The 52,120-nt window shown below is 41.8% G+C and overlaps 2 protein-coding genes and 1 pseudogene across 2 annotated transcripts in view; all 3 read right to left on the bottom strand.

The window, feature by feature from the left end:
• Positions 1-5,549: 5,549 nt before the first annotated feature.
• On the bottom strand, positions 5,550-6,591 carry LOC136871900 (alpha-crystallin B chain-like; annotated as a pseudogene).
• A 16,968-nt stretch (positions 6,592-23,559) lies between these two features.
• On the bottom strand, positions 23,560-31,468 carry LOC137496875 (alpha-crystallin B chain-like). Its single transcript, XM_068227241.1, has 4 exons — positions 31,267-31,468; positions 25,181-25,393; positions 24,877-25,098; positions 23,560-23,848 (listed from the first exon to the last, which is right to left on the bottom strand). The coding sequence occupies exons 2-4, from the start codon at positions 25,391-25,393 to the stop codon at positions 23,732-23,734; spliced, it is 552 nt and encodes a 183-aa protein (XP_068083342.1). The 5' UTR covers positions 31,267-31,468; the 3' UTR covers positions 23,560-23,731.
• A 15,102-nt stretch (positions 31,469-46,570) lies between these two features.
• LOC136886274 (alpha-crystallin B chain-like) overlaps positions 46,571-52,120 on the bottom strand; it is a 7,674-nt gene continuing 2,124 nt past the window's right edge. Inside the window, exons 2-4 of the mRNA XM_068227240.1 lie at positions 47,246-47,458; positions 46,942-47,163; positions 46,571-46,860 (exon numbers count right to left, since the gene is read on the bottom strand). Coding sequence (XP_068083341.1) covers positions 46,744-46,860; positions 46,942-47,163; positions 47,246-47,458 — 552 coding nt within the window. The 3' untranslated portion in view covers positions 46,571-46,743. The remainder of the gene's footprint in view (positions 46,861-46,941; positions 47,164-47,245; positions 47,459-52,120) is intronic.

The raw sequence follows: 52,120 nt of genomic DNA, 5'->3' as shown, positions 1-52,120 counted from the left end.
AAAAAGCGACACTACAATTCATCGGCCCCAGTCGCCAACTCTATGGCGACGAGGTAAAAAAGCTACAAAGTACAATTCTTCGGTCCCAGTTGCCAACTCTATAGCGACGAGGTACACACGAAACCAACACTACAATTCAACGGGCCCCAGTTGTCAACTCTACGGCGACGTGCTACACTGCAACGACACTCCAACCAGTTCTGACACACAGCTTACCTTCCTCTTTCTTGCACGCATCTCGCAATGGCTACTGCGGAACAACTCGCTACGGTCTTCCAAGCCTTACAGCAGCAACAACAACAGTTTATGCAACAACAACAGGCAGCATTAATTCAGGCTATCCAAGCTATTTCTGTCTCTACACAGCCATCAGCTATTCCTCCGTTCTCTGCTTTTGATCCGGCTAAGGAAGAATGGTCAGTTTATTTAGCCCGCTTGCAACAGCATTTCATCTGCCATTCTGTCACAGATGATCAACGCCGCCGCGCACTATTTCTTAGTTCGGTTGGCAATGCTACGTGTGAATTACTACGTAAATTAAGTCCAGAAGAACACTTATCTGAGGTACCCTTCACGCAGCTCTTGGCCCGTCTCACGGAACACTATGCCAAAGCTCCTCACATAGTGGCTGCTCGCTATAAATTTTTTCAGAGCAGAAAGCAACCCCATCAGACACATACTGAATGGATAACTGAATTGCGTGGTCTAGCTAAACCCTGCCAGTTCCTCTGCTCCAAGGACGGTTGTGGTTCATCCTACACTGATTCTCTCATTCGGGACATGATAATTTTACATACTCCTGAAGACAAAATACGTTTTGACGCTGTCAAGCAGAGTAACCCTTCTTTAGAAGACGTCCAGCGTATTGCTACGGTTTATGAGCTTACTACCAAGACTGCCGCAGCCATAGCTTCTCCACACGAAGTTGCACAAGTCTCGCCTCAGGCCCGCAAGTCCTCTGCTACAGTGAACCGTACGGATAAGGCGCTCTCCACCAAGCATTCTCGCCAGGTTCCCTCTCGTAATGCTACACGGAAGCCCAATTCTAAAAGCACCTCGAAACTCCTGCCTTCCTGCCGAGGTTGTTTCAAGCATCATGAACGTCGTGACTGTCGTTTTTTCAAAGCTACTTGTGAACGATGTAATAAACTTGGACACATTCAGACTGTCTGTCAAAGTTCGCTCCGCCCTGCTAAGACTACTGCAGCGCGCCGGAAGCATATACAGCCCCGCCAAGACATGGAAGTTGATCAGATCAATCTTATTCTTCCCACAAAGGATTCTCACAAAATCATCATTCCTCTCTCATTCTCTGATCGATCTGTCGATTTTCAATTAGACACTGGATCACCTGTCTCTATTATTAACCTGACTACCTACCACGACTTAGGTTCACCTTCATGCTCTCCAGCTGACATCCAGCTCGTGACATTTAACAAGAAGAAAATTGACATCAAAGGTCAAATTAAGCTTCAGGCTCGTTATAAAGGAATTCAGAAGGCCATTCCTCTTCTCGTAGTTAACAACTACACTGCATCAAACATTATGGGCATGGATCTATTTAACTTATTTGGTTTCCAGATACATGACAACATTAACGTCGTATCTACATTGCATCCTACTTCTGACGTTACCGCTCTCCTAGCGCAGTTTCCTGAAGTCTTCGACTCTCAGCTCGGAACAGCAAAAGACTATACAGCTCACATACAGCTGAAATCCGGAGCTAAGCCTCGCTTCCTCAAAGCACGTACAGTACCCCTAGCACTTCAAGACCAGGTCACGAAAGAATTAGAAAGATGGATACAAACTGGAATTGTAGTACCAGTTACTTCTAGTCAATGGGCTACTCCACTCGTGGTAATCAAGAAACCTGATGGTAATGTTCGACTTTGTGGCGATTTTCGATCTACAGTCAACGCACAACTCGACACCGATATCTTTCCTATTCCACGTCCAGAAGACTTATTCCGTCGTCTCTCTGGTGGACAATTCTTCTCTCGAGTTGATCTTAAAGAAGCATATCTCCAGCTACTTTTAGACGAAGAATCTAAGAAATTTCTCACACTCAACACTCCTCTCGGACTGCTCCAGCTCCAGCGGCTCCCATTCGGTATTTCATCCTCAGCAGCTATTTTTCAGCGCTATTTGGCTCAACTCACCGCCTCCATTCCCGGTTGTGCTAACTACCTGGATGATATTATTGTTACTGGAAAAGATCATCAGGAACATCTAACCAATCTCCGCCTTCTTCTCCAGAAATTGAAAGACAATGGCCTACGAGCGAATCTCGCTAAATGTACCTTCTTTCAGCCTCAAGTTCACTACCTCGGACATATACTTGATAAGAATGGAATTCGTCCTAGTATACAGAATGTCTCCGCGATAGTAAACATGCCAGCACCTCAGAACCTCAAGCAGCTTCAGTCCTTCATAGGCAAAGCGAACTATTATAATAAGTTCATTCCACACTTCGCTACAGTGGCAGCTCCATTAAACGCTCTACGTAAAAAAGGTGTTAAGTTTCAGTGGACTCCGCAATGCCAACAGGCATGGAAAACAATCAACAACGCCTTAATTCAAGCTATACAACTCACTCATTTTCAGCCCGACAAGATCATCACGCTAGCTACTGACGCTTCAGACTATGGTGTCGGTGCCGTTCTCTCCCAGAAGGATCGTCATGGACAAGAACGCCCCATCGCCTTCGCTTCGAAAACACTTAATGACCATCAACGTCGATACTCACAGATAGAGAAAGAAGCTTTAGCCATCATCTTTGGTATTCGCCGTTTCAATGAATATCTTTATGGCCACCATTTCCTGATCATTACCGATCATAAGCCTCTCGTACACTTATTCCATCCTGGTAATAAGATCCCAGAGAATTCCCTCAGAAAGCTTCAAAGATGGTCCATGTTCCTTTCTGATTATTCATATCAGATTGTATATCGAGCCACATCCCAGCATTGTAATGCTGATGCCCTCTCCCGCTTACCCGTTGGTCCTGATACTGCCTTCGATTCTCAAGAATCTGAATGTCTTCAGTTGGACATAGAACTTGAAGATACTGTATCCAGTTTTCCTATTGATGCTACCTGCATAGCTAAAGCTACGGATAAGGACAGTACACTTGCTACTGTACGTACTTACATCCGCAACGGTTGGCCTCTTCAGAGCACACTTCCTGCCCACCTGGCACCTTATCATCGTATGCAGCATCGTCTCACGACTCGTGCCGGAGTTGTACTACTAGAAGCAGGCACCATCTTCCGAGTGGTTATCCCACTTCGCCTACAGAAACAAGTTCTCGAATTATTACACCAAAGCCATTGGGGTATCTCCAGAACAAAGCAACTCGCCCGTCGACACTGCTACTGGCCCGGTATTGATGCCGCCATCGAAAAGCTAATACGTCATTGTGAGCAATGTCAAACGAATCAGAACGCCCCGTCTTCTGATCTTGCTTCATGGCCTCCTGCTACTACTCCATGGGAACGAGTTCACATCGATTTCGCAGGTCCTTTCCTCAATTCCATGTGGTTAATAGTCATCGATTCACTGTCAAACTTTCCATATGTCGTGGATATGCATTCGACTACTACAACCGAAGCTACCATTCGTGCTCTCCAGAAAATCTTTACTACAGAAGGTTTACCACAAGTACTCATTTCGGACAACGGACCTCAATTTACAGCTACTGCTTTTCAGAACTTTTGTACACATAATGGCATTCGTCATATCCTAGCACCACCTTTTCACCCTCAATCTAATGGTGAAGCTGAACGCTTCGTACAAACATTTAAAAGAAGTATGAAGAAAGCTGTCTCTTCAGGCTTAACTAAAGACCAAGCCTTGCTCCAACTCTTAAACAACTACAGAACTCTACCCGGCGCTGATAATATCACTCCTGCACAGAAGCTCCATGGACGACCTCACAGAACTTTACTTTCTCTGTTACAGCCTCTTCCGGCCCAGTATAAGACCTCACCAACGAAGTTCTCCCTCAACGACAAGGTCTACACCAGGACATTCAAATCCAACCCACTCTGGATACCTGGAGTCATCTGCAGATCTTTGGGTCATCGTCTCTACGAGATACAGACTACGGAGAAACGTATCTGCCGCCATCAAGATCAGATACGTCTACGCTACCGCCCCTGTCCAGCTATTGATGCTATTGCTAAACCAGATAAATCTATTGCTGAACGCGCTTTAGATCATTTAATAACAATGGGTTCCTTTCAGGACGAGACAGCGCCACTCCGCCCAGTTCCAGCTCCGGACAATACAACAGAGATATCAGCAGCTCCGCCCCAGCATCGCAGTCGCCGCCAGCGCCGCCGCCGTTTCACACCGTACCGGCGCATTTAGGAGGGGAGGGTGTTGTATGTCCGGCGCTCCCTTCTCGCTCCGCCAGCCAGCTGCACGCGCGCCTGTGTATCATTCTACTAGCTTCGACGCGCAGCCCTCAGTGCGCGTGCCTGACCATCGAGTGTACTATAAATAGGAGCTCCCTGCCTGCTCACTTGCCCACTTGCCCCGGTGTCCAGCTCCAGAATACACCCTACGTCGAGCACGGAGGCTACTCCTCTTGAAAATGTGCTTCGACCAGGTGGACTGAATTTCTGGCAGTACGAGGTTTCACCTCTGGTCACCGCTCCCTTACCTGTTTCAGCTGCCTATGTTCCGTAATTCTTTTACAAGCCATTTTCATTCCCTAACTTATGCAAGCTCCCTTAGTTTCGCTAGGTGGAATTTCTTCAATCAATTGAACTTGCTTTTTAGGAATTCAGGCACTTCAACAAACAAGGACTCTCATGAACATTTATGTTAGTGTGCCAGATAGTTCTCGACTATCAAAGTGTCAATTCACAAAGACTATCTTTTCAAGATAGAAGTGTATATAAAGACTGCAAACCTGTACATATTGTATAAAGACAGACTTTTCTCAAGATTCAATATTCCTTTTTGCTTCAAAATAAATTTCAGTTATTTGTGTAAATATCATAAAGTGAAGCAAAATAAAGTTGTGTTTGTAAATTTCAACCTTGGTTACAACATAGTCTCAGACTGCCCGTCACTAGTTTGCACTCCTGAATAACTATATTCATAGTGCCTACACCAACACCAAATTGAGTAGATAAAACTGTCACAGAAGCATTTTGAGATAATACTTGTCTCACTACGTTTCCTGGGAGTCTTATCCATTGATGAAACAGCTATTGCTATCAAATCAAAAATCCTCGAAAGTGACTCGCTTCAAAATAAAAGGGATTTATCCACAATAGCCACACAAATGAAACAACGCTGAATAAAAGACGAAATAACTTAAGTGCAGAAACCGAGAATAACTCATGTGTAGCACACTGTTGCCAACCATTGAGAAAATAATAAAAAAAAGCCATTGTTCCGAGTAATTTGTACGAGACTTCTTATTCCCTAATTTTGACACCTTTTGGTACTTGCTGGCATGTATATGTTTTCATGCAAGTCAATATAACAGACAGGAAAATTAGAAAGAACCTCACACTGTTTGCATTTCCAACTGCTTGTTTATTAAGGCCATCTGAAGCAGACATTAGGCCATTTGATGCAGTAACACCAATTCTCCATTACGAAGTGGACCACCAGAAGGCAAGTAGACTTCTACCTTATAACCAGAACATTAAGGGAAATCTCATAAGGTTAAGGAGCATTTAAAGGAATTTTTTTTGTAATATGAATAAGTAAAAAAACTAAGTTTTAATCCTTATATTACAGACTATATACAATGAAACATTAAACTATACACGTTTTCTTCGAATAATGGAAAGTATACTACAGAAATTTACAATTACAATTCCTTGCATTAGAAGCCACTTTGAACAAGTTCAGCATTTACAGAACTGTCTTGGAAAGAAATTACTTTGCAGTTTGTGCCTTTTCTCCCTTGGCACTTTGTTTTGGAACTTGGGTGACAGCAGGGGCTCGTACTTGGGTGATCGGGACAACACGCTCCCCTTCAGGTTGAGGCAAAGCCTAACAAAAAACAAAAACAAAAAGCAATTAATTTGTGATGAGAAACACGATTAAAACACTGATAAGTAAATTAAAATGTGCATACCTTGCGAGGTGCTTCAATAGTGAGGATCCCATCTGAAGTGAGTTTGGATGTAACTGCATTAGGGTCAACATCCTCAGGCAATGTGTACCGTCGCTGGAATTCGCGAGAGATGAATCCGTGCTCGTCTGGTCTCTCTTCGTGCTTTCCTTCAACCAGGACAGAATTTCCTACAGTCTTGACAACAATTTCCTCGGGTTTGAATTGCTGCACATCAATGTTTGCCTGGAAGAAGGAAATAGGCTAAGCAATTTGTCGAAATTTAACCAGATTATACGTGTTTAAATAAGTAATACCACTTTACCCGGAATCCATCCTTATCGTACTGAATGTTTGACACGCCACGGTCTCAAGTACATGGGGTTAAGTTGTGGAAACAGCACATCTTCGTCGAAGAGGCCCAGTCCAAAGTTTTGATCGAAGAGCAATCTTGGGCGGAGAACGTCCCAGCCGCCAAAGAAGTCATTCATGATGTATGGAGCAAGAGACATCTGGAACAGTTAAGAACTTGTTAATAACAATTCAGACTGATTGTGGTTACCGTTGGCCTGATGCAGCACTTGCTGTTAGAGGTAAGTGAAAGTAATCGAAATATAATTTCAACGTATTAGGTCGCACAACACGTACATAGTACGTGTTGAGGAAATGTAAGTAACGAAAAAGTCAACCGGACACCAGTGGGGTCCAAACCCATAGTTCAATTAGTAAGTGACCAATGCGAAATCGGGAGGTTATGGGTTCGGATCCCACTGGTGTCCGGTTGGCTATTTCTGTTTTGTAGCTACATTTCAACACGTACTACGTATGTAATACACGGCCTAGTAGGTTGAGAGTCTATTTCGATTACAATGCGGTCGTGAACATTGAATATTCATCGAAAATAAAAGTTCCAAATCTCTGACCTGGCTAGGAATTTACCCCAGGGCCTTTTGAATGAAGACCATTCAGCCAAGGAGACAGACTAGAAAGTCATCAATAGAGATTGAAGTGGACGTTCCTTCGGGCCTGTATACATCTCAGTTACCAATAAATGAGTTTGAAAGAAATGTGCAGAAGTCTTATGTCAAAACATCTCCCAAGTACTAATTAGAAAAGAAAGGTTGACGATTTAAATTTCGTGCCGATTGTTTTATTTATGAGCTGGACAACTTTTTCTGCTTATTTGTATTGGGTAAAGTTCTTACCACCCGCCATCATATGAATTGGGAAATGTTATGAAATAAAAATGCTGTTTAACATTCTGAATGAGCCACAACTTAATATTTATGTACTGAAAGCACTTTCAAAGGGCAGACTTTAGTAGCCAGTTATAAACACAAGATCCTACAGGATCCCTGCACTAGAGCAGTCGGGCCTACTGGCCAAGGAGAGCACTGTAATGGGTAACGATATATCGTTTGTTAGAGGAGCGGGAAGGAAGTGAACACACCTAGTCGATTGTGAGAAAAGGAAATTGGCATCCCAGACCCGTAAGGAAAGTGATTACGGACACCCCCCCCACCCCGCCGTCAAATAAAATGTAACCCGTATGAGCAAGTACTACAGCAAGTAGTTTATTAACAATTCCGGCCCCGCGGTGCAGGGGGCAACGCGTCCGCCTGTCACTCGGCGGCCCCGGTTTCGATTCCCAGCCGGGTCAAGGGTTTTTACTGTAATGATCAATATCCGTGGTATTTGTATATTTCCTTCCTCACACACAACATTCCACACAACCGCCATTCCAATTTCACGCAGGTCCATACAATATAGTGCCAGTAGGGGCCAAAGATCCAGATGGGTTGACGCCCCGAACAAATAGCATTTTAAGAAAAGGTGTAGTAACAACGCAATATTGTCAAATTGTACAAATACGGAAATTATTTGAAGACTTCAAAATAATGTTTAGGTTTTACTTGACCTCCTCCGCGGTTTAACAGCTGAACTGCTGAATTACGAACTATACACCTCTTAGTTCGTAATTAAAATTCGTACACATTTTTTAGTAACTGCAGAACTATACTCTGTAACCGATACCCAAGTCTCACAATAATTTAATCGATTACAAGACAAAAATATAAAACTAAAAACTATTCAAATAAAGCTTGAAAAATATAAAACCACACAAATGACAAACCTGTTATTACCTTCGCGCAAAGAACTGGCCGACTTTTTGTCGAATAATTTGTGATAAAAAGTGAAATGTTCAGCAAAATACGTGCATAAGATAATCTCAAACGCACTACACATCAAATAAGCATTTTTCTGATATTTTGGTATCGATTTTCAATGTTGGGATTATTTTAAAATCATTTGGCGCAGGTAATTCGTGACGAGACTGTTGCAGTGTCGCGAGACGGCAAGAGCAAATTATGTTTACAGCTGTATACAATTATAATAAATGCTGCTCGTTACAACTAAGTGACAATTATTCCTCTACGCCGAACTGTAATAGAACGATATCGACTGATCCTACACAATCGCCCTGACCAGTCCTATGCAGAGTGACATTAGGCTAGATAAAATAAATCTGCAGCCTGTTTCCTCGGGTCACGAATGGAATGAAGACCCCATCTAGCGGCGAGGATAGGAATTGTGCCGGCTGCCGAAGCCTGTCGGCACTCCTCTGCGGCAGTGATAAATGAATGACAGATGAAATGATATTGAAGAGTGTTGCTGGAATGAAATATGACAGGGAAAACCGGAGTACACAGAAAAACCTGTCTAGCACAAATCTTACATGGAATGCTGTGCGACATGTAGCGGAGTTTTTCTGTTTACGTACTAGTACTGATTACACAGCAAAGCCAAACTGTAGAATTCATGCTAGGAACAACATTTCTCGATTCGAGTCTTGTTCCTAGCACGACTTCTCACAATTACCTATTTCACAATCTTCACTGCTATCTGCAGAACTATTAATTACAATCTCGTCTATAGCTATTTCTATGACACCGGCGTGCCTCCAGTATTCCTCTTCCAGCTCCTTCACATTTCTGCAATACCCCTGCCAATCTGCGGCACGTACTGAATGCAATGCCTCGGTGGTCACTCATAAGTTAGCTGCCGAGATGTATCCCTTAAGATCTTCCTCTCTCCATGTTCAGTCCTAAACTGCATTTTGGCTTTGTTGTGTAAACAACAGTACGTAAATTATTGCAATTATAACGTCATATTCTCTCACGGCGATGCATAATCGATTCATAGTTTGTGTCAAAGGTTGCCAATACGAATCTCTAAGACAACACGAGATCTACCAATTCAACAGTATGCAACCGAGTTTCACAAAAAGTTTCGCGGATAATATTCATCCCAATAAGATTAACGTACTGTAGGAAGATTTGCTACTACTATATTGAAGACTATCGCACTATCAGCTTTCGAAGGCTGTGTAGATAACAAGTTTTTCAAGTAGTGTTAGTTCTTATTACTTTGTATTTATTAAACAAGTAACTTGTGGTGGAGATATTTGGAATTCTAAATAGACATGAACACGCTGAACAAATTTTAGAGTCACATGAAGATGCCCGTGAAAGTGAACTCAATACCCAGTGCTTTTTTTTTTTTTTTGTTGCGGTATACGACGGTTTGTAGTAACAGCATATTTTTCTCAGAAGAAAAAAAATGAATTGCATATCATTCGAATATTGCCATTACATTTTCTAAGCAGTGCATGCTTATGACTCAAAATCAAGCTCGTTTGTCCACTTTTGTTACGTTTCTACATACGTGTGTGATGTCTAATACCGTGCTGCACGGCGTTCTAAAACTATCCCAGTCGTTTCGTGTCATCGGTTATGAGTTATTGAAAAAAGAAAGAGGCAATCTTAGTCCTCTTTCTTATTCGCCCACTTTTTTGCTACTGAAATAAAGTAGGGTAGAGGTCGGTTTTCTCACCCTTCAAAAACAATTTGTTCCTGTAAAGGAGAATCTAACGATATCCGTATCGCAACAAGAGCGGATAATGCCAACGTAAGCAGGTAATCCTCACAGTTAAAAATCTGGGGTTTAGATTTAAGTGCTTTCATTGTTTTTAACCAATTTGAAAAGCATAAGACACTTGTTTTGTGCTACCGTGGCGAGCGAGTTCATAATTACTTAGTACGAGCAAGGGGTACACAATGTTCGCAAGTTAAGAAATATGAAATGAACAAAATATTTTTACTGGTGCGCAATAAGAGTAAAGACGACGATTCCTTTAAAGTATCTCCTGAACCTGTCAACAGTGAATCAAGAGAATGGCGAATAAGTTGGATTTACTGCAATCCTGACCATGATGGCCCGATTATTGGACATTACATCCGAAAAATGATTTATTTCAGAGAATCTAACAGCTGTATACGAAAACTAACATGCTGGGTTGTAAAGTGTACCAAGATTTTACAAAATTAGGACCAAAAAACGGATGGGAGTGAAAATTTCTTCGGAGTGGATCAGCAGTAAAATGCGTAAATCTCAAGATACATACACAGAGTGTGAAATTGAGTTTATGAAGTCCGAGCGAGTGTCACCACCCTTAAAAGGTAGTGAATATATCCAGCAAAATGATTCTAAGAAAAGGTCGAGAAGTATCGGTCCATTTAAATACGACGTAGGTACACGAAGCATCCTTTACGACGAAAGGTTTAAATTAAAAGAAACAAAATCACAAATAATAAGTACAGCCCATATGTAATATACAATCCGGGAAATTGTAATAAGATTTAACTACTCACCTTAGTTGGATAGAAAAGTGAAGTCCCGTAACAGCGAGCGAATTCTTCAAAGTGAACTCGTACCGAGCAATCTCAAACAACAATATTATCTTACTACTGTCACACTTATATACGCACAATGATATATTATCTGGAATATACTAGACAGAGTCACAACGAATCTGGGTTCTTCTGGGAAAGAATCTCTCAGAACTTTCTACACCCTTCCATCCGCGCAGCTGTTTGCAGCCATCGACGGTCAGTAACATCACACGTACTCAAAGCCGATTCGCTGAAATGCATTCGAGCCCCCACGTCAGCTATGGAATAGGGGAGCGGGAAGTGAAGAAGGGAGATTCTTGGCGGGAAGGAAGAAAGATTTGACAGAAACTCAATTGAGAGAAATGTTAATACGTAGCACGCCCCAATTTACGTTCTATTTTTAAAAGTTTTATTTTGACCTTAGACTATGAGATCATACAGCGAGCCCGAAAGTTGCATTAATATGGTGGGGTAAGTTATTTACGCCATTTGAAGATGAATATGAATGTCTATGTCAGTTTATTCAGGAACAATTTTCGATTTTGGTAGGGAATTAAAATACAGTACCCCTCGTACGCATCCCTTTGTCACCAGTTGCGTGTAGGTGGAAAGACTGACAGTGAAAAGTACACAACCGTAAAAAGCATATTAAATAAAGATAACTTTGAGTGTTATTGTGTTCGTTTGCCCATTTTTCGCATTACGGAACTATTTACCTCCTTTACACGGCAGAAACTCAAAAGATATCTCCTGAAAGAATCAGTCTTAACAATAAACTGTACTATTTCTACAAATCCTGGCTCAAAATTTTATTTGGTAATAAATGGGTTCTGAAAAGGATCATCATGACAACTGTACTGACCGAGAAAGCGGCCGCGGGGTTTGAGTCGTGCAGTAATCAGTTTGCATTCGAGAAATAATGGGTTCGAACCCCACTGTCGTCAGCCCTGAAGATGGTTTTCCGTGGCTGTTACTCGATTGACGCCACTAAGGCCTACTATTCCATCGTCACCATAAGACCTCTCTGTGTCTGTGCGACGTAAACCTACTTGTAAAAAGAACCTTCTTCTAGGCAAATTACTAAAGTTCGTTTATATGATCCTCGATTGGGTATCTTACGTTACAGATATGATTATAACGGACGAGCAGTGGCGTAACGTTGAGGCAGGCCTCCAGGGGGCCCGCTGACTTCCGGACATAAATAAATAAATAAAATAGAATGTTTCTAGAATGTCATTCTGCACGGGAGTGAGCTTGCATTAGGATGTTCTTGTAATATGCCGTTTTTACCATTTGTAAGTAGTAGAGTTGTCGACTGGTTGCATCATGCTGTAATAATAATAATAATAATAATAATAATAATAATAATAATAATAATATAATAATAATAATAATAATAATAATAATAATATAATAATAATAATAATAATAATTATGTTAAACTTAGCACAGCCATCCTCAGAACACGAGTGGGACGGTCTCTCAAAAACACTCTGAAAAAGGGAATTACCTTGACAACTTTTGTAGCTGACTTAAGCTTCTAGGCTATTAGTAGATCAATCATAGATCGTAGGGGTATCAGGCTTATGGAAGGGGTTTATGTGTTTCCAAGTCTTCGCGTTATTATTTCTTCCGCTGAACGATCGTTTTCTAAACTGGAACTTACAAAAACTTACAAGTTGGTATAACCTAGGACAGACTCCATAAACTGAGCCTACTTAGCATCGAATGTAAAAGGACTAAATTAATACAATTGCATACCAGAAATCACACCGCATGGTGTAGTTTGATAATATCGGGCTTCCGGCTCCATGGCTAAATGGTTAGCGTGCTGGCTTTTGGTCACAGGGGTCCCGGATTCGATTCCTGACAAGGTAGAGAATTTTAACCTTCCTTGGTTAATTTCTCAGGTACGGGGGCTGGGTGTACATGTGGTCTTCATCATTTCATCCTTATCACGACGCGCAGGTCCCCTACGGGGGTCAACTTGAAAGACATGCACTTGGCGAGCCGAACATGTCCTCGGGCACTAAAAGCCATACGACATTTCATTTCACTAGATTGAGTACAGTAAAGTTTTAACATTATTAGAACAAGAGATAGAAGTAGATGTTTTACTTCAATCCCTACAAAATGTTTTATTTTACAATTAAAATCCATTAATTATTAATTATGACCTCGGTCTTAAGTCTTTTTTATATCATTAAAGGGAAATGCAGTAGACTGTATTCAGGATTTGCGCGTATCATCTGCTGTCAAATGCGTGTGTGTTGTTCAGACCTGTGATACACTTTGTCTTAAGGGGCCCCAATTATGCTTTCTGCAGGGCGGGTCCGTTACGCCTCTGAGGACGATTACGGTTTAACCATTCATAATTTTTAGCTCGATCAAACAAGTGGCATGCCATGGTTTAGTAAATTAACACTTGTTTATAGGCCTAGCGTACCTGCAGTAAGTTGCTCTCGCAATAAGAGCAATGAACCAGCTGCAGCCTATACCACCCTCCTGGACTGTATTGCGCAATAGAATATGATCAATCCATAGCACCCTGTAACAGTAGCGGTGATTAGGGAGGGACTTACGGGGGCAGACACCCCTCCTCCGCTTTGTGGAGAAAACATTACACTTTTATTACATGTTAGCCGCCTGAAATTATTTATTATAGGAATTATTAAAAATCCAATTTATACAAACCTTGTTGTCTTACCAGCGAAATATTTTCTTCAATTAACAAAATTAGGCTCAAAATTTCGTTTTTTAAGGCTAACCGATTTGCATAGTGCCACATCAAGTAATGGAGACTTGTCATGCACTGTGAGGAAGGGTAGCAAGGTATATTATTCTTCTAAGGTCATGGACACTGAGGTATGATTCACCCGCTTGCCGCACGATTTCGTCGGTCTGGAGGTCTCTTCACTGCCTGTTATGATAGTTTCTTAGTGTGCAGTTAAATACTAAAATATTTGTAGTTCTATACTCACGCCGTACTTCTATTTAATTGTAATACATGTGTAATGTTTTTCCTTTGGTGAATGTTTTATTGTATAGTATGAATGAAAATCTCGACAATTTATTATTAACACTTAATAGGTAAACTGTCGTGCCTTTGCTGGCAAGATGTAGTATGTACAGTGCACTATGTCTTCTGGTATGGGCTAGAGCAATTTTGTTACTTTCATTGATCTGTCTCAGCTCTATCCTTGGCTTTGACGAAATGAAAGTGACTGAGGTATTAGTGATGCTAGTAATGCCATTCCTTCTGCAGCCAGTTCCTGCTATGAATGGTGTGAAAATATTGCTCATAGGGTCAGTTGGTGCATGCATTTCAGTGCGCTTGGCAGACTGATATGTAATAGCAACTTCTGGCTCGGTGAGGAAAGCAACGGGAAACTACCTCACTCTTCATTTCCCTAGTACGCCTATTCAGTGATGCTCAGGCCATCTATGACAGCTGATAGCGGAGCTGTTGAGGATCCAACCAGCCTTCGGGCTGAGGACTAAACATACATATACAGGTAAAATGTCAGCCTTTACTTCTGTGTCGAAATTCGCTCAGAGAGCTGCAACAAACTTACCATTTTGTAGTTTTTTTTTTCAGTTTTGATGTATATATTCCACTCCCCTAACCACCAACACACACACAAGCACACACACACTGTGTCTCACAAACTCGGGTACATTTTGTTGCCTGTACACCCCCCACCCCTCAACACCAACTTCTAAATTCCAATCGCTGCTCCTGCCCTCAAAGAGACTTTCTACTGCTTCAATTCTTATCACCATGTTTTTAAACCTTGTCTTTTATCGTGCACGGCATTACGTTAAAAAAATTGAACGCAACTGCTGTCGATCAGCTAGAATATATCGTGTTTTGATTACTCTACATCGATTCCTCACCATGGCACTCATGGTTAAGCACTTGGCTTTCTAAGCCCTAGTTTGCAGTTTCGATTGTAGCCCAGTTCGGTGGTATATGGATGTGCTCAAATACTGTAGGTCAGCGCCGTGTGGGTAGAATTACCAGCACGTCAGAAGTATCCTGCGGGATAAAATTCCCTCGGCGTCACCGAAAACCGTAATAGATAGTGGTTCATAAATACATGGCCGTGGGATATACTGAGGGCTACCAGGGCTATCGGTGAAGCCCAAATCTTAAGTGAGGAGGAGGGAAATCTAATGCATGTTATAATGTAAGCATCTGACACATTGATCCATTTACAAAACTTGAAAGCAATGAGAGAAAACGTCGCGCGTATTTCTGAGGGCAAGGCATCGGAGACTGACCTTAAATGAGAGAAAACGTCGCGCGTATTTCTGAGGGCAAGGCATCGGAGACTGACCTTAAATGAGAGAAAACGTCGCGCGTATTTCTGAGGGCAAGGCATCGGAGACTGACCTTGTAGACGAGGCTCTGTGTCCTCGACTCACCTCGCGCAGCTGGTTGCTGAATGTCCGATATGTGCGGGGACCGTGGGGAGAGGTGCGCTAGGCTTCGCTCCGTCAGGTCACCACTGCTAACTAACAACTATGTGTTGCTCATCGTATATCGGTAACTTCCTGTTAAAACATTGTATGTCCCAATATTCTTCCTTGCCATGGTATTCTGTGAGACTAGTTACGCCTCCCAGCCACATATTTAAATGCAGTCCAACAGAATAATTTTCATTGCGTTCATTTTCGTATGCTAATTGGTTAAGGAAATTGACTCTAAGTACGTTATATTGTCGGAGTGCGTAAATTCACCAAGCAAACGACATTCCTCAAATGCGGTATTGTAAGGTTCATTTTCCTTTACACATCAGCGTAGGAAAGTGAACACAACGAGAATTATTCTGACGGACTGATATAATTATGTGGCTGGGAGGCGTGACCAGTCTTAAGGAATATAATGGGTAGGAGGTGCATTGGGACATACGAGGTTTTAAAAGAAAGCCATGGATATATTTCCTCACTTCATACTTCTGACTTAATTATATACTATAGATAACTGAGTTCTGGTATTTCACCGGGCGAGTTGACCGTGCGGTTAGGGGTGCACAGCTGTGAGCTCGCATCCGGGAGATGGTGGGTTCGAATCTAAATGCCAGCAGCCCTGAAGATGGTTTTCCGTGGTTTCCTATTTTCACACCAGACAGATGCTGGGGTTGTACCTTAATTATGGCCACGGCCGCTTCCGTCCCCACCGGGCGAGTTGGACGTGCGGTTAGGGAAGCACAGCTGTGAGCTCGCATCCGGGAGATAGTGGGTTCGAATCATACTGTCGACAGCCCTGAAGATGATTTTTCGTGGTTTCCCATTTTCTCACCAGGCAGATGCTGGGGCTGTACTTTAATTATGACCACGGTCGCTTCCTTCCCACTCCTAGTCCTTTCCTGTCCCATTGGTGCCGTGAGACCTATCTGTGTCGGTGCTACGTAATATATATAAATTGACAGGAGCAGGGGCCAGGACAGTAGCTAGTGAAGCAGCCTTGACAACACAGCAGTCTTCTCCCTCAGCTGTTGTCTGCAGTTCAAAACGCTTATGGATTCACTTCCTACCGGGCGAGTTGGCCGTGTGCGTAGAGGCGCGCGGCTGTGAGCTTGCATCCGGGAGATAGTAGGCTCGAATCCCACTATCGGCAGCCCTGAAAATGGTTTTCCGTGGTTTCCCATTTTCACACCAGGCAAATGCTGGGGCTGTACCTTAATTAAGGCCACGGCCGCTTCCTTCCAACTCCTAAGCCTTTCCTATCCCATCGTCGCCATAAGACCTATCTGTGTCGGTGCGACGTAAAGCCCCTAGCAAAAAAAAGGATTCACTTCCGCTAAACCTACCACCGAAAAGGGTAACCTAATTCCAGTGGTAGCCAACGGCTTGATCCCAGCATTCGCCACAGATTAGCGTTATTATTATTATTATTATTATTATTATTATTATTATTATTATTATTATTATTATTATCATCATCTGTGTACCCTCCAGGTTCGGCTTCTCCCTCGGACTCAGCGAGGGATCCCACCTCTACCGCCTCAAGGGCAATGTCCTGGAGTTTCAAACACTTGGTCGGGGATACAACTGGGGAGAATGACCAGTACCTCGCCCAGGCGGCCTCACCTGCTATGCTGAGCAGGGGCCTTGTGGAGGGATGGGATGACTGGAGGGGATAGGCAAGGAAGAGGGAAGGAAGCGGCCGTGGCCTTAAGTTACGTTCCATCCCGGCATTCGCCTGGAGGAGAAGTGGAAACCACGGAAAACCACTTCTAGGATGGCTGACGTGGGAATCGAACCCACCTCTACTCAGTTGACCTCCCGAGGCTGAGTGGACCCCGTTCCAGCCCTCATACCACTTTTCAAATTTCGTGACAGAGCCGGGAATCAAACCCGGGCCTCCGGGGGTGGCAGCTAATCACGCTAACCACTACACCACAGAGGCGGACTATTATTATTATTATTATTATTATTATTATTATTATTATTATGAAAAATAGTATGTTTACAACGATTACCCTTGGCACTTAATATGTAATGATCTGTAGCAACTGGTTAAGAATCCCACCGTCGACTTACCTGAAGATGGTTTTGCGTGACATCCCATTTACACACAAGGAAAATAATTAAAAACCCTGCCAGCCATAATCTTCCCAATCCTACCCATTTTCCATCATTGTGTCGCCGAAAACCTTCGATGTGTTGCTGTGACGTTAAACCACCAGCAATAAATAAATAAATAAATAAATAAATAAATAAATAAATAAATAAATAAATAAATAAATAAATAAATAAATAAAATTGAAAATATCTGGAAATAATAGCTTATTGTATATTACGTACGTGATATACAGGTTATACAGTTGGCTACTCTTCTCTATTAAAAATCAACCTAAACAAAATAAGTATTTGAAGGTACACAATGCGTGTGTACTGTAGGCCTACTCCAAAATAATAAGACACACAACTTGCGCCAATATGAATTTTACTATAAAATGGAACACTCGATATTCATTTAATTAATATTCCATTCTATACAATTTGACTCAATTACTGGTTCATCATGCAGTTTGACGTTTTAAATCTGTAAATAGAAATTGCAGTTAGCTTCATCTTGCAGAAAAGCACTCTACGTCTTTGATTGTATAAACTTACTCTTGCATGAATGTGTAGACCTAGTTCATTCCATGTTTTAATCAAGTTTACTCTGTCTTTGTTGAGGTGATTTCTCAACTACTTCGTAAGTTATAAAACTTTCAGGACATATTCCTTACGCGTGGGAGAAGAAAATGAGCTCCAACGTGCAAAAGAAAAAAAAACATATCATGACCTTTGTTTATAAAACATATTTTCTTCTTGTGCATGTGAGGAATGTGGCCTGGAAGTTTGACCGTACTGTACTTGATTATTACAGCTGGATATGCACATGGTAGGTGGCTAACGAAAGGAAAATGCAGTGAAATACTCGAAACGGGGACACCAAGTCTATGCCCGCCACCACCCTCCCTCCAAACCAGGGAATTAAGTAAATAAAGACCACGCTTTCAGGGTTGTTGATGTTCATTCAACACATCACTATGACCCACAGTTCAACTCCTATAACAGAAAAGACTTTTTCGAGTTTGAGAAGGCTGAAGAGCTACCAGAGGTCAAACATAACTTCTAAGGGCCTAAACCATCTAATACCGGGCGCGCAACTGTGAGCTTGCATCCGGGAGGTAGTCGGTTCGAGTCACATTGTCGGCAGCCCTGAAGATGGTTTTCCGTAGTTTCCCATTTTCACACCAGGCAAATGCTGGGGCTGTACCTTAATTATGGCCACGGCCGCTTCCTTCCTATTCCTAGGTCTTCACAGTCGCACCGTCACCATAGGACCTGTTTGCGTCGGTGCGACGCAAAGCAAATAGCAAAAAAAAAAAAAAAAACCTAGCAATTCTGAATGTTCCTTATGAGAAATTCTAGTTAATGGACAACAATTCTCCAGCTAATCACTTTTTTCCAGGACAGTGATACACTAGTCAACTTTTTCTGTGAAATGAAACCTGGATATTATTTCACCAAAACGAGTGTAATCCTCATTATACCTGCAGTTGTTCAATGTCTAATTGTTAGAGAGCAGACATACTCATTTTCTGTTTATTTACTTTGCAGGATGATGACGTTGACCCTCTGCTAGACACTAAAACCACAAGTCTAAGGAAGAGGATGGGATCCTGGCTTTTGGCAGCCCGTCCAATACGTTCAAATTGGCGGCCCTCGCTCCTAGGCTTATCAAAAACCATTTAGATTATGGGACTCCGCACATAAAATTCTTCAAACAAGTCTGTATTTAAAGAAGTCGAAATCTTTAGGCCTCCTGCATCAGAGAAATATTAAAATGAAAAGCCTGTCATAAAGAAATACATTTTCCTAACGTTTACTTTCATCAAGGAAAATAAAATAATTTTCAAAGAAGCTAACTTTTATTATTATTATTATTATTATTATTATTATTATTATTATTATTATTATTATCATTATTATTAATTCGTATTGGATTTACGTCGCAATGACGCATATAGGTATTATGGCGACGAATTATTATTATTATTATTATTATTATTATTATTATTTAGTAGAGGCAACTGTTTATTCCTTATATACATAGTATACATAGAAGCTTCAACGTTTTAAAGGCCCTCAGTGTAGCCACCAGCATTTCGTGCAACATGTTCCCAGCAACACGAGAGCCTTGTGATAGCGTTGGCACTTCCCCGTCTGTTGATGGGGCGAAGAGTGCGATCGATTGCCTGCAGAAAGTTTTCAACTGTTCAGGAGTCAATCAATCAACACTGATCTGCATTTAGTGCAGTCGACCAGGTGGCAGATTCCCAATCTGTTGTTTTCCTAGGCTTTTCTTAAATAATTGTAAATAATATGAAAATGTATTGAACAACTCCATTAGTGAATGAATCCAAACCCTAACTCCTCTTCCTATAAATGAATATTTGCCCCAATTTCTCCTCTTGAACTCCAACTTTATCTTCATACTGTGATCTTTCCTACGTTTAAAAACACCATTCAAATTGATTTGTCCAATAATGTCATTCCACGCCATCTGTCCACTGACAGCTCCGAACATAAACATTTGTAGACCAGCTCGTCTCCTTTCTCCGAAGTCTTCCCAGCCAAAACTTTGCAACATTTTCGTAACGCTACTCTTTTTTCGGAAATCAGCCAGAACAAATCAAGCTGCTTTTCTTTGGGGTACTTGAATTAAGTAATCCTGTTGAAGCTCCCATACACTGGAACCATACTCCAGTTAGGGTCTTACCAGAGACCATTAATAATTATACTCGTTGCTAGGCACTGGAAACCTCGTAATTCCACTCAAGAGAACACCACATTTCTCCGCCTCTCTTGTGAACGCTTGCTGCGTTGCCTGAGACGGGAAGATGAGACTCCAATGTTCGAATAAATGGGCTATCATTGAGCCACTCCTGACAACTCGATTTTGGACTTCTTCCGTAAACTTTACTCCGAAGGAGCAGCCAAAACCCCTATCCACTCTAAACAGGCAGTTAAGTAAATGAATATCATCCTTCCAGAGTTACTGATGTTCATTAAACACAAATGAACAATTTCTATATCAAGTTCTACAGCAGACAGGTCATTTTCGAATTTGAGACGATTGTAGAACTAACAGAGGTAAACACTTGTGAACATTTAAACCATCTAGCAATCGCGAATGTTCATCATGAGAAGTCCTACTTTTTGGGCATGGATTGTCCAGCTAATCACTTCATTTCTAGGGCAGAGATACCGTACTTAAGGCAACATTTGCTGTGAAAGTGTCAAACTGAATAGTTTTATTTGCGTGAAATAAGCCTGCAGTTGTGCAATGTGTAATACTAATACAGAGGCCTCGTCTCGAGTTTGAATGAATAATGTACGCCTCTAGTATTCAGGTACGTGTACCTACAGTAGCCGTCAGGTTCTGTACTTAAACCACTCATTCGTGTACCTACCAGTAGTGATGGGCAACGCTCTCACTCGAGACTGACGTCGCAGATCTCGAGACACTCGCGAGAATCCCGAGACCGATCCCCCTGTAGCGCTAGCTGTGCGACGTACCAGTAACTACGACTGTAAACTTGATAGTATATCATTGGTAGTTATTGCGTGAAATAACGTTCTCTTATGAAAACGTGTGAGCCAATACATTTTGTCAAAAACCTGGAAAAGTACTGCATGTTCAACTATGAACCATTAACTAAAGTGGAAACAGAATGTCAGCATCTTAAACTGTTCACGACTTATTTGGGGTGGACATCTTAGGTGAATAACAATGCCTAATTTGTGAATAACTGTAGACAGGATGTACGCCTACTTGGATACTAGAGGCGTGCATTATTCGAACCTGAGACAGGGAAAGGGTGCTTTTCTACATATGCAACCCCCATTACACATGAGTGGAACGTGTAATCTAAAATGCCCGACTTTGATCCAGTTCTTTCAGCAGGGGTGATTGTCAACGCTCTCGAGACCGATTGTCGTGTGCTGCGAGCTGTGCGACGTCCAAGTAACTACGAGTGTAAGCTTGATAGTTATCATCAGCAGTTCTCACATGGAAACGTGTGTGACGATAAATTTTGTCAAAATCCTATGGAAGCACTGCATGTTGAACTATGAGCTCGTTACCATTAACGAAAGTGAATACAGAATGCCAGTATCTTAAACTGTTCACGAGTTATGTCAGGTGGACTTCTTAGCTGAATAACCCGTATAATTTGTTAATAAATGTTATTAGGATGCAATCGTACCTGGATGCCTCACATTCGTTGTCGGCAGGGTAGTTTCTTGTGATTCAGACCGGGCCGGAGGTGTTTGTGACGATTCCTCTTCATTGATATTATGCGTTTGTAAGTGCCGGATCATCCCAGAAGTATTTCTGCCGATGTATTTTACTTCTTTTGAATAAGCAACACAGCGGGCTGTGCTTTGTGACATCTCTTAAAAATAACTGACATCCACGACTTACGTTGCGTTTCGGACATCGTCTTCGAGTTGTCACGTACAATTCGACACAGTCCACATTGCACTGTCATATATCTAAGTACCTACCTAATTATGACGCGAATACTCTATAGCAATGTAGGCCGCTATTAGCCGTGGGCGACTAGTTGGGCCACTAGTTGTCAGTGGATTTAAGTACCGGGCGATCAGTGGCGCAACTTGTGAATACTTGCTCGGTTCATAGCGGGGAATAGTCAGTTGAGAGAATGGCGTCCTACGAAGAACTACTTACTTCTTGCTCTTCTATTAAAATGGAAAAACCGAAGGGTTCGGAAAGTGCGGAAATATCCTATATTCGTTTTTCGGCTGACAAGAGGATTATATTATACATTGACTATCTAAATGAGGATGACAGTAAACTTTTCAATTACCTGCGGGTGTCAAAGTCGTTATTTTGCGATCTGTTTGGCCACATGAAAGAAGAAATAACGGGAAATGACATAGGACTAAACAAATGTTTTCCAGTTGAGCTGTAATTCACTAATAGAGCCATGTAATGGATCAATGGTACTTGTAAATGTAAACGATTACAGAATTTATATGGGTATTACATACTGTATTTCCATATAAGAGTAGTAGGCCCTAAACGTTTTATAATACACACCGGGCGAGTTGGCTGAGCGGTTAGGAGCGCACAGCTGTGAGCTTGCATCCGGGAGATAGTGGGTTCGAATCCAACTGTAGGCAGCCCTGAAGATGGTTTTCCGTGGTTTCCCATTTTTACACCAGGCAAATTCTGGGGCTGTACCTTAATAAAGGCCACGGCCGCTTCCTTCCAACTCTTGACCATTTCCTATCCCCTCGTCCTCGTAAGACCTATCTGTGTCGGTGCGACGTAAAGTCACTAGCAAAAAAAAAAAAAATTAAATTATAATACTCACCTAAAGTTCTTTAAAATGCTATTCCAAGAATTCAGCGTTTTTGTCACTGTAGGCCTAAGCTTCAGTTCTGAAATCCCAAGTGACCGGTTTTCATTCTAAGTTAAAAACGGTCTTCACTATTTATTTGACTTTCAAATTATTTTGCCATCTTCTTCATTTGCTGTTGTAGTTTATTTGATGTCTCGATGTACAATAAATAAACTATCACAATAAGTAAAATATTCACTCTGCCACAGCACGAAACCAAACAAGGTAATGAAGAAAGATAATGGTTAGGTGGATCGTTGGCTCAATTGCGTTCCATCTTCCGCATTACGTCAAGCTGGTGTCAGAACACGAACTTCAGTGACGTTTGCGTATGCGCGGGGAGGTGCATCGGGCGACTAGTTGCGCCACTAGTCGCCCGCGGCTAATAGGCTCCATTTGGTCCAATGGTCCGTGACTCGCCATTTATAAAATAATAAAAAAGCCATTGTTCCGATTAATTTGTACGAGAGTACTTATTCCACTAATTTTGACACCTTTTGGTACTTGCTGGCATGTATACGTTTACATGCAAGTCAATATAACAGACCCCAAAAACAGATGCACCCAAGTTTCATGCGAATTTTCATCTCTACAAGGTCCTAGAAGGAAATTAGAAAGAACCTCACACTGTTTGCATTTCCAACTGCTTGTTTATTAAGGCCATCTGATGCAATAACAGCAATTCTCCATTACGAAGTGGACCACCAGAAGGCATGTAGACTTCTTCCTTATAACCAGAACATTAAGGGAAATCTCACAAGGTTAAGGAGCATTTAAAGGAATTTCCTTTTTTTGGTAATATGAATAAGTAAAAAACTAAATTTTAATCTTTATATTAATGACTATATACAATGAAAAATTCAACTACACATCAGTTTTCTTGGAATAATGGAAGGTATACTACAGAAATTTACAATTACAAGTCCTTTCATTAGAAGCCACTTTGAACAAGTTCAGCATTTGCACAACTGTCTTGGAAAGACAGATTACTTTGGAGTTTGTGCCTTATCTCCCTTGGCACTTTGTTTTGGAACTTGGGTGACAGCAGGGGCTCGTACTTGGGTGATCGGGACAACACGCTCCCCTTCAGGTTGAGGCAAAGCCTAAACAAAAAAGTAATAAGGAATCAGTTTGTTATGAGAAACACGATTAAAATACTGATACATACATACATTTTCATTATAGACTTATGCCTTTCAGCGTTCAGTCTGCAAGCCTCCGTGAATTTACTAAACGTCGCCACAATCCTCGATCTGCAACTAGTGTTGTGGCCTCACTTAGTTCTATACCTCTTATCTTTAAATCGTTAGAAACCGAGTCTAACCATCGTCGTCTTGGTCTACCTCTACTTCTCTTACCCTCCATAGCAGAGTCCTCCATTCGTCTCACATGGCCCCACCACCGAAGCTGGTTTATGCGTACAGCTTCATCCATCAAGTTCATTCCTAATTTATCCTTTATCTCCTCATTCCGAGTACCCTCCTGCCATTGTTCCCACCTGTTTGTACCAGCAATCATTCTTGCTACTTTCATGTCTGTTACTTCTAACTTATGAATAAGATATCCTGAGTCCACCCAGCTTTCGCTCCCGTAAAGCAAAGTTGGTCTGAAAACAGACCGATGTAAAGATAGTTTCGTCTGCGAGCTCACTTCCTTCTTACAGAACACTTGATCGCAACTGCGAGCTCACTGCATTAGCTTTACTACACCTTGATTCAATCTCACTATATTACCATCCTGGGAGAATACACAACCTAAATACTTGAAACTATCGACCTGTTCTAGCTTTGTATCACCAATCTGACATTCAATTCTGTTGAATTTCTTACCTACCGACATCAATTTGGTCTTCGAGAGGCTAATTTTCATACCATACTCATTGCACCTATTTCCAAGTTCTAAGACATTAGACTGCAGGCTTTCGGCACAATCTGCCATTAAGACCAAGTCCTCAGCATAGGCCAGACTGCTTACTACATTTCCACCTAACTGAATCCCTCCCTGCCATGTTATACCTTTCAGCAGATGATCCATGTAAACTACGAACAGCAAAGTTGAAAGATCACAGCCTTGTCTAACCCCTGTAAGTACCCAGAACCAAGAACTCATTACTGAATGAAAATGTGCATACCTTGCGCGGTGCTTCAATAGTGAGGATCCCATCTGAAGTGAGTTTGGATGTAACTGTACTAGGGTCAACATCCTCGGGCAATGTGTACCGTCTCTGGAATTCGCGAGAGATGAATCCGTGCTCGTCTGGTCTCTCTTCGTGCTTTCCTTCAACCAGGACAGAATTTCCTACAGTCTTGACAACAATTTCCTCCGGTTTGAATTGTTGCACATCAATGTTTGCCTGGAAGAAGGAAATAGGCTAAGCAATTTGTCGAAATTTAACCAGATCATTATACGTGTTTAAATAAGCAATACCACCTTACCCGGAATCCATCCTTATCGCACTGAATGTTTGACACGCCACTGTCACGGGGAGCCATTCGACGCCACGGTCTCAAGTACATGGGGTTAAGTTGTGGAAACAGCACTTCTTCGTCGAAGAGGCCCAGTCCAAAGTTTTGATCGAAGAGCGATCTTGGGCGGAAAACGTCCCAGCCGCCAAAGAAGTCATTCATGATGTATGGAGCAAGAGACATCTGGAACAGTTAAGAACTTTCTAATAACAATTTAGACTGATTGTGGTTACCGTTGGCCTGATGCAGCACTTGCTGTTAGAGGAAAGTGAAAGTAATCGAAATATAATTTGAACGCATTAGGTCGCATATTACGTACATAGTACGTGTTGAGGAAATGTAAGTAACGAAAAAGTCAACCGGACACCAGCGGGATCCGCACCCATAGTTCAATTGGTAAGTAACCAATACGAATTTGGGAGGTTGTGGGTTCTTCAACACGCACTAGGTATGTAATACACGACCTAGTAGGTTGAAAGTATTTCGATTACAATGCGGTCGTAAACATTAAATATTTATTGAAAATGAAAGATTCAAAATCTCTGACCTGGCTAGGAATTGACCCCAGGGCCTTTCGAATGAAGACCATTCAGCCAAGGAGACAGACTAGAGAGTGATCAATAGAGATTGGATTGAAGTGGACGTTCCTTTAGACCTGTATACATTTTAGTTACCAATACGCGAGTTTGAAACAAATGCGCAGAAGTCGGTTATGTCAAAACATCTCCCAAGTACCAATTAGAAAAGAAAGGTTGATTTAAATTTTGTGCCGATTGTTTTATTTATGAGCTGGGAACTTTCCAGCTTATTTGTATTGGGAAGAGTACTTATTACATGCTATCATATGAATTGAGAAATGTTATGAAATAAAAATGCAGCTTAACATTTATGTGCCGAAGGCACGTTGAAAGAGCAAACTTGAGTAGCCAGGTCTAAACACAAGATCCTACAGGATCCCTGCACTAGAGCAGTCGGGCCTATTGGGCAAGGGGAGCACTGTAATGGGTAACGATATATCGTTTGTTAGAGGAGCTGGAAGGAAGTGAACACACCTAGTCGATTGTGAGAAAAGGAAATTGGCATCCCAGACCCGTCATGAAAGTGATTAAGCCCCCCCCCCTTCAAATAAAAATTAAACCGTATGAGCAAGTACTACAGCAATTAGTCTAAAACAAGTCTGGCCCCGCGGTGAAGGAGGCAACGCGTCCGCCTGTCACCTGGCGGCCCCGGTTTCGATTCCCGGCTCGGTCAGGAGTTTTCAATGTAATGATTAATATCCCTGGTATTTGTATCTTTCCTTCCTCACACACAACATTCCACATAACCGGCATTCCAATTTCACGCAGGTTCATACAATATGGTGCCAACAGGGGCAAAAGATCCAAACGAGTCCAAGCCCCGACCAAAAAGCATTAAAAAAGCCTAGTAACAATGCAATACTGTCAAATTGTATAAACATGGAGATTATCTCAAGACTTCAAAATAACGTTTAGGTTTTACTTGACCTCCTTCGCGGTTTAACAACTGAACTGCTGAATTCCGAACTATACACCTCTTAGTTGTTCGTACTTAAAATTCGTACATACATTTTTTAGTTACTGCACAACTACACTCTGTAACCGATACGTAAGTCTCACCATAATTTATTCGATTACAAGACAAAAGTATACAAACATTAAATTAAAAACTGTTCAAATAAAGTTTGAAAAATATAAAACCACAAGTGATAAGCCTGTTATCACCTTCACGCAAATAACTGACCGACTTCTTGTCGAATAATTTGTGATAAAAATTGAAATGTTCAGCAAAATTCGTACATAATACAATCTCAAATTCACTATATATGAAATAAGCATTTTTCCGATAATTTGGTATAGATTTTCATTGTTTGGATTATTTTTAAATAATTTGGCGCAGGTAATTTGTGACGACACTGTTGCGGTGTCGCGAGAGACGGCAAGAGCAGATGATGTTTACAGCTGTATACAATTATAACAAATGCTACTAGATAGAACCAAGTGGCAATTATTGCTCTACGCCGAACTGTAAAACAACCTATATCGACTTATTCTACACAACCGCCCTGGCCAGTCCCATTATGCCAGATACAAGAAATCCGCAGTCTGTTTCCGCGGGTCACGAATAGAACGAAGTCCCCCACCTAGCGGCGAGGATAGGAATTGTGCCGGTTGGCGAAGCCTGTCGCACTCCTCTGGGGCAATAATTAATAAAAGATAGATGATATGATATATTTGAGTGTGTTGCTGGAATGAAATATGACAAGAAAAACCGGAGTACCCGGAGATAAACCTATCAAGCCTCCGCTGTGTCCAGCACAAATCTCACATGGAATGACCGGGATTTGAACCTCTGATCCCAGGGGTGAAATGCCGGTGCACTGCCGCCTGAGCCACGGAGGCTGTGACATTAGGCTAGATATAAAGCATATTACGCGCACCTTTCAGTGATACAAGGCCACCCTATAATTTTTTTTTGTACTAGTACTGTTCACACAGTAAAGCAAAACTATAGAAATCATGCTAGGAACAAGATTCACATCGAGAAATGTTAAAGTCTAATGTGTGTTTGGCACAGATTGCTTAAAATAATGAAGGTTTAGAAACTGCATATCGATCATATTATCGATTCAATTTAGATTTCATTTGCATTCAGTTGGCAGTATTACCGGAACCGGGAGAGCTTGATCTGAAAATTTAGACGAGTCTTGATGACTTAACAAGGCCTTTGGTTGAATAGTGTTCAGGTTTTGAGTATTCCCTGACAGGTTCAGACTTTAGCCACGCCTGGTTATTTTCCTTTTACAATTTGCCCTCCTGTACGTCACACCGACACAGATAGGCCTTATGGCGACGATGGATAGGAAATTAAATGGTGTATTGCTTTTAGTGCCGGAAGTGTACGAGGACTTTTCCGGTCGCCAGGTGCAGTTCTTTTCACCTAACTCCCGTAGGTTACCTGCGCGTCGTGATGATTTAATGAAAACACACACACCCAGCCCCGCGCTAGTGAAATTAACCAATCAAGGTTAAAATTGCCGACCCTGCCAGGAATCGAACCAAGGATTCCTGCGACCAAAGGTCAGGACACTAACCATTTAGCCATGGAGCCGGACGGTGGGATAGGACTGGAAAAGGAAGCAGTCGTGTCCTTAATTAAGGTATATTTGCATGTGTGGAAATGGAAAACTACGGAAAACTCATGTTCAGGGCTGCGTACAGTGGGATTGAAATATACAATCTTCCGAATTCATCATCGCAGCATTTGCATTAATTTTAAGAGCCAGGCGCACACAGATTTCAGTTTTTTGCGAGGCAAACGCAAAAGGCGCTATTGGATTGATCCCATCACAAACAAAAAGTACTAAAATGAAAGTTGTCGAAGTTTTAAGGAGACTTGTGCGATTCTAACTGAAGTTTTTCATGCATTATCTAATGGATTAAATAAGTTCCTGATTAATGCAAGTGATACGACCAAAAGGTGCATACAAAAAGAAAATGAAAGCGATTGTACGACCCTCGATGGACGTACGAATATCGAGAACTACATCGAAATGATAGCCTGTGTGCGCAGTCTAAGAGACTCATTGCCTGTCTAAGACAGTCGCCTTAATGTACAGCCCCAGCATATGCCTGGTGAGAAAACTGCAAAACCACTGAAAATAATCTTTAGTGTACCGACGGTGGTATTCGAACGCACCATCTCCCGAACGTCAACGCATAGCTATTTGACGCTAACCGCACGACCAAACACATCTCTGTATATTGGGTCGGCGACAGGAACGGCATGCGACCGTAAAACGGAGTGCAGTCCACGAGGGTGACGGGAACAGCACCGGGGACCCAGCAACGAGTGCTTTGTTAACACCGTTTTGATAGTTACATTTTTTAAAGGTCTTATGGCGACGATGGGCGAGGAAAGGTGGGGTGAGGAGGAGTCGGTAATGGCATTAAGGTACAGCCCCAGCATTTGCCTGGTGAGAAAATGGGAATTCACGGAAAACCATCTTAAGGGCTGTCGACAGTGGGGCTCGAACCCGCTATCTCCTGGATGCAAACTCACAGAACACCATAACCAGGACATCGTCATTCCTAAGTTCAAAATCCTCATCACCTCGACATTAAATTCTAGGACTGGTCACCAGTAGCGTAGCCTGATTCAAGGATGGCGGGGTTATAGTCTTCAAAATGATAGAACATAATTAGGGCGCTTGTGCGGGTGTGATGCGCGCATGCACGGGCGTCATAAGGACACTGATACAACTAAATTATATTGATATTCAAACTTCAGTACGTTACAACATAGAACAAACAATATGAGCAAAGTGAATAGCTCTACGGCGAATGGTGTGTTTAAATTACAGTCGAAAATCCAACTTTCGGGGCTTCTTAGAAAATAGATTCAAAAGATCAGTTTCTGTTCATTTTCGTACGGCAATAGGGGTATGACAGTTGGGTGGACAGAATCTTAGTGCTAAGGTATTATCCGCGAAACGTTTAGTGATGCTTCGTTTTACGGGGCGAGGAGGAAGGACGGGGGTTACCCCGGTTCCGGTAATACTGCCAACTCCATGTATAGTAGACTAATTCTGCGCATTTAGTTATTTATATTTTAGTCACGGAAAACTATGAAAATTTATATATAGTGCAAAATGTGGACATTTCGGGTTACGGTACAGAAGGCGGCTATCGCCAGTTCACTCGTAGGCGCCGTCATATGCTGTTAAATATGTCCATTAGGGTACAAGGAAGGAGTAGAGGTGCGAAAATACTAGGTTTTTGTATTATTACCTGCCATATGGAACACTGAAGAGGGCACTATATAGGACTAGTAGCGGAACATTTTTCTCAGAAGAAAAAGTTGAATTACATATCATTTGGGATATTCCCATCACATTTCCTAAGCAGTGTATGATTATGGCACAAAATCGAGCTCGTTGGTCCGCTTTTGTTACGTTTATATATACGCGTGTGCCAACGGCCAGTAGATGTCTAATGCACCGGTGCACGCCCAGCTCAGGTATAATGCGTACGAGCATACCGTTTCAGTTTTTTAAAACCGCCATTCTAAAACTATCCCTGTTCTATTAACCGTTTCGTGTCGTCAGTTATGAGTCATAGAGAAAGGAAAGGGGCAATCTTAGTCCGCTTTCTTATCAGCCCATATTTTTCGCTACTGGAATAAAATAGGGTAGGGGTTGGTTTTCTCATCCTTCAGCAAACAAATTGTTCTTCTCAAGGAGAATGTAAAAGTATCCATATTGCAAAAAGAGCAGCAAACAGCTAATCGTTACAGTGAAAAATCTGCGGTTTAGATTTAATTGCTTTCATTGTTTTAAATGAATTTGAAAAGCATAAGATAGTCGTATTGTGTTACCGAGGCAAGCGAGTTCATACTTATTTAGTACGAGTAGGGGGTACACATGATTCACAAGTCAAGAAAAATGAAATCAACGAAGTATTTTTACCGGTGCGCAATAAAAATAAGCACGATGATTCTTACAAGGTATCTCCCGAACCTGTGAACAGTGAATCAAGAGAATGAATAACTTGCAAGCACCGATGGATTCACTGCAGTTCTGACCATGATCGCCCGATTATTGGATATTACCTCAGAAAAATCCTTTCTTTTAGATAATAGAGCAGCTTTAGACGAAAAATAAAATGCTGGGTTGTAGTGTGTGCCAAGAGTTTACAAGTTTAGGACCAGAAATACGGATGGGAATGAAATTTCTTCGGAGTGGATCAGCAGCATAATGCGTAAATCTCAAGATACGTACACAGAGTGTGAAATTGAGTTCATGAAGTCCGGGCGAATACCACCACCTTTAAAGAGTAGTGATTATATCCATCAAAATTATTCTAAGAAAATTTTGAGAAATATCGGCCCATTTAAATACGACGTAGGTACACGAAGGATCCTTTACGACGAAAGGTTCAAATTGAAAGAAACGAAAATCACAAACTGATCCAGTAGGTACAGCCCATATGTATTATAAAATCCGCAAAATTGCAATATGAGAAGCTTTAACTACTCACCTTGGTTCGATAGAAAAGTGAAGTCCCGTAACAGCAAGCGAATTCTTCAAAGTGAACTCGCACCGAGCAATCTCAAACAATAATATTATCTTACTACTGTCACACTTATATACGCACAATGATCTATTATCTGGAATATACTAGACAGAGGCACAACGACTTTGGGTTCTTCTGCGAAAGAATCTCTCAGAACTTTCTACACCGTTCCATCCGCGCAGCTGTTTGCAGCCATCGACGGTCAGTGACATCACACGTACTCAAAGCTGATTCGCTGAAATGCATTCGAGCCCCCACGTCAGCTATGAAATAGGGGAGCGGGAAGCGAAGAAGGGAATTTCTTGGCGGGAGGGAAGAAGGACTTTTTTTTGCTGGGGGCTTAACGTCACACCGACACAGATAGGTCTTATGGCGACGATGGGATAGGAAAGGCCTAGGAGTTGGAAGGAAGCGGCCGTGGCCTTAATTAAGGTACAGCCCCAGTATTTGCCTGGTGTGAAAAAAGGGAAGAAAGATTTGACAGAAACACATTTTTTTCTTTTTTTTGCTAGGAGTTTTACGTCGCACCGACACAGATAGGTCTTATGGCGACGATAGGATAGGAAAGGCCTAGGAGTTGGAAGGAAGCGGCCGTGGCCTTAATTAAGGTACAGCCCCAGCATTTGCCTGGTGTGAAAATGGGAAACCACGGAAAACCATCTTCAGGGCTGCCGATAGTGGGATTCGAACCTACTATCTCCCGGATGCAAGCTCACAGTTGCGCGCCTCTACGCGCACGGCCAACTCGCCCGGTAGAAACACAATTAAGAGAAATGTTAATACGTAGCATGCCCCAATATACGGTTTTTTTAAAAGTTTTATTTTGACTTAGACCATGAGATCATGCAGTGAGCCCGAAAGGTGCATTAATATGGTGGGGTAAGTTATTTACGCCATTTGAAGATGAATATGAATGTCTATGTCAGTTTATTCGGGAACAATTTTCGATTTTGGTATGGAATTATGATACATTAGCCGTCGTACGCATCCTTTTGTCATCAGTTGCGTGTAGGTGGAAGGACTGACAGTGAAAAGTACACAACAACCGTAGAAACCATATTAAATAAAGATAACTTTGAGTGTTATTGTTTTCGTTTGCCCATTTTCCGCATTACGGAACTATTTACATCCTTAACACGGCAGAAACTCAAAAGATATGTCCTGAAAGAACCAGTCTTAACAATCAGCTGTACTATTTCTACAAATCCTGGCTCAAAATTTTATTTGGTAATAAATGGGTTCTGAGAAGGAGCATCATTACAACTGTACTGACCGAGCAAGCGTCCGCGGGGTTAGGATCGTGCAGTAATCAGCTTGCATTCGAGAAATAATGGATTCGAATCCCACTGCCGGCAGCCCTGAAGATGGTTTTCCGTGGCTGTAACTCGATTAACGCAACTAACGGCTCCTGTCCCATCGTCACCATAAGACCTCTCTGTGTCTGTGCGACGTAAACCAGCTTGTAAAAATAACCCCCTTCTAGGCAAATTACTAAACTTCTTTTATATGATCCTCGATTGGGTATCTTAGTTACAGATTTAATTATAACGTACGATCAGTGGCGTAGCATTGAAGCAGGCCTCCAGGGGGCCCGCTGACTTTAAATAAATAAATAAATAAATTAGAATGTCATTCTGCACGGGAGTGAGCTTGAATTAGGATGTTCTTGTAAAATGGGTTGAAAAATGTCGTTTTTACCATTTGTAAGTAATAGAATTGTCGACTGGTTGCATCATGCTGCAATAATAATAATAATAATAATAATAATAATAATAATAATAATAATAATAATAATAATAATAATAATAATAATAATAATAATAATAATATGTTAAACTTAGCACAGCAACACGAGTGGGACGGTCTCTCACAAAACTCTGAAAAAGGGAATTCCCTTGTCAACACTTGTAGCTGACTTAAGCTCCTAGTAGATCAATCATAGATCGTAGGGGTATCAGGCTTATGGAAGGGGTTTATGTGTTTCCAAATCTTCGCGTTTTTCTTTCTTCCGCTGAACGAACGTTTTCGAAACTGAAACTTACAAAAACTTTCAAGTTGGCATAACCTAGGACAGACTCCATAAACTGAGCCTGCTTAGCATCGAATGTAAAAGGAATAAATTAATTAATACAATTGCATCCCAGAAATCACACCGCATGGTGTAGTTTCATAATATTGGGTTTCCGGCTCCGTGGCTAAATGGTTAGGGTGCTGGCCTTTGGTTACAGGGGTCCCGGATTCGATTCCTGACAGGGTCGAGAATTTTAACCATCATTGGTTAATTTCTCAGGCACGGGGGCTGGGTGTACATGTCGTCTTCATCATTTCATCCTTATCACGACGCGCAGGTTAGCTTACGGGGGTCAATTTGAAAGACTTGCACTTGGCGAGCCGAACATGTCCTCGGGCACTCCCGGCATTAAAAGCCATATGACATTTCATTTCATTAAATTGAGTACAGTAAAGTTTTAACATTATTAGAACAAGAGATAGAAGTAGATGTTTTACTTCAATCCCTACAAAATATTTTATTTTACAATTAAAATCCATTAATTATGACCTCGGTCTTAAAGGGAAATGCTGTAGACTGTATTCAGGATTTGCGCGTATCATGTGCTGTCAAACGCGTGTGTGTTGTTGAGACTTGTGATACACTTTCTCTTAAGGGGCCACACTTACGCTTTCTGCAGGGCGGGTCCGTTATGCCTCTGCGGACCATTCATAATTTTTAGCTCGATCAAATAAGTGGCATGCCATGGTTTATTAAATTAACATTTGTTTATAGGCCTAGCCTACCTGCAGTAAGTTGCTCTCGCAATAAGAGCAATGTTGCCGTAATGCGCCATAAGAACCTGCTGCAGCCTATACCACCCTCCGAGACTGTATTGCGCAATAGAATATGATCAATCCATATCACCCTGTAACAGTAGCGGTGATTAGGGAGGGGGCTTACGGGGGCAGACACCCTTCCTCCGCTTTGTGGAGAAAACATTACACTTTTATTACATGTTAGCCGACTGAAACTATTTATTATAGGAATGATTAAAAATCCAATTTATACAAGCCTTGTTGTCTTACCAGCGAAATATTTCCTTTATTTTCTTCAATTAACAAAAGTATTCGCGGAAATAGGCTCAAAATTTCGTTTTTCAGGGCTAACCGATTTGCATAGTGCCACATCAAGTAGTGGAGACTTGTCATGTGCTGTGAGGAAGGGTAGCAGGGTATATTATTCTTCTAAGTCATGGACACTGAGGTACGTTTCACCCGCTTGCCGCACGAATTCGTCGGTCTGGCGGTCTCGTTAGTGCCTGTTATGATAGTTTCTTAGTGTGCAGTTAAATACTAAAATATTTGTAGTTCTATACTCACGCCGTACTTCTATTTAATTGTAATACATGTGTAATGTTTTTCCTTTGGTGAATGTTTTATTGTATAGTATGAATGAAAATCTCGACAAATTATTATTAACACCTAATAGGTAAACTGCCAGCCTTTACTTCTGTGTCGAAATTCGCTCAGAAAGCTGCAACAAACTTACCATTTTGAGCTTTTTTCAGTTTTGATGTATATACTGCTCCCCCCCCCCTCTCCTCCCAACTTCTAAATCCCTATCGCTGCTCCTTCCCTCAAAGAGACTTTCTACTGCTTCAGTTCATATTACCATGTTTTTAAACCTTGTCTGTTATCGTGCACGGCATTACTTTAAAAAATAGAATGCAACTGCTGTCGACCAGCTAGAACATATCGTGTTTTGATTACTCTACATCGATTCCTCACCATGGCAGTCATGGTTAAGCACTTGGCTTTCTAAGCCCTAGTTTGCAGGTTCGATTGTAGCCCAGTTCTGTGGTATATGGATGTGCTCAAATACTGTAGGTCAGCGCCGTGTCGGTGGACTTACCAGCACGTCAAAAGCATCCTGCGGAATAAAATTCCCTCGGCGTCACCGAAAACCGTAATAGATAGTGGTTCATAAATACATGTCAGTGTGGGATATACTGAGGGCTACCAGGGCTATCGGTGAAGCCCAAATCTTAAATGAGGAGGAGGGAAATCTATTGCATATTATAATGTAAGCATCTGACACATTGATCCATTTGCAAAACTTGAAAGCAATGAGAGAAAACGTCGCGCGTATTTCTGAGGGCAAGGCATCAGAGACTGACCTTGTAGACGATGCTCTGTGTCCTCCTCGACACACCTCGCGCTGCTGGCTGCTGAATGTCCGATACGTGCGGGGACCGTGGGGATAGGTGCGCTAGGCTTCGCTCCGTCGAAGCGAAGCGAAAACAAGTTATTTCATTCCTCTCCTCGAACGAGGAGGGGCGGGCCATCAGCTCAACTAAGGAGCTCTTAGGCCTTATAGAGGAAAGAATTGGTGGAGAAGTTATAATCTATAATCTAGGGGGTGTGTTTCGTACACACCAGAGAGGGAAAAGAGTGAATGAATCTGGCGTAACGGCACCATCACAACAAGCCGGGACCCAGGGCGAAGCCCCCAAAGCACCCCGTGGAGGCAAAACCCCGCGAACACGAGAGGGAATGGAGAGGGGAACTTTATTTATAGCAATGTATCTCGGGCGCGCATTCCGAAAGAGACAATGTTACATAGAATGACAGAGAGGTACATAATTACATTACATATATTGTGCTGGTACAATTTGTGGGGTTGGTGTAGGGTAGTACGGATTAAGGAAGTAATAGAGGGTCGTGGTCATGTTAGTGAGGGAAGTAGCGAGTAAACGAAGAAGGTCCAAGATCGGGAGGGGCGGTAGGAGGAAGTTGGGTTGTGGAGCTGGGACGTTAAGTGGTGGCGGGGGTGGGGTGGGTGGCGGGACGGGAGTCGGGCGAGGAGAGGTGATGGTAGGAGAAGAACGGCCATGACGGGGCGGGGAGCGGGAATGTTCCACTCTGTAAGACCTTCCGCGGAGACGGACGCCAGTGGTGATCAGCCGGTCGACGTCGGTGGCAGGCGAGAGTTGAAGGCGGAGCATGAATGTTGGGCCGTGATCGTTGAAGATCCGGAACACTCGACGGGCCTGGACACCTTCCAGGTGAAGTTCATGGAGGATATCTTGTTCCGTGATGGCCGGGTCAATGCCACGAAGGACACAGCTCACAGACGATGGGAGTTGCCGCGTTGTAGCGTCGGATCACAGTTCTTGATGAGAAGGTGGGGCCTGAGTGTGTTAGTCTGGGGATTGGCAGGGGATTGCAAGGGGCTCGAAAAAGAGAGAGGGAGGGAGGTGGTGGAAATAGACATGATAGGAGAAGAGTGGCTAGATGTGGTAATGACGGACGAAGTAGTCAAGGGAGTAGAGGCAGAAGTGGTGAAGGTAGGAGTAGTGGTGGTAGACGTAAGGGAGGTGGGAGGTGGTGGGGACGGTATGATGCGAGAAGAACGGGGTTGGACAGTGAGAGGAGGGTCAGGAAGGTAGCGCAGGTCATGTAAAAGACACTCTGGAGTAGGCACCACTTCATGGAGTTTGCCGGAGATGAGAGCGCCACTGGTGATGAAACGAGCTACTTCATCTTGCTCTCGGAAGAAGGCCAGGACATCCGGTGAAGGTTGACCAGAAGACTTGTCTTGAAGCCGGACAACTTCCCATATCCCGATGCAGGCACGGTGAAGTTCGAGACAGATGAATTGGTCCGAGAAGGCAGTGTCCACGCCTTTAATGAGGCAGGTGTACATGGTGGAAGGGGAAGGCGACAGCCAACTAGGCGTCTGCCCGTTAGATTATTCTTGGGAAGACTGAACTGCAGCAGAGAAGAGCGCCATCCAGCCGAAAAAATCGTGGACATGCGACGTACGAAGAGGATGTGTGTGTCGACGACTCCGTCAGGTCACCACTGCTAACTAACAACTATGCGTTGCTCATCATATATATCGGTAACTTACTTTTAAAACATTGTATGTCCCAATATTCTTCCTTGCCATGGTATTCTGTGAGACTAGTCACGCCTCCCAGCCACATATTTAAATGCAGTCCAACAGAATAATTTTCATTGCGTTCATTTTCCTATGATAATTGGTTAAGGAAATTGACTCTAAGTACGTTATATTGTCGGAGTGCGTAAATTCACCAAGCAAACGACATTCCTCAAATGCGGTATTGTAAGGTTCATTTTCCTTTACACATCAGCGTAGGAAAGTGAACACAACGAGAATTATTCTGACGGACTGATATAATTATGTGGCTGGGGGCGTGACCAGTCTTAAGGAACATAATGGGTAGGAGGAGCATTGGGACATACGGGGTTTTAAAAGAAAGCCATGGATATACTTCCTCAGTTCATACTTCTGACTTAATTATATACTATAGATAACTGAGTTCTGGTATTTCACCGGGCGAGTTGGCCGTGCGGTTAGGGGAGCACAGCTGTGAGCTCGCATCCGAGAGATGGTGGGTTCGAATCCAAATGCCGGCAGCCCTGAAGATGGTCTTCCGTGGTTTCCTATTTTCACACCAGACAGATGCTGGGGTTGTACCCTAATTATGGCCACGGCCGCTTCCTTCTCCACCGGGCGAGTTGGTCGTGCGGTTAGGGGCGCGCAGCTGTGAGCTCGGATCCGGGAGATAGTGGGTTCGAAGATGGTTTTCTGGGGCTGTACCTTAATTAAGGCCACCGCCGCTTCCTTCCCACTCCTAGCTCTTTCCTGTCCCATTGTCGCCGTGAGACTTATCTGTGTCGGTGCGACGTAAATACATAAATAAATTGACAGGAGCAGGGGCCAGAGCAGTAGCTAGTGAAGCAGCCTTGACAGCACAGCAGGCTTCTCCCTCAGCTGTTTGCTGCAGCTCAAAACGCTTATACATCCACTTTCACTACACCAACCATCGAAAAGGGGTAACCTAATTCCAGTGGTAGTCAACGGCTTGATCCCAGCATACGCCACTGATTATTGTTATTAATATTATTGTTATTAAAAATACTATGTTGACTACGATTACCCTTGGCACTTAATATGTAATGATATGTAGAAACTGGTTAGGAATCCCACCGCCGACATACCTGAAGATGGTTTTCCGTGACATCTCATTTACACACCAGGAAAATAATTAAAACCACTGCCAGCCATAATCTTCCCAGTCCTACCCCTTTCCCATCCTTGTGTCGCTGAAAACCTTCGATGTATTGCTGTGACGTTAAACTGCCAGCAATAAATAAATAAATAAATAAATAAATAAATAAATAAATAAATAAATAAATAAATAAATAAAACAAATAAATAACATCTGTGGAAATAATAGCCTATTGTATATCACTTACCTGATATACAGTTGGCTACTCTTCTCTATTAAAAATCAACCTAAACAAAATAAATATTTGAAGGTACACAATGTGAGTGTGTACTGTACTCCAAAATAACAGACAAAATTTGCGCCACTATGAATTTTACTATCAAAATGGAACACCTGATATTCATTTAATTAATATTCCATTCTATACGATTTCACTCAATTACTCGTTCTTTATCCATTTTGACATTTAAATCTGTAAATACAAATTGCTTTCAGCTTCATCTTGCAGAATAGCACTCTTACGTCTTTGATTGTATAAATTCCTCATGCATGAATGTGTACACGTAGTTCATTCCATGGTTTAATCAAGATTACCGTGTCTTGTTGAGGTCATTTCTCAACTACTTCATAAGTTATAAAACTTTCAGGACATATTCCTTACGCGTAGGAAAAGAAAATGAACTCCAAAGTGCAAAAAAAAAAAAAGGCATTTCATACCTTTTGTTTATATAACATATTTTCTTCTCGTGCATGTGAGGAATGTGGCCTGAAAGTTTGACCGTACTGTACCTGATTATTACACCTCGATATGCACTGGAATTAGATACATAGTGGGCGGATAACGAAGGGAAAATGCAGTGAAATACTCGGAAGGGGACAGCAAGTCTATGCCCCCACCCACCTCGCCACCCTCCCTCCAAACCAGAGAATTAAGTAACTAGAAACCATGCTTTCAGGGTTGTTGATATTCATTCAACACATAACTATGACCCCCAGTTCAACTCCTATAGCAGAAAAGACATTTTCGAGTTTGAGAAGACTGAAAAGGTACCACAGGTCAAACATAACTTCTAAGCTCCTAAACCATCTGGCAATGCTGAATGTTCGGTATGAGAAATTCTAGTTATTGGACAACAATTCTCCAGTTAATCACTTCATTTCTAGGTTAGGGATACATTAGTCAACTGTTGCTGTGAAATGAAACCTGGATATTATTTCACGCAAACAAGTGTAATCTTCATTATACCACCATAATCCTGCAGTTGTTCAATGTATAATTATTAGAGAGCAGATATACTCATTTTCTGTTTATTTCTTTGCAGGATGATGACAATGACCCTCTACTAGACACTTAAACACAAGTCTAAGAAAGTGGATAGGATCCTGGCTTTTGCCAGCCCGTCCAATACGTTCAAATTGGCGGCCCTCGCTCCTAGCCTTATCAAAAACCATTTAGACTATGAGACTCCGCACAGAAAATTCTTCAAACTAGCCTGTATTAAGAAAGTTAAAATCTGCATACCACTCCTGCATCAGAGAAAATTATTTAAAATGAAAAGCCTGTCATAAAGAAAGAACTTTTCTTAACATTTACTTTCATAAAGGAAAAAATTTCAAAGAACCTAACCTTTATTATTATTATTATTATTATTATTATTATTATTATTATTATTATTATTATTATTACCTGTGTTTTTTCAGTAGAGGCAACTATTTATTCTTTAGATACATAGTATATATAAAAGATTCAATGCTTAAAGTCCTTCAGTGTAGCCACCAGCATTTCGTGCAACATGTTTCCAGCTACGCGAAAGCCCTGGGATAGTGTTGGCACTTCCTTGTCCTGCGGAAAGTCTTCGACTGTTTAGAAGTCAATCAATCAACACTGATCTGCATTTAGGGCAGTCGACCAGGTGGAAGATGCCCTATCTGTTGTTTTCGTAGGCTTTACTTGAATAATTGCAAAGAATATGGAAATTTATTGAACATCTCCTTTGGTAAATGAATCCAATCCCTAACTCCTCTTCCTATAAATGAATATTCACCCCAATTTGTCCTCTTGAATTCCAACTTTATCTTCATACTGAGATGTTTCCTACGTTTCAAAACACCACTCAAATTTATTAGACTAATATCATTCCACGCCTTCTCTCCACGGACAGCTCCTTACATAAATATTAGTAGATCAGCTCGTCTCCTTTCCCCCAGTTCTTCCCTGCCCAAACAATGCAACATTTTTGTAACGCTAATATTTTTTCGGAAATCACCCAGAAGAAATTAAGCTGGTTTTCTTTGGGATTCTTGAATGAAGTAATCCTGGTGAGGAACCATCTTCCAATGGAGTCTTACGAGAGACCATTATTAATTGTACTCGTTACTAGGCAATGGAAACCTCGCAATTCCACTCACGAGAACACCTCCGTCTGCCTTGTGAAGGCTTGACGCGTTGCCTGAGAAGGGAAGAGGAGACTCCAATGTTCGAATAAATGGGCTATCATTAAGTCACTGCTGACAGCTCGGTTTTGGGCTTCTTCCGCAAACTTTACTACGAAGGAGGGGCCAACACCCCTGACCACTTCAACCAGGCAGTTAAGTAAATGAAGATCATCCTTCCAGAGTTATTGATGTTCATTACACGCAAATGAACGATCCCTATATCAAGTTCTATAGCAGAAAGGTCAGTTTTGAATTTGAGACGATTGTAGAACTACCATCAGTAAACACTTGTGAACATTTAAATCACCTAACAATCGCGAATATTAATTATGAGAAGTCCTAATTTTTGGACATGGATTGTCCGGCTAATCACTTCATTTCAAGGGCAGAGATACCGACACGTAAGGCAAAATTTGCTGTAAAAATGTCAAACTGAATAATTTTATTTGCGTGAAATAAGCCTGTAGTTGTGCAATGTATAATACTAATACAGCAATAACGAAATAAATGAAGACTCCATTTCTGAATATTTAATAGTCACAACCCCATTATACTCTGAATAAATTTTCAACTTACGAGGTAGTGTTCAATACATGGTGAAGAGATATAAGGTAAAAAACAGAGAGATGACCACCCGGGTAGGCGTGCAGCTTAGATCTTTTAATCACAGGGCAAATATGACCTAGGCGACCATAGCTCATGGATTAGGTTGAAGTCGCAGAGACTTGCTGTGACCTCTAATTAAACCACTCTGATTGGTGTTTCAGGTGCGATAGGCATGATGTGGCCCAAGTCTCGTCAATGGTAAGAAGAGCTGTCAGTGACGTTCATAGTGTTGCGAGTAGAGCGGCGTCATATTGTAGCCATTTCTGCATTTCCGTTACATAATGTAGAACCCATCTTTTTTTCTTTGCAGGTTGCTTTAATTTGCACCGACATACATACAGTAGTTCGTATGGCGACGGTGGGTCGAGATAGGGCTAGGATTTGGAAAGAAGCGGCAGTGGTCATGCTTAAGATACAGGTCAGCGACTTTTGCGTGGTGTGTGAAAGGAAAACCACGGAAAGTCATATTCAAGGCTGCCGCCAGTTTGGTTCGAACACACTATCTTCGAATACTGGATAAAGCCCCCACTTAAGCCACTGCAGCTATCGAGCTCGGTGTGAACCCACCTTGATGCAGTTTCTGGCACTCCTAGGCTGTCTTCAGGATGTGAAGCACAGTCGAATGTGCCACTTCAGTACTAATGCCTGACTCATTGAGTATCGATCTGGCTCCACTAATGCACGTCTTCCATCACTTGCTGGTGGATGACTGGACTAAGGCATGTTTCCACACATGTTTGCATCTTCGCCTGGAGTTCCTTACCAACCTTGCTACTGTTCTGCAAGGCAATGCAGTGGCATCACAGGCCTTGGTGAAACTGCAACCCATAGTACTGCAACCGTTAGGGCTTTAATAGTCCCACCAAATTAAGTATGAACCAGCTCTGAACACAACAGGCGACAAAATGAAACTGGCCCCGTTAGTTGGGCAACAAATGAGGCTTACTCTGGGTATAATTAGGGCAATATTATTTAACTTGGTTTCACAAACAGATGTACAGATGGAACATTTGTATGAGAATCGCCAGAAGTTACTTACCAGGCTTGAAGTCTCATCCTCCCTACTTTCATAAGATCACCGGCTGAATTCGTAGAGCAATATGGGTAATGGAATGTTCGATAAAGAAATAAAATAGGCACTATCTAAAATAATGAAAGTAGGATTCTATAATATGAGAGGAATATGCTAATATTTGTTAAATAAGAAGAATCTCCGTTCAAGTATATATTCTAAACATTTTATTTATACTGATGTGAACCACACAAATAATGTTCTATCTCAACATGTGAGCAAAAGAAACAATTAAACTGACACAATTATATACATTGTATGCCTTCTTTCTTGAAATTGTCCATGCATAATTAGCTCTTGACGTACACCAATTCATTCGATCAACATGCACTGATATATGAGTTTATTTATTTATAAAAAATGGATACTGAATGGTATCCTTTATTTGTTAAACGCTCGTCACAAATGGATGTTAAATATGGTTCCGGTACCGGGGATCGAACTCGAGCCTCCTGGGTAAGAACCAGGTATCTTTATTTACTAGTCATGATTTGGATAGAGAGAAAAAAATTATAACACAATATAAGCACATCTGTTATACACACGAGATTGCATTGCCGAGTATCGAACATGTGATCCATTTGACCACGACAAATGTATATTTACATTGAACACTTACGATGAACATACACGCTGAACATATATGTGCGTATCCTGGGTTTACCTAACAAATTATATATTTAAAGAAAAACAGTCAAAGCTGGAATCAAACCCATCACCAGAGTATACTTTGGGAAATAATAAATCATAGTGTTAAGTACATACTTTTATATACCTTAAACACGAGAGATGCATGCCAGTAATAATAATATTTGTAAATGTCATAATTAAATATTAAATATGTAGGGAACATTATGCGCGTATGACTGGGAATTTATTTTTCAAAAGTTAACACACCTTAATTCGGCCCAGTCTCCAATAACCTTCATCTCCGTGCGTAGCGTCATCATCCCTTCTCGCTCGGAAAGAGAGCGCGGTTTCAAGGTTAGCAATACTGCGTTGCCCTCTTCTCATTATAGCGTAGGAAACTGCTCCTTCCGGACTGGCGCGTCGCGGATCATACCCCGGTTTGATATACAGAATGCTAACTACTGCATTACATGTCATAGGATGTTGCGGAAAACAGCATATATAATTAGCCAGACCTCCTAACATCTCCATGGCATGATGGTGAACGGTCACAGTACGTAGAGTTTTTAATCCATCTGCTGTAATGTTGCTTTTAATGCATTGCAAATCCATTAAGTTACCACTCGTTATCACTGAGCACACGGATTGGGGTTTTAGGGCAGGTTCATTTGTTTGCACGGAATGTCGGCATTTAACCTACCTGTGTTACAAATCACTGCATTTCACAGCGGTGCTATAGCATTGTTTCTAATATTAAACATTCATTGTGGGTATTGTAATTAATTTACAGCAACAACATGATGGGCACCCAATACGACGCAGGCCATTTAACATATTTAGCAACGGTAAACTTTATTAGGATGTAAACCTACCTGGATGACTCACAATCGTTGTCGGCAGGGTAGTTTCTTGTGATTCAGACCAGGCCGGTGTTGCTCTGTGACGATTCTTCTTCATTGATATTATGCGTTTTTAAGTGCCGGATTATCCCAGAAGTATTTCTGCCGATATATTTTACTTCTTTTGAATAAGCAACACAGTGGGCTGTGCTATGTGACATCTCTTAAAAATAACCGATATCCACGACTTACGTTGCGTTTCGGACATCGTCTTCAAGTTGTCGCGTACAGTTAGACACAGTTCACTTTGCACCGTCATATATAGAATTACTTACCTAATTATGACGCGAATACTCTATAGCATTGTAAGTAATTATTTCCTTCATCACCAAAATATCGGTAAACACAACCAGTGGTCATATGGTATTGAATGCGGAGTCTGATAACAATGTACACCTGTCTGTCGGAAGAATTGGAGCAAATTGAAGCAATTTAGATGGCACATTCCACTCATGCGTAATGGTGGTTGCATATGCAGCAAGGCGCATGTTGCCTCGTCTGGAGTTTGAATGAATAATGCACGCCTCTAGTATCCAGTTACGTGTACCTACAGTAGCCGTCAGGTTCTGTACATAAACCACTCATTCGTGTACCTACCGGTGCATACAATGCCCGAATGCGTATCCTTTATAATTATTTTATACTGCTTCAAAATAGACCTCGGTAGAAATGAACACCCTAGTCGCTTGTTGACACGTATTTACGAAAATGAGAAGGCCCGTAGTTGGCTATTCGCATATTCGGAATAAACAACATTCAGCTTCGACTACCTGTAGGCCTACGACACGCTGCTCGCCGCACAATGTGGGGACAACGCTCTCGAGATTTCTCGAAATTTCTCGCGAGAAATAATGGCTGCGCTAGTCTCGAGAAATTCCGAGAAATCTCGAGACCTCGTCTCAGACTGCCCATCACTAATTTAATAATAATAATGTTATTTGCTTTACGTCCCACTAACTACTTTTACGGTCTTCGGAGACGCCGAGGTGCCGGAATTTAGTCCCGCAGGAGTTCTTTTACGTGCCAGTAAATCTACCGACACGAGGCTGTCGTATTTGAGCACCTTCAAATACCACCGGACTGAGCCAGGATCGAACCTGCCAAGTTGGGGTTAGAAGGCCAGCGCCTTAACCGTCTGGGCCACTCAGCCCGGCATCACTAATTTAAACCACTCATTCGTGTACCTACCAGTGCATACAGTGCCAGAATGCGTATCTTTTATACTTATGTTATACCGCGTCAAAATAGACCTCGGTAGAAATGAACACCCTAGTCGCTTGTTGACACGTATTTACAAAGTTGAGGAGGCCCGTGGTTGGCTATTCGCATACTCGGCACAAACAACTTTCAGCTCCGACTACCTGTAGGCCTGCTCGCCGCACAATGCGGAGAGAACGCTCTCGAGATCTCTAGAAATTTTTCGCGAGAAATAGTGCCTGCGCTAATCTCGAGAAATCCCGAGAAATCTCGAGACCTCGTCTCAGACTGCCCATCACTACCCAAAACATCTTCCGCACGGGCTCTTGCAAATCTGAAGTTTTTGCCTCATTTACTCAGCGCACATATTGAACCCTGTCCTTGCAAATAGCTCAGAGAAAATAACTGTCTTCCAGTGTTCCATTGTCCAACCCTGATGACTACGTGCCCACAAAAGAAGTTTCTTGCGAGTTCCTCCTGTTACAAGGCGTTTCTTTACAGGCTTTCCTTTTAGTTAACAAGTCTACGGCGAACATTAGAATCGTGGAGATTCACTCTTTCGGCCAATTTATGTTACAAGTCTACAGCAGTTAGCCCTAGTGTTTAATTTATTTCTCCGGAGGGGAAAACTCATTTGAGTTTTTCTTCTTGCCATCGTTCTCAATTATTCAGCGAAATTGATCCAGCTTGTACTGTTGAATTATTATATTCATAGTGCCTATTCCAACACCAAATGCAGTAGATAAAACTGTCATAGAAACATTGAGATAATACTTATCTCACTACGCTTGCAGGGAGTCGTATCCATTGATGACAGCTATTGCTTTCACCCCAAAAATCCTCTAAATTGGCTCGCTTCAAAATAAACAGGGCTTTTAACCACAATTGCCACACAAATTGAACAACACTGAACAGTATAAATAATATTTAGAGTGCAGGAACTGCGAATAACTCCTGTTGTAGCACACTGTTGCTAACCATTGGAATTTTTTTAAGAAATCCATTGTTCCGATTAATTTGTACGAGAGTAGTTATTCCACTAATTTTGACACCTTTTGGTACTTGCTGGCATGATACGTTTACATGTAAGTCAACGTAACAGACCTCAAAAACCCCTGCATCCAAGTTTCATGCTAATTTGCATCTCTACAAGCTCCTAGAAAGAAAATTAGAAAGCACCTCACTCTGTTTGCATTGACAACTGCTTTTTATAAAGGCCATCTGAAGCAGACATTAGGCAATTTTATGCAACGGCCTGCAATGACATCAATTGTCCATTACGAAGTGGACCACCAGAAGGCATGTAGACTTTTTCCTTATAACCAGAACATTAAGGGGAATCTCCTAATGTTAAGGAGCATTTAAAGGATTTTTTGTAATATGAATAAGTAAAAAACTTTAAATTTTAATTTCTTTATATTAATGACTATATAAAATGAAACATTCAACTATACATCAGTTTTCTTGGAATAATGAAAAGTATACTACAGAAATTTACAATTGTAAGTCCTTGCATTAGAAGACACTTTGAAGAAGTTCAGCATTTACACAACTGTCTTGGAAAGACAGATTACTTTGGAGTTTGTGCCTTTTCTCCCTTGGCACTTTGTTTTGGAACTTGGGTGACAGCAGGGGCTCGAACTTGGGTGATCGGGACAAGACGCTCCCCTTCAGGTTGAGGCAAAGCCTAAACAAAAAAGTAATAAGCAATTAGTTTGTGATGAGAAACACGATTAAAACACTGATAACTGAATTAAAATGTTCATACCTTGCGAGGTGCTTCAATAGTGAGGATCCCATCTGAAGTGAGTTTGGATGTAACTGTACTAGGGTCAACATCCTCGGGCAATGTGTGCCGTCTCTGGAATTCGCGAGAGATGAATCCGTGCTCGTCTGGTCTCTCTTCGTGCTTTCCTTCAACCAGGACAGAATTTCCTACAGTCTTGACAACAATTTCCTCGGGTTTGAATTGCTGCACATCAATGTTTGCCTGAAAGAAGGAAATAGGCTAAGCAATTTGTCGAAATTTAACCAGATCATCATACGTGTTTAAATAAGCAATACCACCTTACCCGGAATCCATCCTTATCGTACTGAATGTTTGACACGCCACTGTCACGGGGAGCCATTCGACCCCACGGTCTCAAGTTCACGGTGTTAAGTTGTGGAAACAGCACATCTTCGTCGAAGAGGCCCAGTCCAAAGTTCTGATCGAAGAGCGATCTTGGGCGGAAAACGTCCCAGCCGCCAAAGAAGTCATTCATGATGTATGGAGCAAGAGACATCTGGAACAGTTAAGAACTTTCTAATAATTTAAACTGATTGTGATTACCGTTGGCCTGATGCAGCACTTGCTGTTAGGGGTAAGTGAAAGTAATAGAAATATAATTTGAACGCATTAGGTCGCATATTACGTACATAGTACGTGTTGAGGAAATGTAAGTAACGAAAATGTCAACCGGACACCAATGGGATCCGAACCCATGGTTCAATTCGTAAGTAACCAATGCGAAATCGGGAGGTTGTGGGTTCGGATCCCACTGGTGTCCGGTTGGCCATTTCTATTTTGTACCTACATTTCTTCAACAGTTATTACGTATGTAATACACGGCCTAGTAGGTTGAAAGTCTATTTAGATTACAATGCGGTCGTGAACATTGAATATTCATCGAAAGCGAAAGTTGCAAAATCCCTGACTTGGCTAGGAATTGACCCCAGGGCCTTTTGAATGAAGATCTTTCAGCCAAGGAGACAGACTAGAAAGTCATCAATAGAGATTGAAGTGGACGTTCCTTCGGACCTGTATACATCTCAGTTACCAATAAATGAGTTTGAAAGAAATGTGCAGAAGTCGATTATGTGAAAACATCTCCCAAGTACCAATTAGAAAAGAAAGGTTGATTTAAATTGTGCCGATTGTTTTATTTATTTGCTGGCAACTTACCAGCTTATTTGCATTGGGAAGAGTACTTAACATACTATCATATGAATTGAGAAATGTTATTAAATAAAAATGCAGTTTAACATTCTGAAGAAGCCATAGCTTAACATTTATGTGCCGAAGGCACGTTGAAAGAGCAAACATGAGTAGCCAGGTCTAAACACCAGATCCTGCAGGATCCCTGCACTACTGTAGAGTAGTAGGGCCTACTGGCCAAGGGAAGCACAAATGGGTTGCGATTTACTGTTTGTTAGAGGAGCGGGAAAGAAGTGGATACGTGTAATCGATTGTGATAGAAGGCATCCCAGTGGCGTAATTAAAGTGATACGGGCCCCCTCAAAATGAAGAACTTGAGAACAAGTATCACAGCAAGTAGTCTAGCAACACTGTAGTATTGTCTAATTGTATAAATACGGGGATTATTATTGTAAGACTTAAAAATAATTGTTAGGTTTTATTTGACCGCCTCCGTGGTTTAAGAGCTGAGCTGCTGAATTACCAACTACACACCTCTTAGTTCGTACTTACATAAATTTTTTATGTAACTGCAGAACTGTATTCTGTAAACGATACAGAAGTCTCATAATTTATTCGATTGCAAGACAAAAATATACAAACAATATTAAACTAAAAACTGTTCAAATAAAGTTTGAAAAATATAAAACCACAATTGATAAGCCTGTTATTACCTTCGCGCAAAGAACTGACGGACTTCTAGTCGAATAATTTTTGTTAAAAAGTGAAATGTTCAGCAAAATTTGTGCATAATACAATCTCAAATGCACTAATATCAAATAAGCGTTTTTCTGATATTTTGTTATCAATTTTCATTGTTTGGATTATTTTTTAAATAATTTGGCGCAGGTAATTTGTGACGAGACTTGCGGTGTCACGAGACGGCAAGAGCAGATGATTACAGCTGTATACAATTGTAACAAATGCTACTAGATAGAACCAAGTGGCAATTATTCCTCTACGCCGAACTGTAAAACAAACGATATCGACTGATTCTACACAATCGCCCTGACCAGTCCCGTGCAGAGGGGCATCAGGCTAGATAAAATAAATCCGCAGCCTGTTTCCACGGGTCACGAATGGAATGAAGCCCCCATCTAGCGGCGAGGATAGGAATTGTGCCGGCTGCCGAAGTCTGTCGCACTCCTTTGGGGCAATGAATAATGAATGACAGGTGAAATTAAGTGAGTGGGTTGCTGGAATGAAACATGGCAGGGAAAAACTTCAGTACCCGGAGAAAAACCGGTCCCGCTTACGCTTTGCCCAGCACAAATCTAGCATAGAGTGACCGGGATTTGAACCACGGAACCCAGCGGTGAGAAGCCGGTGCGCTTCCGCCTGAGCCACGGAGGCTGTAACATATATTCTTTGTGAGGAGTGTGCGGGGCCCCTTAAAAGCCGCCCCCCCCCCAACTGAAATACAGGCTCCAACCTTATGCCCTTCACCCTTCCCGATATCCAAGATGATTCGAGACGGATACCCAAATCATGCATTTGCAAACATTAAATTCTCTGGAAGAAAAAAAAATCAAATTGCACATCCCAAACAATTCACCATGTGTGTCAGCGAAGTGGTCATTTCTGTTTAATTTTACTTTTGTTCAAAGGGATACAATTTCCACTTTTTAAAATCTGAGAAAAAGGCAATATTACTTCAAAGTTTGTAAAGAAAAGACAAAATAATCAAATATGATGTGAAAATTTACAAGAGACTTATGACTTAACAAGGCCTTTGGTTAAATACGGTTCAGGTTTTGATTATTCCCGGCCGGGTTCAGTCTAGCCTCGGCTGGTTATTTTCTTTTACAGTTTGCCTTGCTCTACGTCACACCGACGCCTTATGGCGACGATGGATAGGAAATTAAATGGCGTATTGCTTTCAGTGCCGGGAATGTATGAGGACTTGTTCGGCTCGACACGTGCAGTTCTTTTCACCTGACCTACGTAGGCGACCTGCGCGTCGTGATGAAATGACGATACACACCCAGGCCAGCGCAATTAACCAATCATGGTTAAAATTTCCGACCCTGCCAGGAATCGAACCAGGGACTCCTGCGACCAAAGACCAGGACACTAACTGTTTAGCCATGAAGACAGACAAAGGGATAGGACTGGAAAGGAATCAGTCATGTCCTTAATTAAGGTATATTTGCATGTGTGGAAATGGGAAACCACGGAAAACTATCATTTTCATGGCTGCGGACAATGGGATTGAAACGTACAATCTCCCGAATTCATCATCACAGCGTTTTTATTAATTTTAAGAGCCAGGCGCACACTGAGATTTCAGTTTTGTGCGAGACAAACGCAAAAGGCGTTATTGGATTGATCCCATTAAAAGCAAAAAGTACTGAAATGAAAGTTGTCGAAGTTTTAAGGAGACTTGTGCGAATCGATCTGAATTTTTTCATGCATTATCTAATGGATTAAATGAGTTCTGATTCTTGCAAGTGAAACGACCAAAAGTTACATTAAAAAAAAAAAAATGAAAGCGACTGTACAACCCTCGATGGACGTACGAATATCGAGAACTACATCTAAATGATAGCCTGTGTGCGCAGTCTACGAGACTCATTGCCTGTCTAAGACAGTCGCCTTAATGTACAGCCTCAGCATATGCCTGGTGTGAAAACTGCAAAACCACTAAATAATCTTTAGTGTAGCCGACGGTGGTATTCGAACACACCATCTCCCGAATGTTCACGCATAGCTATTGGACGTTAACAGCACGGCCAACAAACATCCCTGCATATTAGGTCGGCGACAGGAACTGCATGCGCCGTAAAACTGAGCGCAGTCCACGAGGGTGACGGGAATAGCACCCGTGACCCAGGAACGAATACTTTGTTAACAGCTCTGTTTTGATAGTTAATTTTTTTTGGTCTAATGGCGACGATGGGCGAGGAAAGTTTTAGGGGGGGGGGGAGGAATAGGCCGTGGCATTAAGGTGCAGCCCCAGCATTTGCCTGGTGAGAAAATGGGAAACTACGGAAAACCATTTTTAGGGCTGTCGACAGTGGGGCTTGAACCCACTATCTCCCGAATCCAAACTCACAGCTAACCGGACCGCCAGCTCACTCTGATAGTTATTTTCATGGTCCAAAACTGAGACTTGCACACGGCTAAATGTGTGATGCATAGGTGTTGTCAAAATTGTACAACATACATAACCAGGGCATCGTCATTCCTAGGTTTAAAAAAAAAAAAAAGAGGCTCATAACTGACATTACATTCTAGGACTAGTCACCAGTAGCGTAGCCTGATCCAAGGATGGCCGGGTTATAGTTCTCAAAATGAAAGAACATAATGGAGGCGCTTGTGCGTGTGTGATGCGCGCATGCACGGGCGTCATAAGGACACTGATACAAGTCTGAATATCAATATAATTGACATTCAGACTTCAGTACATTACAGTATAGAACAGAAACAATATGAGTAAAGTGAATAGCTCGACGGCGAATGGCATGTTCAAACTACAGTCAAAAATCCAACTTTCGGGGCTTCTTAGAAAATAGATTCAAGAGATTTGTTTGTGTTCATTTTCGTTTGGCAATAGGGGTATGACAGTTGGGTCGACTAACATAATCTTAGTGCTAAGGTTTTATCTGCGAAACGTTTACTGATATTTCGTTTTACGGGGTGAGGAGTAAGGAGGGGGTTACCCCGGTTCCGGTAATACTGCCAACTGAATGGAAATGATATCTGAATTGAATCTATAGTGTAATCGATCGAAATGAATTTTCTAAACCTTTATTATCTTAAGCCCAGCAACTGTATCACATATTTTTATAACATTTCTGGATTCGAATCTTGTTCCTAGCATGAATTCTCACAAATATCTATTTCACAATCGTCGCTGCTATCTGCAGTACTATTAATTACAATCTCGTTAATAGCTATTTCCATGACACGGTCGTGCTTCCAGTATTCCTCTTCCAGTTCTTTCACATTTGTGCAATACCCCTCCCAATCTGCGCGACATACTGAATGG

Source organism: Anabrus simplex, chromosome 1 (genome assembly GCF_040414725.1).
Source record: "Anabrus simplex isolate iqAnaSimp1 chromosome 1, ASM4041472v1, whole genome shotgun sequence".
Taxonomy (NCBI): domain Eukaryota; kingdom Metazoa; phylum Arthropoda; class Insecta; order Orthoptera; family Tettigoniidae; genus Anabrus; species Anabrus simplex.
This window is presented reverse-complemented; position numbering and strand designations above follow the sequence as displayed.

What these genes read in the sequence shown, in the direction of transcription:
- LOC137496875 (XM_068227241.1), bottom strand. Translation starts at nt 25,393, where the DNA reads ATGTCTCTTGCTCCATACATCATGAATGACTTCTTTGGCGGCTGGGAC. An exon ending in GCGATAAGGATGGATTCCGG is followed by an intron (nt 25,099 to 25,180) that starts GTAAGGTGGTAT and finishes TCCTTCTTCCAG; the next exon opens with GCAAACATTGATGTGCAACA. An exon ending in CTATTGAAGCACCGCGCAAG is followed by an intron (nt 23,849 to 24,876) that starts GTATGCACATTT and finishes TTTTTTGTTTAG; the next exon opens with GCTTTGCCTCAACCTGAAGG.